This window comes from Acomys minous (genome assembly GCF_964271855.1).
Source record: "Acomys minous genome assembly, chromosome: 19".
Classification (NCBI taxonomy): Eukaryota; Metazoa; Chordata; class Mammalia; order Rodentia; family Muridae; genus Acomys; species Acomys minous.
Window position 1 is genome coordinate 55,132,890 of NC_140499.1, and position 72,089 is coordinate 55,204,978.

At 41.2% G+C, this 72,089-nt stretch overlaps 1 protein-coding gene across 2 annotated transcripts; it reads right to left on the minus strand.

Annotated features, from left to right (window-relative positions):
- Nucleotides 1-36,543: 36,543 nt before the first annotated feature.
- Nucleotides 36,544-46,619, minus strand: NPY2R (neuropeptide Y receptor Y2). Of its 2 annotated transcripts, none has more exons than XM_084769134.1 (2): nucleotides 45,293-46,619; nucleotides 36,544-39,593 (listed from the first exon to the last, which is right to left on the minus strand). In XM_084769134.1, the coding sequence occupies exon 2, from the start codon at nucleotides 39,563-39,565 to the stop codon at nucleotides 38,420-38,422; it is 1,146 nt and encodes a 381-aa protein (XP_084625260.1). In that variant the 5' UTR covers nucleotides 39,566-39,593; nucleotides 45,293-46,619; the 3' UTR covers nucleotides 36,544-38,419. The 2 variants fall into 2 exon arrangements, with proteins under 2 accessions (XP_084625260.1, XP_084625259.1); XM_084769133.1 differs by having other exon boundaries at nucleotides 36,544-39,612.
- Nucleotides 46,620-72,089: the final 25,470 nt, after the last annotated feature.

Below are 72,089 nucleotides of genomic sequence, written 5' to 3' on the forward strand. Positions count from 1 at the left end.
TGAAAATTCTCCAAACACAAGTGAATATCAACACCACTGGGTTGAGAAGTCTTAGGAAACACCTTGGCATTGCATGGTGTGTGAGGCTATTACAAAGGATTGATAAGTGAGACAGTAACTGACAAGGTAAGATCACCCTGAATAGTGGCAGTGCAACCCAGGATGAGGCACGCAGACCACTTTTCTGCCCCACTGTGCTGTTACGGTTGCCATCAGCCATGGATGGTCCAGCTTCTTGAGCCTTTCAACATGGCTTACACCAGTGGTTCCTCAGGAATCATCTGGGCCTTTAGCCTCTGACTAGGGTGGCACCATTGACCCCCTCCCTTCCCTCTGAGGCTTCCAGAGTAGCAGACTGAGTAGCTATCAAATCAAACACTGGGCAAGCTCTATGAAAATCCTCTATCCTGAGATGCCACTTGCCATCATACAAATCAAATCACCTGTCAAGAAAATGGCATAGGTGTTAGTATGTATGTGTATATATATATAGTTACTCAGTAGAGCTGAACTCTAAGGGGTGTATGTTAGGGTGACTAAACCAAGGCATCATGTCCCTGGGGCTAGTCTGGCAATAATTGGTCATTAATTCAACAGACGTTTCTAGTTTTTCTGAAGAAAATTATTTTAAATTGTGCCTTCTGGGAACTTGGTGTGTGGGAGGAAACAACAGCTTGTGAATAGCCCAGCATTTGGTGCAAAGAACCATGGCCATTTAAATGTCAGCCCTTGGTGATAGCCAAGGGCAGTGCATGAGAAATTAAAATGACAAATACATGCAGATTTGTTGATTACGAAGTCTCTGGAATGGATGGATTTTTTTCTTTCTTTTTCTTCCTTCTTTTCTTCCTTTTAAAATCTTTTGGAGCATTCAATGTGTGTGTGTTTGTGTGTGTGTGTGTGTGTGTGTGTGTGTGTGTGTGTGTGTGTGTGTGTGTGCTCAGATGTATTCAGGTGTGCAATTCATAGAGAGCAGAGGACTAGTTTCAGGAGTCAGTTGTCTTGGTTCTACCAGGTGGATCCCAGGGATTGAACCCAGGTTAGTCAGCACCACAAGAAACAAACAAGGGAAGGAACACACACTCCCCTGCCTTCCCCCTCCCTCCCTCCCTCCCTCCTTCTTCCTCTCCTCTCTTCTCCTTCACTGGTAGCATTGCAGAGAGTGCCATGAGCCAGTGACTCTGCCTCCTTACCATGAAAGCCAGTTAGGAAGGACAGAACTTCTTTGGCTGCCACATGAGAGGTTTTCACAAAAGCACTTGTTTTGAATATAAAGAACTTGCTTTGGTTGCTTTGGGGCTCCTGGCAGTTAGGAAATCTGTACTAGAAGCTCCAACAACCAATGCAGAGCATCTACTGGAGCATAAAAAGCCACCACTCATCCCAATGACGCCCTCGTCGCCAAGGTGGCGTAAGCAGTGAGGCGATGTGGACACTTGCTTTCAAACAGCACGAATGAGGTTTATTAGTAAGGCTATTAATGGCCTTCGGAGGCTCCCAATTTGGAGAAAAATATTTTACCTTGGCACCAACAGCCCAAGGCTGTGACTTGTGATCAGTCTGGCAAAGGACGTCAAAAATCCTGCCCGGAATATATCTCGCCTCTTTCCTTGGAATGTTGCACTTAATAGGAACCATGGTACCTCCCATTCAAATCTGAAGCAGTAGTCTGCCAAGAAAACCTCATAAATGTACGAGTAATAAGTGAGAACAGAGAGCTTCCTCTCAGCACTCGGCACTCAGTATGCCTTGTGAATAGGAAATCGGGCAATCAGTGTTCATAAAATGACTGTGTAAGGACAAAACCAACCACTCGGGAAATATGGACTGAGGTTCCTTGGCCAAGACTCACTAGTAAGGCTAATCCAACATCCATGTGGTTTCTAGAACCCCTACATGGATCTAAAGCGAACCCAGTGTTGTCAAGTGTTCACTTACAGCTGCTCCTAACAATGAATTTTAAACGGCTTGCAATCCCTGAGCTGCTCAGCTCTGGAAAACCACCCAGCTTCATAATCATGCACTTTACTGCAAAATAATGTCATAAAGGGTAATAATGGTGAGAGTGATGTAGATTGCACAGTCTCTGACTACTCCTGCTAGAGGAATCAGTGGTGGTTCCTGTCCCCTGCAACAAGTGTCTCTGTTACAAGAGGACACATCACAGCAGCATACCCCTAAAGCACAACCAACTCTGTGGGTGACTTGGCATTTAGCTACCCCTTGGTCTTCAAAATGCATTAAAATGGGAAATTTCCAACAAAACAGAAGGGATGGATTATATCACTTTGGGAATTTGAGACTGTACATTTGTAGGCCTGTACTTTAATGATCTTTTGCCTTAGCGGACAGGTACACGGAGGGATGAAAAAATCTCACTGGTTTGTAATGAACCATTAAAGTAAAATTATGTTGGCAAGGAAACATAAATTTTTCTGTAAAATTACATAGCTTCAAACTTTAGCATTGTTATCATTTATCTAAAACTTAAAATAAATCCTTTTCTGTTTTTATTTCTTGTTTTATGCTGGGCTGATGAATAAAATTCATGGACACTGATGGCTTTCTGGGTTTTATTTAATTTATAGGGTAAATAATTCATCACAAAAACAAATATTCAGAAGACAGACATCTCCTATTACACATAAATTTGAAATGCTATTTTTTTGCCAAGGAGTATATACAATTCTTTTGAAAATACTACAGTCTCAAAACACTTAACTATGAGGCAAATTACTTTGAATTAATCAGGTACCTTATACAAGTCAAAGTTTTTTTTTATACAAGTCATTATTTTTTTAATGAGCAGATATATCTACATGAGCTGATGTAGGGAAACAAGGCGCAGGAGTATATGAGCAGCACATCTGGGTGGCTAATATTGTAGGCTTCCAGCTCACATGTCAACTGTGTAACCAGAAAGGTTAGCATAGCCAAGACTCAGTTTCTTCATCCTTAAAACCAGGTAACAGGTTCTTCTTACAAGGTTTGAGATGATTAAGAGCATTTAAAAAACAATGCTACTCAGAGGATTTCACACATGGTAATTTTTAAGTCATTGGTCCTTCCGTGGATTGAAAACCACCAAGAGCAGGGATGCAAAAGCCAGTCAGATGGCCAAAGTGACATCTCAGTCAAGAGCTGAGTTGGGGTGGGTAAGAGGGGGAAATAAGGAGCTATGGATATGTTTGAGAGATAGATTTGAGTTAAAACTACAGGACTCAAAGTTTCATTGGACATAGGTTTTGTTACTAGGGGTCTGTGGTACTATAAAACTACCTCTGGCCTCTTTATTTTTCTTCATTTTAGATGTTTATTTCATACTTGAAAAAAGTTTTAAAACCAGAGTATAACTACATTTCTCACCTTTACTTTTAGTGGAAGACCTTGTTGCTGAGTCACCAAAGAAATAGAAGCAATCAGAAGAAAAGTCTAAACTCCCCAAACGACACCTGCCTACTCAACCCCATCATCTGCACCCACTCAGCATCATTCTGCTGTTACCGTGGTTACTACACAGCTCATCTCCAGCTAGCCTTCCACATGTGCACTTTCAGCTCCTCCTTGTCAGCTATCACCCTCATTCTCAGCAACATGCAAAGATGGTGCCCTTTGTCTATCTAAACAAAACAAAACAAAACCAGAAATCTCGTGGCCACAATTTTCCCTCATAGCTGACATTCCACTTTGCGCTTCTCTTGGTTTCAAATGAAACTCTTTAGTTGTGTTACTCTGTTCACTTAGTACACCTTACTCCAATCAGTCATGGACCAAACCATAAAATACCATAATCGGGCTTACTTATGCATAGGTGTGGATGGCGGGCTTTAAAGAAAAGGGAGACCTGTAGTCGAAATAGATCACACCAACTGCTGTTACAAAAAAAGCCACCTAAACGTTTCCTGCAAACTGGCTCTGAATGACTTGCTACATCATATAGTTGTTAGCTGTTTATTGGGGAGATGACCATTGACGCGCAACTTATAATCACTATTGTTTCCCTTATGGCAGGCTTGTGCAAGGCCTCTCTCTACGACTCATGACCCACTAGCTCAGAAACACAAGCACCAACAAGTATGCTGAGTCAGGAATACTCATGATGCAACATGCATGCCTCTGTGTCATTTTAGAATCAGCACAAGTATAAAAAAGCAATAAATATAACATCAATCACTTAAAATGAGAATTTAGGTCCTGTGTATGGAGGAGTGGAGACAGGGGACGAGAGGAGCCTTAGACAGCTTATTTCCTGCAACTATTTGTCTTAGTCAGAATGTGTCTCTCAAACAGATGTAGGCAGACCACAGTACAGTACAGTGCAGGAAGTGAAGTGAAAAGGGATTGACTACAACCAAGCAAGTTTTGAGACCACAGCTCTACACGTCATGCAAATAAATGTGCTCAAAGAACACAACTTATCTGGGAAAATAATGATTTTTGGTAAAACAAACTGTAAAACAGCCTAACATTTTTGTGATTATAGAGCCTGTCAATAGATACACTTTAGTTGTACTATAGAGTCAAATTCTTGTTTATAAATCAAACATAAATCAAAAGTGGTGACTTGGTTAAAGGAATTTGGAGTACATTGCTCTTGAAGAAAGTGAATATATTCGTAATATGTCAAAACTGCCTTCAGCTGGGTTAGGAGCAGCATTGTTATTTGACTTTGAATATAACAAAGACCCCAGTGTCAAAAACTGAAATGCTTATGTATCATTAAAAACAACATTTAATACAGTGAGCTAGGTTTTGGAAGAAACAGCAAGTATTTGCTAGAAAAATGTTCTATTAAAACGATAACATTTCTCCCTCTGAACTCTGTACAGTGCCCTACTGACATCTTTGGGCTTTCAAACAAGTAGTTAACATATTCATTTAGGTTGACAAAGCATCGGTTCTCTTCTTCTGTGTTCAGATCAAAAGGGAATATGGAACATAATAAGAGCAGTAATGAAAATCACCCCCAAATAGCAAATCTACATTGTCTCCTCATGAAACAGCCCAATAACATTCACATGCTGCCATCTGGATGTTTGTGGTGTCTCCATGCACACCATGTAAATACTGAGATTCTACCTCCCAAGGTGATGGTTTAAGGAAGTGGAGCTCTCTGAACTATATGACTGGCTCTTGAAAGCAAAGGCTTCAAGCCACTGTGAGAGTAAGAATCTTATGAAAGGGCCTGAGGAGCTTGTGTGCCCTTTGAGGATGGAGGGAAAAGACATCGCATATGCAGAGCAGCTTTGGCCATTGGACACTAAAGCTGCAGGGGCCTTTGGCATGGTCTCCCAGCCTACAGAACTGGGATATGTTGATCCTCACAGTGTATAAGCCACCAGACCACGACATTTTGTGACAGCGGCCCATTAAGTCTAAGAGAATGTGCATACTCTGATCACTGGGCACACACTGTTCAGCTACCATTCGCTTAGGTATGCATCATCCCATGTGGAAGAAATTAACACCCTGGGGCTGCCACTTGAAACAGAGTTAATCCAAGCTGTCATATGCTGTGAGCAAAAACAGTCATGTCCAATTTTGAAGACATTGTCATAAGGAGAATGCGAAATATCTCACTAGTGATTTCTGGAGTCCTAACCAGACTGCTGCAAGCAGGAAAGAACATCCCTCCCACTATAGAACAAAAAGGTGTTGGGATAAGTTTGACTTGGTGGGTTGTCTTACAATGAGAGAGAGCTGAGGTTGCAGAGCCAAACTAATGAGAAGGAAAGGCCTACATGGAGAGAAAGGATTGAGCTCTCTCTCTCCCTCAGGAGATGTTCCAACAAAAAGGAGCCAGTTGAATTAGTTGAGAATATGATGAAGGTTCTGGGTTGGCTGGCAGGGCAGTGCAGAATTTATGAAAGCTTCAGAAGTCTTATACTCCTCAGATTCTCAAAGGACCACAGAACCAGAAGAAAACTCTTATTTAAGCAGAGACCAAGAAACCGGCAAGCCACAGCCATGCAGTAAGTCCACAGAGGAAGTGACACTTGAACCCTCTGTCTTCTAGGTTTCAGTAAGAAAAGTAGCTTATGTCAGGGAGAGACACCAACCTTCTCATCCTTAGAAGGCCTGGCGAGGGAAGAGAACTGATGCCTGAAGAAAAAATGGTAGTACATAGTGGGACCACAGTGTCAGGAAAGGGGCAAAAGAATTGGAGGGCCTGACCTGACAGCCAGAAATGTGGTACCTGCCTAGGCTAAAACACACCATCATATTTCTCAGCTAACATGATGCTGGGCAAACAGGTATGATGCTCGGTCCTTTGTTCATGGCAATGAAGTAAGCAAACCGAGTCAGTGATCATCGGTGTGTCTGTGGTGATGGCAGTGAGGCTGTTAATACCCTGTAGTTGAAGAAAGGGGGTTGTCGCAGGACTCTCACCTGGGATTGTTCCCACCAAGCCCTGAGTTGCACATCTGAAGTTCTGGAGCACGCATAATGTAGACTGTTAAGGGAAGGCTGGATCTTGGGATACTGCCTTTATGACATCATCACTCATTATGGGGGAACCAAATGGGGACTTTCAGTGATTTAGACACCTGTAAACCCAATAATTGGATCACCAAGAGGCGGCCAATGGCATCATTACTTTGGTCTGTCCTCAATGAGCTATCTAAGATAAACAGACATGTGTTCTCATATCCCCTGGGAAAAAAAACAACACAGCACATAAGCAAACAAGTTAGATTATGACAGTATACGCAATGGTATTCTCTGCAGCATAACTTAGGATGAAATACCTAGGGGGGGGTCACACAAACTTGGGTGTGATAGGTAAGTAGTCAACCCTGTTTCTAAATGTGAGATATCAGTGTAAGAACTTAAAGGGGGCGTTGAGCTTAATCATAAAGGCGGGCTTCAGATTTTGTTCAAACTCTACTCATAGCCAGAAAGGTATATCATTTCCAGAACAAATTGTGTATATCACCCAGGAAACAAAGCAACTACCAAAATCAATCAGATATGGCACACTTGGTGGATTTACAAATAACCATTATTCAGGTAGTCCAGATTCTAGTGGATACTTTGATCGACATACAAGATCAATAAGGTAATTTCACTAGAAAACCAAAAGTAAACAGTAAGACGTGACCAAGTGAAAACTAGAAAAAAACTTTTAAAGGGGGGACGTGGCATGAACTAGAGAGACAATTACGCCAGTGGTTAAGAGCACTTGTTGATTCTGAAGAGGACTCTGGTTCAGTTCCCAGCACCCACAGGATGACTCATATGATCATCCATAATTTCAGTTCCTGTGGATGGGATCCAATGCCCACTTCTGGCCTGCACAGGTACTGCGTATACACAGTGTACTTGCATACAGGTTTTAAAGCAACAACAAAGATAACGTTCCTAATGACTACTCATACATGTCCATGAGAAAATTCTATACATTTAAAGAAGAAATTGGTAAACTTGAAGATAGGCCATTATACATTAATCTACCTAAAAGAAATTAACCTAATCTAAAATTAACCCATATGCACTGGGATACAGTCTAGTAGTGTACACATATCGTTAGATTACAAAGGAAAAGAGAGATCTTTAGCAGGAAAAGTCATTTAAATAAAGCAATAGTAAGAGCTAACATTTTCTTTCATTATTATTATTATTATTATTATTATTATTATTATTATTATTAATTATTTTAAGGTTAAGGGCACATGTCTAAGAACAAATCTCTGCATGCAGAAAACACCAAGCAGAAAATCATAAAAGGAACAGAACAGGACAAAATAGATTCATCTCCTCCCAAGCCTACTGTGGTCAAACTGGTCAAAGTAAAGCTTGAAGGATAAAGCTCAATAGCACACAGACATCGACACCACATCATGTCGCGCCTCGCTCGACCAGCAAGAAAGATGCGACCACCAGTTCTTCTCTCAAGCGGTTTATTCAAGCTTTGTTTCCAGGAGAATCCCCCGAGCCACTCCTGTCACGCTCATTTATACCACCCAAACAGCCAATCACACTAAGCCACGTCTCACACGCTGATAGGCTCGTAGAGGCGGAGCTAATGCAAACAGCGGGCCTTTTCCAAATAAGGGGTTGTTTGTCTAAATCGAGGCGGCTCTGGCTGCATGCCAGGCGCCATCTTGGGGCGAGGTCCACAAAGGGCTCTGTGGCTCTCCACAGTCTCCCTTTTTGTTTTATTAGCGCTGACGCAACAGATGAAAGTAGAGGTCTGATCTCTAGGAGGACACTGATGTATAACAGCCCACAATCTAAGCCCTCCACCAGATTGAGTGCTGAACCCGTCCTGTCAAATGGACACTGATATACAACAGTACTCAGCCAAAGCCCTTCACTTGGCTCAGCACTGGACCCGTCTGGTACCTTTTTTCTGGAGGTGGGTTCTGGGGTACCAACCCACATGCAATCAAACTTGCTCCCCAGGAGGCCATTAACTGCAAACAATGTGCCTCCTGTGCAGTGCTTTGCCTTGCACCCTGAGCGTGACGAGGTGATCAATTCTTCAGGACCAACAACCACACTTGTGGAGATTGACCCGCCTCAACTGCTGCAAATGCCTGAGCCATCATAACTTGAGTATGCATCTGAGACACACGTAAACAACAAATACACCAAAAGCATACCACACATACTGCAAGCATCAAGAACCCCAGGGCTCCTATTCCCACCCACTCTTTCAGGCATTCATCGCTTCCGCCATCCATGAAGAGAAGCTCGTGGCGAGGGACAGGTCCACGCGCGTGGAATTAACAGCTGCAATCGCGATACGCAGGTGGTTGAGTGTCTGTTCGAAAATGGCTGACCAATTTCCCTGGAGTTGATCTGATAAAAACTTAGACAGATTAGCGGCTCGGGTATAATTTTCATACTGTGCTGAGGTGATACACAACCCCGGCATCTCCACTCACAACCTAATTGTGCCAACTGCCATAAAGTGTCTACCTGTTCCTGAACCAGGTCCACTCTCTGATTCAAGATCATGATGCCTCCTTTTAATTGTGCATTTATATTGGCTTGCAAACCCAATGCCAAGGCGACGTTAGAGAACAGGTTGTTCAAAGTGGCTGCTGTTTGCACCGTAGTGCTCATGGCTGTAGCAGCCATAGTGGCCCCCACAGCCGCCACTGTAATAGCTGCTATAACGGCAGCAGTGATGCCGAAGTCCCTTTTGTGCTGGAAAAGAGTCATAGAGTTGGGGGCCGAAACTGGTACAGGGACAAACCTTGGCATGTGTGCTACCACAGCAATAGGAAATGAGGTGGCATTCCAACACAGAGAGGAGTGGCACGACTGGTTTCTGCATTCAATACTAGATGAACCATCATAACTACCATTATATAGGATGAACAGGAAAGGCGGCCAAACACATACAGGAGTAGGGCCAAAAGAAACACTGTGTCCTGTAGCCACTAAAGCATTAGAAGTTTCAAAAATGTCAGATGTATTCCAGCTGAAAGTAGTATTACCAAATGCTCCTCCATTAATCATGGCCATTGGCGTCAGCTGCCATTGACCCCACAAAGGAGTTAAAACGATTCGACAGTATCGGGAGATTAGTTGACCTGATACAGCAAACCAGGGGGCTACGGTATCACATTCTGACAAAAAGGTTTCCAAGGTTTTACTCTTTAACTTGATTCCCTTTGATTTTAACAGCTATTGAAGAGCGGCGAAAACCAGATGAGACTGTGACGCACCCATATTTTCACTTTCTTTTCCGCGATAAATCTTGCGTATTGGCTCCCTTCCGGAGACTTAAGAATTAGCTCCCTTCCGGAGACCTAAGGATAGCCTCCCTCCCGAGGACTTTCCCCTTCCCCAGGGGCATAAGCTCCACTTATCAGGAATTTACCCGCCGGCAATCCCTAACCACTTGGAGTTCTGAACTTAACGGTGGGGGAGTCGGTTCCCTGTACGGGCCACCACTTGTCGTGCCTCGTTTGGCCAGCAAGAAAGACGCGACCACCAGTTCTTCTCTCAAGCAGTTTATTCAGGCTTTGTTTCCAGGAGAGTCCCCCGAGCCACTCCCGTCACGCTCATTTATACCACCCAAACAGCCAATCACACTAAGCCACGTCTCACACACTGATAGGCTCGTAGAGGTGGAGCTAATGCAAGCAGCGGGCCTTTTCCAAATAAGGGGTTGTTTGTCTAAATCGAGGCGGCTCTGGCTGCATGCCAGGCGCCATCTTGGGGCGAGGTCCACAAAGGGCTCTGTGGCTCTCCACAACATCACACTCAGAACAGCAAAGACAAAGGCTGCACAGGGCTAAGACAAGCCCTCTGATACATATCCGGCGTATAACACCACAGAGCTTGTGGCACACCCGCATTTATTGCAGTACTCCTCACAATTCACAGTGCCAGATTTCAGTTGATGGATGGCTGGCTGTAAGACATGGTACATACACACAATAGAATTTTATGCAGTAGCAAAAAAAAAAAAAAAAAATCATATTATTTGTAGGAAAATACCTGGAGCTAGAAATCATGTTAAGTGCAAGAATCCAAACTCAAAAAGGAAAGGTGTGTATCTTTTTCTCTTATGTTCAATCTAGGTTCTAGAATTAAAATCGGGTGAGCGTTTGTGTTGGTCAGAAACATAGAAAGGGGATTATAAGAAAGAAAAGAAAGTGCTTAAAGGAGTGAGGAAGACTCGCTCGATACACATGACGTAAGAGCAGATGAGAGAAATGATTTGGAGGGTACCAGGAAGAGGGAAGTTTCGGGGGAGGGGCATGGCTTAGAGCAGTGGGTAGGGGGACAAATGAAAATGAAGTATATTGACACATACGCATTAAATGCCATAGTGAGAAGGCTCAGATGTACCTCAGTGGGTAGTGGGCCTGCCTACAATAAATGAATCTCCAGGTTTGTGCTCCAGCACTGTATAAATCCATTATGAAGTCACATGCCTATAATCTTTAAACTGGAAAGGTGCAGTGAAAAGGATATTCTAAAAGTGAGTCCAAGGCCAGTTGAACTTGCCTGGAACTCTGTTTCGAAACATAATAAAGTTAAAAAAAAAAAATGCCATGATGAACCCCATTGTGAACTTTGCACTCTGACCCTTAAAAAATCATTTAAAATAAAAAATAAATTTAAAAAGTCAAACAACAAAAATGGATAAGAAACAATTACACTCCTACAGTTTGTGATTTGTTATATATTCTATAAATAATTTTAAAAGAGGAGTAAAAAAAAGCAAGAGTTTATGACAAAAGAAAGTATTTAATGTTCTGAAGAACAAAGCAAAGGCACCATAGGAAATACAGCTGCCATAAAAACATCCTCAAAAACAAAACAGATGTAAAAAAAAAAAAAAAAAAAAGAGAGAGAGAGAGAACTCACTGCCAGCAAGCATACAGGACATTAACTAGCCATGTTTCTGTCTTTCTGTCTACCCACCTATATGCACATGTATTTCTGCAATGCTGGAGATTCGCCCAAGGGGTACATATGCTAAGCATGAACTCCATCCAAAACCTAAATTCTCAGGCATAAAGACACTTTCAGTATAGCTCTCTGACCATAACTACAAGACAGAACTTAAGCGCGCACGCACACACACACACACACACACACACACACACACATTACAGGAATATGATAGAGTGAAAGTTAAAAAAAAATCCTTTGTCTAAGCAAACCTGACACACAGCAGGCAGTATCAAGAAAGAGTCAGAGCAATGCAGCTTGCATTGACAAACACATGTTAGGTGAGGGGCATCCACACAACACATAAAAGGCAAAACTTGCTGTATGATGTTTATGCTATGTGGTATTTTAAGTGATTTCCTGGTTGATCGGGAGGAAAGTCTGCTGTGAATTTCAGACCATAAACAATGAAACAGTAAAGGAAATAAAATGGAATCATAATTCTCAATCCAAAACAAGGCCAAAGAAAATTGTAACAAGGAGCAACGAGAACAAATGGGGAGCTGGCGAGGCGGCTCAGAGGTCAAGAGCATGCACTGACTGCTCTTGCTGAGGACCAGAAGTCAGTTTCCGGAACCAGCCTGTAACTCAGCTTTAGAGATTTGTCCAGCATGCCTTTCTATTCCCCCCCAACACACACACACACACACACACACACACAATCACACACACAATCACACACACAATCACACACACCACAGAGAGAGAGAGAGGGAAAGAGAAAGAGCCAGAGAGGGGGGAGAGAGAGAGAGAGAGAGGGAGAGAAGGAAAGAAGAGAGGGAGAGATGAAGAGAGGAAGAGAGGGGAAAAGAAAGAGAGAGAGAGAGAAAGAGAGAGAGAGAGAGAGAGAGAGAGAGAGAGAGAGGAGAACGAGAGAGGGAGGGAGGGAGAACAAACAGTAAGAGAACATCTGGAGTGGGCTAGCAGCTGTTAGGAGTGTCAGCCTCAGGATCTGGGACAGACACCCCAGGCTCTGGGGATTGAAGAAGTCAGCCACTTTGCTTGTGCCTTGTTCAAATTTCTGATGAAAGGATTGCAGAAGAGGCTACTGAGAAACTATTGTTCAGGAATTAGAGGGTACCTATGGCTGGCTCCATGGTTGAGCATTTGCCTAGCACAGGTGAGACCATAGGTTTTGATCCCACAGCCTCAGTAAGCAATGAAACAAATGAACGAGTGAAAACATTCATTGTTTGGAATTAATGTCTCAAACTTTTGGTTTTTGTTAAACTGTATAAAAAGAAAAAGAAAAACTATCAAAATTTAAAGTAATTAAAAATCTACTTCAGAAAAGACTATGGGAACACCTGGGCCACCATAGTCACACTTTAGAGGTCACAGAGAGGATACGGTTGTAATTGCACTTACATCCACATTTCATCTGCTACCTAGGCCTTTGCATTGTACAAGTAAATATGTGGAATGCAAACCACATTGGCTTTGTCACTGGCTGCCCTGGCCATGAGTAAGTGTGAAAAGATAATGAGACAGGCTTGGTTTATGTGAGGATAAGTAAGGAGCGGCTTAGGAATTCTATCTCAGAAGAGCCATTATGAAGAGTGGCTTCAGGGTCAGACAAACTGCCTTAGCTTCCCAGCTACTCGCTGACAGCTTTCTTTCCCTTGCGAAGATGCTGCCTCCATATGTGCACTTGGGACAATACAATTTCACACAATTTTTTTTTTGAAAAAAGAATTTGACTCAAAGAGTCAAAGGAAACGAAGCCAGTGAGGCTACCCTGCTTCTCAAAGAAGCTGTCATTTTAGGGCATCCATAGGACCACCTGGGTTAGCTATCTAGCAAAAGTCCATAATAAGATGAACCAAGTTTGGGGAAAATGAGAGGTGATAAAAACCCCGTGAGGTATGAAAGGCTTGAAAGGCATTTCACTGAAGATGGCACGTTGTCAAGCCCCAGAGAGTGAGGAGAGCAAAGGAAAAAAATCTTCTTGCCTTTGTTAGTTTTATTGTATGTAGTGCTAATGGATGTGATTGTTTGAATGAAAAAGATGTGTGTGACTGGGTAATTAGTAAATGACACAGGTTTGCTACGTGAGTGTGAACCAAGTCCTGAATGACAGTAGTGAGTCAAAGTCTTCTCCCAGGCTGGCCTCATGAAGTGCAGCTCACAGTTCTGGGAGTCCAGACACGGCACCTGTATTAGCTCAGCTTCTGCGAAGGCTTCGCAGCAAGAGAAAGGGGAGGTGGTAGGTACAGAAGAGATATGGAACCCCAAACTGCTCCTAAAAGCCTAGCTCTCCAGTCTCTGCACAGGAGGAAATTGATAGGGAAAGACACGGATCCCTCATAATGCCCCAGCTACCTTTTAAAGGATTCGTAGCCTCCCAACACAGTCACACCGTTGACCAAGCCCCAATGTGTAATATTTTGGGAGGAGACAGCCATCTTCACCCTTGGCAAAGTTTACATGAGATTGTAGCAGGTTTCTGACAGCATTTATCCTTCAAACTAAAATGTTTGAGGTGGTCAGAAGACACTGGACGATTTTGATTAAGAAAATGAATTCTGCTGCTCGGAAGAATGGGCTCAGTATATAAATAATTTGTCCTTCTAGACCATTCTACTCACATGCTACTTGAGGGTGAAATATTAAAGTATATATCAAGAAAATCACGTTCTAAAATTTTACAATGTTCTAATTGCTTCATGCTTTTCAGTTACTAGGCAATGGAAAGTGATGTGTCAGCATGAATGTCATTTAGTAAATGAAGGCTTTTGAGAGAAGGGATTGAGGAAGGGAAGGAAGGGAGGAGGGAGGAAGGGAAGGGAGGGAGGAAGGGAGGGAAGGGAGGGAGGGAGGGAGGGAAGGGGACGGGAGGGAGGGAAGGGGGGAAGGGAGGGAAGGTCTTGATGATACTTGTCAAAGCTTGTTTTGAGTATTATTCGGGAATATGTGCAGATAGATCCCTTGGGCAATTTGGTCCTAGTGGTTAAGAAGTCAGTGCAGGAAGGAGGAAAAGCTTCCTAACAGTCCTGCAAACCACACATCTCATCCAGCAGCTGTCGTCCTGCCTGCCCCACCCAGCTTTCATGAGGCCAGGTTGGGAGAAGAGTTTGGCTCATTATTGACATTTGGGACATGGTTCACACTCATGTAAAGTACAGCTAGTCTTAAATGTGTAATCGGATGAAATGTGATCAGCTTGCCAGGGGTCAGTATACGCTTTGATATAGTTATCGAAGATTAGAATCATACAAAGATGTGTAACAATCAGATGATGGGCAGGGATGTCTTGTGTAGCATGGAATAAGGATGGCAATGCAGGTTTATACACCTGTATCACCATTTTATGAAACAAGACATTAGAACAGACTCCTTTCCGAATGAGGAAGTTTTTGATAGAGGGTGTAAGTTTTTAATAATCAATAAGAGATCAACATAACAGCGCACGAATCTAATACAGTTAGTAGCTGGACATCTAGGCTCTGATAACTGCAAACATTCCAAGTGTGGCTAAGGAGCAGGTCGTATCATTTTTCACTACATGTATGAAAAGTGACTGATACAGAATTTCTCCTCTATCTCCTTGCTATTCAACATTCTATCTGAGGGTAAATACTGTGCATGATTATTTGTTTATTATTCTATGGTATTATTCTATACTTATTTTTCAGTATATGATATGCACTGGATGCTATGGTAGGTATGAAAAATGAAATCACAGGAAGTAGTTCCTGGACTGGAGGTATTTCCATTCTGGGAGAATTGAGGTGTTGAGAAGATCTGTCCATGAAACTGAAAAAACACATAAATATGAGAGCAAAATAAATCCTGGATAAAGTCCTATGGAATGCCAATAATTCAGTTGGACCCGTTGTGGCTAAGGTTAAAGAAGTGAGTGGCAGATATTAAGGAAGGCATGGAGCTTATTAAAATTTCAAGGGGAAAGTAATTTTAGATTCCAGGGATTGAAGTGTTAGATCATCCAACGAGCTTTGAGCTGTGAGTAATTAGATGACTAAATGGAGCTTAAAAATAAGGGACTTTTTTTTCACATGACAAGCACTGAGAAGTAAGATACGCCTAGGGTTAGTTAACCCAGCTGCTCAACCTTTCTGTGGTCCAGACAGAGCCTTTTGTTCTTTTATTGTGCTCTATTCAAGATATTTAATATGCAATAAATTGATCATTATTCACTCTGTGGGGCAGGGATCACCTTGCCTAAATACACGCCTCAATATCAATATAAACACACACACACACACACACACACACACACACACACACACACACACACACACACAAAAGGCAGTGGTGATAAAATGTAAGGTGTTTGGAGTGGTAAAGGTAGACCCACCATTGGCTCCTGAAGTATGAGGCAAGGTAAAAGTACCTCCTGGTTGAATCCCTGCTGTGGGATAGAAAATATGTTGATAGAAGGTCTGATTTAACACCTTGACAGAAGCCAGGTCATATAACCCATTGAAATTTCATCTTTAAAGGTAATAGATAGCAGTTGATGGGTACCAACAGCAGATGGAGTGAAGAAATTTAAGTATTATGAAGTCATTAAGTCAAACGAAGGTTTGTGCTCTGGAGTAGGCAAGGTAGGAAACCTCGGTGCAGCTCAGAAGGAGTTACTGAAGGAGTTACACTGCTTCTGATCAGAGTGGGAGCTGGCGCTGTGGGATGGGACGGAGGCAGGTGGCCTTTGGAAAGGAATCATGGTAGAGATGGTGAGAGACTTCATGATGACTCTTTTACATAGGTGGTAGGCTGAACAACAATATGCCATTAGCAGGAAATACACAAGACAGGGTGGCTTGTGAGGACAGATGGGTTTGGGAGTTTGTTGAAGGCAAGAGAAAAAGGCACAGGCAGGGGTGGACATTTCCTGGGACCAGGTCTGGCGGGCATATGACTTTGTCATTGGTGCCTACCTAACATCACTATACAAAGATATGTTGAGGGACGGTTCTAGTATATCATCTGACAAACTGCTTATATGAAACTGAACTATCATTGATTACAGGCTGATAGAATATACTTAACTTTGAAGGCATGGTTTTTCACGATATATGGTTGATTTATCTTTTATATGGTCCTGAAAATCCCTGGATCTCACTGAAGTAAAAATCATGCTGTTGGTGTGATCGCTGATAAAAATGCCTTATGCCACAGTGGCACACCTGAATTGATATTAGTCACATCAGAAACACACACATTTGAAAAAGAACAGCGTACATAAATACTGGATTTGTCATTCAGCCTATAGCATATGGAGCCACGGAATCCTTGAAAAACTCCATGGACCCAGGGTCTCAAAGTTAACCAGGTGACACTTCTTTGTTTGACCGATCAACTATCATATCACTCAAAGACAAGTATGAGCATAAAAATCTTAAGAAGTCATAGGACAATCTCCTGTCTAATGAATGACACAGCATGTAAATTCCAAAACCCTGTCAAGTTTGATTTTTTCATTAGCTAATTTATTTAATCACTTTACAGCCTGATCGAAGCCCTCTCCCTCCTTTCTTTCCAGCCCCATCCTCACACTCCCCTCCTCTCATCCCCTCCCCTTCTCTGAGAAGAGGAGGCCCTCCCATGGGTACCAACCCACCATGGCACATAAAGTCCTAGCAGGCCTAAGAGCATCCTCTCCACTGTGGTCAGATAAGGTAGCCCAGCTGGGAGAAAGCGATCCAAAGACAAGCAACAGAATCAGAGACAAGTTTAAGATGTTTAATGGATGGTATTTTGAGGTACCATGGGAGAATATTCTGTCCATGTGTGAACCTCTATGATAGCTAGCCAATGGTGTGATACTATCACACTGGGGATATGGATCTCCATAATCAAAGCTCTTCCTGGAGACTCAGAGCTCTTTGTGCTAAAGGTCAAATCTCTCTTGCAGTAGTTGTGCCCCTGTTTTAGAATTTATCCACTCCTTGATTTGTTGCTTCTGTGATTTTTGGGTGAGGTTCATACCAAAGATTCCTGTACTGAAATGTGGGGCCAGTTGATAAGAACTCCAGCCTCTCAAACAATGAGCTAAATAAACCTCTTTTCCCTATATTACTCGGCCTCAGTTATTTTATTATAGCTATGGCAATTGGACAAATAAACCTATTTTCAATGCTTTATAAAGCCAAAAAATTATCTAATTTCAGCATCATACTTAGATATTTCCTTAGGATTTTAAATTGTTTAAACATGGTTAAATTAAAGAAATACTTGAACAATTTAGGACCATCTCACATTCTCATTAGCAAAGCCTATCAAGTTCTATAACTTGGCACTGATATTTATTTAGTACATGAAATATTCATTTTCTAGTTTAATAATTAATGCAGGCTTCTTACAGTGTGTTTTTACATTGCATTACATAGATAAAGGCTTATAATACAACTGAGCTAAGACCAACAATGGTTTCTAATTGTTCTATTACATACAGACTTATCCCCCTTTCCCAATGTTCAAATTGACTGCTTTGTAATTTAAATGCTCAATGAAATGCTTCTGAAATTTTACATTGTTTGAAAATCAATGCCTCAGTCACCTTTCTTAAACATGTGAAAGTGAGACATATTGGATAAATTATAATCCTATAGGATTCATAGGCAAGAGTTTTTTAATAGTCACAATTGAATTAGTTCCACCAAAGTTGTATTTGTAATGCTCCGTGTACTTCCTAAACTAAGTGAATTGCTTTTAATAATATCCATAGTCTCCCTCTTGACTGGAGTACAATGAGTGTAACTTAGGTAATAATATTATTAAATCTTTCACAAATCCGCATATAGAAAGTGAAGTGAAAACAGACCACAGTCTATCACTTGCCTCTACAGATCATGTGAATCATCTGGAAAATGAAACACTGATATTTTTCCAAGAAATTTAGGCATACGGGTGATAGAACTGCGAAGCTATGTGCGCCTTAACAAAATAGTAAACATGAGTGCACAATACAATTGTGTGCATGTGTGGGGTAGACATAAGAGTAGGTCTTCCTGTGCACGTCCATACATGGGAGTGAAGGAAAGAGGTTGATATTGGGTATATTCTGCTATTACTCTTCACCTTTTTTTTTTTTTAATTCCAGAGTCTCTCACTGAATCTTCACTGTGTTGACTAGACTGGCTGACCAGCATACCCCTTGGACTCTCCCTTCTCTGTGGCTCCAGCAATGGTGGCACAAAAACTTTCCTCACTAAGCCATCTCCTCAGCCTTCACTGCATGCTAATTAAAAATAAAATATCTGGGCAGAAACATATCATAAAGCAAAACCCTGAAACCTGTCCCATGAAAGCCATTTCCTGACATGTAAACCCACACTTCAGTTCCGAGCCTTACAAAACCTGAGGCTAAAGGATTTGGCCTAGACTAGCATTAAGGGATCTTTCAAGCTAAGCCACACATCTATAAAGAGAAAGATAACTTCTTCACAGAGCTCCAAGGACCTACGTGGAGATTTGCCATGATCTAGATCAGTGATGAGAAAGAATAATAAAAGGTTTGAAAAGTCATTCTGGAAACTCACAGAGCAATAACTGTAGACTTCAAATGTGGGTTTGGTAAAATGGTCCACACTCACTGGTAGGGATAAAGACAGTTGAGTGGAGAGTGAGGTCTGACTTTCACAGGGACTCTGGTGCCTCATATTTGACCATGTCCCCTGGATGGGGAGATCTGGTGGCACTCAGAGGAAGAATAGCAGGCTACCAAGAAAAGTCTTGATACCCTATGAGTATATACAGGGGGAGGAAGTCCCCCTCAGTCACAGTCATAGGGGAGGGGAGTAAGGGGAAAATGGGATGGAGGGAGGAATGGGAGGATACAAGGGATGGGATAACCATTGAGATGTAATATGAATAAATCAATAAATTTTTTAAAAGGCAGCATCTTCTGGACAAGCCACAAAGGGAACCTCCAAATAACATCTCAGGCTGCACACAACACTGAAAGAGACACAGAAAGCTTGTGCCAAGAGGTGGCAGATTTGAGAACTATTGCATGAGTAAGATTATTTGATATATTCATAAAGACATAGAGATACAAGCAAAATTTGAGAAACTAAAAGTTAACTAAAAACTACTTAGCAGATGGATCAACACTGACACATAGAACAGGTCTTAAATACACTTTTTTAAAAAGAGAAAAAGAGTGGTTAGTTACTCCACTCTTTAACATTTGTGTCATTACTGCACAAGTTGCAGACAAATAATGACTTTTCCCCTCGCTAGTGTGTTTGTCATCTAATACTAAAAACACTAGGCTGTGGGAGTGAAGCCTCTAGTGAGTACCAGCTAGATTTCCAAATGTTCTGTAAAGTAAGCATGGTTTCCTCAGAATTAAAGTTCCTGCCAAGCAAGTTGGGGAGGATAACCTAATAGGATTGGTGCTAACTTTCCATGTTTGGGAGGTCTACGGGCCACTACGGGCCAACAACTCAAAATGATATAACCCATTTCTGGTGCTGGGGCTTGGTGTGCTACCATATGATGTCTAATGTTACATATAGTATGGTGACTCCACTTAAGCCCCTTTTATACATGTTCACAGAGCAGGAAGCTTCTGCAGAAGTCGGTCCCATGTGGCTTCTCAGAAGGCCTGTAGTGATGGTTGTCCCTCCCCGTGTCACCTCCCCTACCATGCCCTTCATCTATTTCACACGTCTGTTCTAACTCCTCTAAGTTATTTTTATTACCTAACAGGTATAAGTATAAAAACAGTAGTTGCAATTTTAAAACGTAAAAGACGGTTTCGCAATGTTCTGTGGGGGGAGGCAGTGTCCTAGGCAGAAGCTTCTTGTCCCACCCTTACTTGACACTTACTCTTTTATTAAAAGTCAGGGTGCGTGAATAGACACGGGCAACCATACAATAGTGCCTTACACGTATTCCTCAGGGGCTTCGTGGGGGGGAAAGAGAGAAGCAAGTGGACTCCTTGCTGTCACTGGCTGTCCTTCCTCTGATCTGCTTACCTCATACATCGCCACAAAGTCCTCTTATTCATCCTCCTCAGTGCTCCAGAACTCAGTGTTTAACCCTTGGTCTTCATTTTAATCCCAGCATCTACTTTCCTTGCAACGTAGGTGAGAAACTTACCGTGCGCCCTGTTTCCTTACTATCTACAGAGCGCTACCTCCTGAATCAAAAACATTTTAAGAGATCATTATCTCTTTAGTATCTATCTTTTACTTAAAACAGTCTAAACTGCGTGGCATGTGGAGCACAAAGTTTTAGCACACACATTCTTAAGCGGCCGAAAGCCCAAGCCTGTCGGTCCCAAGAGCTACTACCCTTAACGGGCCCCACTTCCTTCTGCGTAACACATGACGGTGAACTCTCGTTCACCATCAACAGGCACTCGTTTATCTGTCTTCCCCAAGTAAATTTCAGTATCTTGTTAGAAATATGAGTTCTAGTTGTGAACACCAAAGCTGAGAAAAAGTAATGCCACATAATTAGAACACTTCTTAGTGAGTTTTCTTTTGACACATTAAAATAATGTTAGAAAAGCTATGCTTCAGCTAAAGTTGTAATATATGGTTCTTAGAATCTTCGATACTTGTTTGCTTGGTTTTTTTTTGTTTGTTTGTTTTTTGTTTTTTGTTTTGAGATGGGGCATTATGTAGCCCAGGCTGGCTTTACATTTCTGATTCTCCTGTCTTTACCTCCTAAGTGCTGAGACCAAAACAGGCATCATCACATCTGCTTTAATTTATTATTTCTATATTTTACTTTTGTACTCTTAGATCTTGGGCTATTATGCTAAAAAATGAAGTTATTACCTGTTTTCTTATGTTGATTATTTTGCTTACATCATAATATACAAACACCAGGAAGTCTCATACATTATTATGTATGAGATGGTGTATGAATTTAATGAAAATTAGAAGAAAAAGTAGTCTTCTATGGCCAGATTTTACATTCAAAAACATTTTGGAAAACAGCAAGCTATCTACTTTAATAAAATCTGAGAAATGAGAATGAGTTAACGTTTTAAAAACAAAAATGCTTTTAAACATTTGGCTGCAATATGCAACATTATAATTGCTCTATTACCCTCTTCCTTATTTTGAAAGAAAAAATACTTCATACAAAAAGATGACAGGTCAATTCACGAAACAACAGTGAGAAAGTAAATAGCAGCCACTGTGAAAGAGCATCGGGAGATGGAAAGACAATCAGGCCATCACACAACACCAGAGGGAAACGATGCTTCAACACCAAGAAACACTCATTGCCAACTCACTGTTCAAAAACCTCTGTTACTGGAAGTGAACAATGACCAATAAAACAAACTTACTTTTAATCTTGAAATTGTCAAGTGATATTTGAAAAGTTTAAAATCAGAAAGACTAACAAATATTGATATAATCAAGCCAACTCTAATTTTTCTCAACAATTATTTCTGACACAGTCAGTGGGCAAGTTACAGAATGGAAACGTGTCCAAAGTGTTGTAAAGGTCTACTACGGTTACTTAAATATAACAATTACTTTGACAGAAACTAGGAAAAGATTTAGTACATCAAACATTGCTACTGTTGGCTCTGAGAATTCCTTGCCTTCCTTATGATGTAAACCCAAGGAGAGTTAGAAATTAAAGGTGCTTTTGACAACCCAGTACTCGTAAAAACCATTTAGAAGCCACTGCATTGCACACTAAATTCATGCCAAAAATCTCCAACAAATTTTAGAATCCTATAACTTTTAGGATTTTAGAGGTAACAAAAAGATGTATTATGAACTTTAACATAGATATTAATTTATACTGCTATACTTGTACATTGTATCAGTAAATTGCCATGTGCTATTTGAGCTTACCGAGAAACTAGCCCTAGAAGTGAGGTTCCTCTCCCAAATTTCAGCTCCAAGCTTATCTACCTCAAAGGGTCCTTCAAGTCCTCTCTTCCGGGAATGTATTGGGCTCTTCTCAGAGAGAAGAGCAGCAGAGAAAGCCAAAAGCAAAGCACTGTATCTTTGAGGACAGCAGGACCACCTTCCAACAGAGGTCACCAATGTTCATCCTATGGCCCCATGGTACCCAAAGTGGGAAACAAGAAGCTGGAAATTCAGCCACGGGAAGCTCTTCCGTTGGGAGAATGCTCATTTGTGAACTCTAGCTGACAGCTTCAAATTCTCTAGTCAGTTTCCGATGGATGTTTTCATCACTCAGTATGATGATGTTTTATTATCTATCTATCCATCAGTCATCTATCTGTCTCTTGCTATTTATTATCTTACTTTGGCTTGCTGCATTCTTAATAAAGTCACCTCGTTCAAAACCCAAATGATTACACAAAGCAATACTGTTGACAAATATTACCCAAACATTGCTATACCCCATGAGAGAACCCTATTGTTCACAAGGAAATGGATGCCATCAACACTTTACAAAAGGCTTTGTTAACATTGCTATAGAGCTGATACAAAACTCACTTGATATCTAATTGACATCTTTTATTATTGTGTCTCCAAACTATATACCGGTGACAAATCTTGCAGCAGGGCATGCATGCACCTAGAGGAATTCAGGTTCCTTATTTCTATTTCCCATTTGCTGTCAGCACTGCCAGCACCAGACATGATAACAAAGCAGAGGCCTTCCATCCCAATTGCATTTGCTGCATATTTCTCAAGAAGCCGTGCTCAGAACAGTGTCACCAGGGTTGCCACCAGCCATTCCCATCCGTCACTAAAGTAGATGGGTCACCATAAAGGAGCTCTGACCCCTATAGCACAGAACATCGTTGCAACTGTGCACAACTACAGACCGAGAAGCTCCCAGTCTGACAAAGGCCACATAGTGGATACCAGGGTTACAGGAGAGAATCCACTCTGAACTTCATCACTCTTTTAGAAAAACATACACAGTCTTTTGGGAATGTATATGACATCCACAGCTGGGGCTATAGCTCAGATGATCTAAAAAAATAAAAATAAAAAGATGCAGGAAGCCCAGCACTTGGGAGCATTAGACATTCCAAATTCATGTAGAGTCCTACCTGAGTGACAAAAGTCCCTGTGTGTCATGTGTGTCATAAATTGAACAACAGGAAGAAACACCCAACAAAACTAAGTCATCAGACAACTTGTTCACTCAGTAAAATATAAAATCCTCTGTGTGTGTGTGTGTGTGTGCGCGCGCGTGAAGCTCAAGCTCTTTTTATAGCTACTTCTTTGGTGAATCTCATCTCTATTCTAAATTCCTTGGGATTGCAGTTATATCAATTAAATTAATGAAGTGCTTTTAATATAGGCATAAGTGAACACCGGAGGTCTGCTAGAATTGCTTTCACGCCCTACAGCACACTTCCCAGGTACTTGCAATGCCATTTCTAAAACAAAGTGCAAATATTTAGGGCATAAACTCTGGCCTTCTGGTTTCTTCAGTCCTACTTTCTTTTGTATTTGGCTCAGTTCTTTGGATGCTACTATAACCTAACATGAATCTGCTTGGCCTACGCTTTCTTGAAGGTTTGTGAAGAGCCCACAGAAGGATGATTTCCACGACTAAAAGAACACGATCCCTTAGATATTTCTGTACTTGACCTCTGTTTTTTTAAAACATGCAATTCTCCTTCATTGTCCTTTGATGGCTTTTCTGTGACCTTCCATCTGTTCTTGTTATGCACCACTTAATGTATTTTTAATGTATGATAACTGAAATATAATAAATGCACATTAATACTAACAAAGTTTGTATAGCTAATCTTCGATTTGCGCTCCAAAAACAGTGGTTTTCCAGAAGGATTCAATGAAACCATTTTACTCATCCTCATAGATAGGTCTATATACATAAAATATATCCAGTAAGTATTGGTAAAATAATGAGATGCTTCTATGAGTGCTACTTTATCTTTTATTTGATACATTCTGTCAAGTTAACATATATAGTGTGCAGTGGTTTGAATGAGACCGGCTCCCATAGGCTCCCATATTTAAATGCTTTGTCCCCAGTTTGTAGAACCATTTGAGAAGGTTTAGGAGGTGCGGCCATACTGGAGGAGGTTTGACACTGGGGATGGTCATTGAGTTTCCTAAGTCCTTTACCATTCCTTGAGAGCTTTCTCTGGTGTGTGTGTGTGTGTGTGTGTGTGTGTGTGTGTGTGTGTGTGTGTGTGTTATGTATATATGTGTATGTGTGTTATAGGTTAGATGTATATGGTATATATATATATCTCCATACCAAAATAATCTAGACAACTTTTAATGTAACTCATTTAGGAACAAATACGTGTGTTCATAATTTTGTCTTTATAAATTATTAACAAAATCTTCAGAGTCAAATAATTATGTACTGAAACAAATATTGGTTGTATATGGACGTGAATAGTTATACAAGTTAATGCATTTTTGTATAATGCACAATGGAAAACATGCTGTGAATATAGTTCATAGAAATATATTCTATTAATGATCTACATAATATACCATTGTCTGACTGTACTATAAGTATTTCAATCATTTTTATAATAATGATGTTAATATAGTTTGCAGTCTTTTGCTACATTAAACATTCTGCTTTCTGTATATATTTATGCTATTCGATGTTTTTACAGAACATACTTATGAAAGTGGGTTCTAATAATACATTTCTGTTAAATTTTAATACTAATCCGGTTTGTTTCTCCAAATTACTATATACTCAAAAATACCATAATTCTTTTTTCAGCCACAGAAGATGTACCCTGCTTTCATAATCTTACCAGCATTAAATTCTGGCAGCTTTACAGCAGAAAACAGACCCAGGAAACCATTCAAATGATAAAAGATGTATGAATACACCCAAATCAGAAAGAAAGCCATTCGAAGCATTCTGGGAACCTCTCTGTGGTAGGTGGTAAGGGACCCCCTGGTAAAGGTGGGGTGGTACAACAACATGGCTCGTTTTGACAATTTGTTGACTATATTTAGAAGTTGGGTGCAGTGGCGGGCCCACGTAATCCTAGCTTCTTGTGCTGCGGAGGATGATTGGAAGGTCACTGTGACCAGGAGGTAGAGATCAGCTTGGGCACCTACAAGCTCCTCAATCATAACCCAATGTGCCTACAGAGAAGATAAGCTTTTGCTTTGCTTCTTATGCTTATCAAGACCTTGGTACTATCTGTTGCTACTGTTTCATATGGTTTACGCTTGGCAGTTGCTCTGGAACACTACATTCTACAAATGTGTAGCAGTTTATCTAATAAACTACAAATGTCTACTGAAGTTCGCTCCCAGTTTTCAGGCGTTATAAACTGTGTGGCAACGAATATTGTGTGTGCATGCTTTCACAAATATAAGCATAAGCATGCATTTCCTCGATCGTGTATCTAGAAATGAAACTGCTTGGTAACAAGTCAGGGGTCACTCGTATGTATTAGACACGGTCAAGCTGCTTTTTAATTAGAAAAGTCACCTTCTAAGCTGGGTGGTGGCGGCAGCAGGTGCCTTTTATTGCAGCGCTCGGGTGAGTTCCACGGCAGCCAGGGCTACACAGAGAAACACCACCTAGAAAAACAAACAAACGGAAACAAAGCAAAAAGGTCTTTTCCTATATCCATTTTGTGATATGATGAAAACTTACTCACCAATTACTTGGGGGCTAACTTGTGGTGGCGGAAAGGACTAAAATGGATTCAATATCTTACTTCATCTTGAGACCAATGAATTTCTTTTCTTTTCTTTTTTTTTCTTTTTTTTTTTTTTTTTTTTTTTTTTTTTGAGACAGGGTTTCTCTGTGTAGTCTTGAATATCCCAGGCTACCCTTGACTATCCCAGGCTGCCCATCTCTGCCTCCCAAGTGCTAGGATTAAAGGAGTGCACCACCATGCCTGGCCTATAAGAACCAAAAAAAATATTTCTTAAGAAAAAAATATTTGTCTTGTAATACTCTACTAAACAATTTAATTTTAAAAAGTTAAGCTTAAAAAATCAGTAGACAACTTGGTGCTTCAAAATGGTTTACATAAATCACAACAAGAAATCTTTTTTTACCCTTTTCTATTTAATTGAATAAGAGAACCTGTATTTAGCTTAGCTTTTTTTTCCCCTTTTGGCTTAAAAACAGTCGCAATGATAGAAAGAACACAGTAATGGAAATCCAATAAGAAAATGAAGTTGTTTCCACACTTTGCCCACTGCCACCCCTGGGCATGTCCCCAGATTCTTCTAGTTTAATCCCTAGTAAATGATGAACACACACAATGACAAAACAAAAATCACATTATTTACAGGAGAATTAGTGAAACTGGTGATAATTCTGTGAAGCATGATAAACCACACTCACAGAGTCAAGCCATGTAAGTTCTCTCATTGGAAGAATCTAAATGTTTTTAAGACATGAAAAATATAAAGAAACTTTTAAAAGACTTGCAGAAAAGGGGATGATGGAGCATGGTATTAAAGAAATACAATTAGAGTAAAGTATATGAATTTATAAAAGTGTCATAATAAAACACACCACTTTATTCAAATAATATGTAATGATTCTTTTCTAAAAGAAGATAAATATCGAAGAAAAAAAAACAATATTGTCAGAGTGTCTGTGATCCATAAAGTAAACTGTTGGTAGGTAAATGAAACCTCAGTTATTACACCAATGTGCTTTCTCATAAAAATTCGCAAGCCAGTCCTGACATTTATGTGCAATTACAAAGAACTAAGAATATCCAACATGGTATCATGAAAAAGCATTTAGGAGATGGTGACTAAATTATCAAATATGCAGTAATCAAGAGAAGGTGCTTTGCTGTAGCAGGTCAACAATGTTGCCTAGAAACTATCTCACTAAATGTAGTCAGCTGATTTTTAACCAAGATGCCAGGAAACCTGCTATTAATGATGAAGAATTGTATTAAAATATGGAAAGTAAATAAACACAGCTATCAATTGAGGTGAATCAGAAGTACACATGTAAAAGCTTGAACTATGAACATCTGAGAAAAGTAGTTTCCTGTCTTTGAGTAGACAAAGAGTTTTTAGAAATATAATATTAAAGTAATGTTACAATAAAAATCGATAAAGGGGATTTCAAAAATCTAAAAAAAAACAATTTATTACCACCTGAATAATATAATATGCTATTAGTTATATATTACATACATGCATGCTCAGGTACACATATGAACATGCATACATATCCGTATTTTTAAAAGATATATCACAACTCTTAAAAGTATAAATGACGATTTTTTAAAAATTAAAACTAAGCAGTATGAGCAAACAGCCACTTGTGGGAAACACATGAATTATGGATAAGCACTGCAGAAGTGATTGTTTGTCACTGGAGAAATGCAAATCAGAAACAACAGTAGAAGTCCACAGCAATGCTAAGAGCCAAACGCACCACAGTATCTACTATGCAAAGACAGGAGGGAGCTGGATCTCACGCACGTCAAGTGGGACAGTAACCACTTGGGAAACGTTCTGGACACTATACATTTCTTACAAAATGTGCCTCCTGCTTATTTTCTAGCTTAGTAACTTAACTGCCAGACATTCCCTAATGGTCATAAAAATGCCTGTCCACAAAAGGCTGGAGAAATGTTTATAGCCAATTATGTCTTAGTGCTATTGGAAGGAAAATGGCCTAATGCCTGCTTTTGTTCATTTTACTTCTTGCTTCATACCCTGACTTGCAACCTTTGGAGCGGCTGTCTTTGAGCCTGTATGTGCGTAGAGGACAGGAGGAAGAGTGCCTTCCAGGGACTTCCATAGTCATGCATGCCTCCAGTTATAGCGACCGGCATGAGGCATCCAAACATCAGGCCATGTTCTATACATGGAGGGAGGTAGAGGAACCAATCCTGAAGAGGATGGCAGCCCATGGGAACTGGTTGACCAATCCATAGGGAGGCAGAAGGGGAAAGCTTGCCACATGGCCATCTGGAAGGCAATGCCTCCCAAGATTCAGGGTCCCTTCTCCTCTTAGGAGCTTATTATACTGCTTGCTAATCTTACTTTTCCTTTGCCCTGAATTCCACTCTGTCCTTACTTAATCTTTTCATAGAAAGAAGAGTTAACTTAAACTCTAGACAGTATCAATGATAACCCCAAACTTGTAGTAGCCTCATATGTACCAAGAGCAAAATGTCATAAATAAGGTCTCTTCATAAAGTTCAATATGACCCAGCCATTAAAATCATAACAGAAACCTTTATACTAGACTCAGTGATGTTGATGAATCTCCAAATGTAAGGAACTCCAGAGGAAAACGTAACTCTGCCAATCCACATGAACTCTGTGTGCTCTCTGTAGAACGGAAAGATAATAGGTAGGGATTTTATTCTGGGTCCAGGGTGACTGTGGTTTCAGTCATGCTGCGAAATCTGGGAGCTTCTTTCAGTGAGTGTGCACCAACTGAACCTAGCCAATCTTGTTTGACTGGAAATTATGATTGGATCTGTCCTCTTCTGTCCATTTCCTTCTGCCATTTATCTTTCTTACATTCCTTTCCATGTCTTCCTTTAGAGAACTTTCTGGGCGGCGTTAACTATAAATTGTGGGCAATGGGGTCCTAAGATTACTGAACCTGCATGGGAGATCTCTACCTGAGTAGGGAAAGCTGAGCCTGGCATTAGCCGAAGTGCCTTACCCAAACCCTGCCCTTTGCCTTCACCTCTTTCTGGTATGAACCAGTTCATATTCAAGTTCTGACTCTTCTATGCCTCTTTGAGATTGCTATCTTGGACTTGACTATCTGAGCTCTCTAGCTTCAGTTTTAGGCTTTGGTAGGTGGAAAAAAATAGATATAGATACAGATACAGATACAGGTACAGGTACAGGTACAGATACAGATACAGATATAGATATATCTTTCTTAAAGTCATGAATTTTCAAATTAGCCTAGCACATTTTTATCTCAGAGCCTCATAATCAGCCTTAGGAACACACTGATGAAAAACATATTATGCGGTATACAATAGCATTTGGAGGTGAAGGTAGGAATGCCTGGAGTTAAGATAATCCTTAGCTAGAGAGCAAATTCCAGGTTGGCTTTGGCTGACTGAAACCCCCTCACCACCTCACAAGCCACAGCAAAAAAGAATATGCTTTAGGCAAATTATATTTGGTGAGAATGTTAATTCATTGGTGCCAATCCATCAAAATACCAGACTAGTTTTAAACTATCGGTTTGACTTTTTTTTTTTTTTGACACAGTGTCCTACTATGTAGAAAAAGCTGACCTCAAAAACTTGAAACAGTTTCTGCCTCCTGAATGCTGGATTTAGGGGTGTGCACTGCCATCCCTGCTTAAGTCTGTGGAATTTGTATTGAAGAAAAAGCGTTTTTCACAGTTCTGCAGATTGGAACAGACAAGATGAAAACACCAACAGGCCTTGTTCTAGAGAGGGCTGATCTGAGCATACAGCATGGCAACTTATTGCTTCATTTTCACAGTGGGAAGAGCACTGTGTCTTCACGTAGTGGAGGTAGGACAGTAGAGCCAAATGCTGAATATTGCATGAAGCCTTTTTCATAATAGCAGCTGCCCTCTTCACCTACCTACCCTTCCATTAAATTTCAACACCTGAAGGAAAAATTTAAATGACAGCAAATGGTAACAACACAACTACAAATGAGTACTACAAGGAGTAAAACTGCTTAAATATTAGGCTTAAGCTTTGTGTAGAAAATTTTTCAATCACATACCCACTGTGCAGGTTGGTTTCTGTCAGCTTGACACAAGCCTAGATGTATCTGGGAGGAAAGGAGATTCTTAATTGAGAAAATGCCTCTGTAACGTTGCTCTGTGGGCAAGTGTGTGAGTTATTTTCTTGATTAATGATTGATGTGGGAGGTCTCATCCCACAGAGAACAATGTCACGCCTGCGCAGATGGACCCCAGTTGTATAGGCAAGTCAGTGGGACAAGCCATGAGTAACAAGCCATGTAAGTAAACAACAGCCCACCAGGATCTCTGCTTCCGTTCCTGCCTCCAGGGTCCTGCCTTAAGTTCCTTCTCTGACATCTCTAGATGTGAAATGAAAAAACCCTTTCCTCCTGAAGTTTCCCTTAGCCATGGTGTTTTATTGCAGCACTAGAAAGCTAACTAAGACACTATTTTTATTTCTTAAAGATGCACACGGAGAAAGCGAGTCTCAGTGATACATCCTTTAGGAAAAATATGTGTGACACATACATTTATGGCTGTAATTATTTATTTAACTTCACTTGCGACATAGTAATAGTTATAACGTATCCTCAGGAGGGTTCTTCTAGATATTCCTACATCTAATTTTGGACTGCAAAGCAAAACATTGGAATATATATATATATATATATATATATATATATATTTTTTTTTTTTTTTCTTCTCATCTTAGTGATAAACCAGATTTGTTTCAGCCTGTGGAGCTTCTGAAGTTAAAGCAAGTACGTTCATTAATGAGGCTTTCTGTGCCTTTGACAGAAACTATTGAGGTGATTGTTTAAGTAACCCTGTCTTTGTGAGCAAGAAGTTCCTATTTCTGATAAATTATGTTTTCTGGAACAAATGGCAGAAGCAGCCCTTCAGTAACAAACCCCTAGTTCTATCCTGATGAGTTTAATATTCTGCTACTGCTGTTCATCTACGTCTTGCTGTTTACGTCTCTGCATGTGGTCAAGTCCCTTAGCAACCAAATACCACTGCAGATTGTTTTGATTGATGGCACCTGATTCCATTTTAATGTACACCATGTATTCATCAGCTGTGACCCTAAGTACATCCCTAGGTATGTCTTTTTTTTTTCTATTCCTTGACTGCATTAAAAACAAGAGAATAACTTCCTGAGACTTAAGGACAGAAATGATGGATTGAATAGCAAGTGCTCCCCAACGCCAGATAAGATGTCCTCAGAGTGAAGTCATAGCTTATTCTAGCCTTAAAAAATATGAATTATTTCTATCTAGAAGTACCAGCTTGATAGCTAGCTGTCACCCTTAATTACCAGCTGGCTGGATTAAATAGTCTACACTTACCAAGAGACATTTTTCCACTCTACATATTCAAACTATTTTGTTCCTATTCCAAAGTACAGTCTCTTCTCTCCACATCCCACCCCACACACAGCCTAGGGACAGTTATTGTAGGAAAATGATGGAGGCAGGCATGTCATTTGGAAAGGACTTATTTCTGCCTGTAGATGCTAAATACTCCATGTGCAGTACTTTGTGGCATCAGGTGACAGAGCATGCTATGAAATGTGTGTGTGTGTGTGTGTGCAAATATCTAATTTCTTAATTTTGGAGCATTTATATTACTTCCTCTGAGAAGTCAGAAAGTAAAGAAAAGTTATTAGTGGGTTGTTTTCATTTAATCCTGTGACAATGACAGGGCACTTCTAGGGTTAAGGACATAGTATACCCTTGTATCATGAGCAGTTACCTGCTGCTTTGCAAATGACTTGATGAAATGCTAAAATATGATAATACCCTAATTAAAAAGAGTTAGATTCTGGAGTAGCCCTTTTTCACGTCTATTCAGTCATATATTCTGATGCTGACAAGAAAGAACTGGAATTGCAGGGAACAGTGTGATTGCCTTAACTTTCTGACTTCTACTGTATGAACTCCTCTGACTCCCTGAGGACTGATTGAGTCTGGATACTTCAATAATTTACACTTCCTCCAAATCAATCTGTACTCATCCACCTGCAGTATATCTTCTGGAGGGGTAAAGTCGTATATTGCATATACTAGGAGAATAAGTACCTGGCCCAAGAACAAAGTTTATTGTTTTCATTTGTATTCTTAATAATTTATGAACATGTATTAAGTTTGGGTTCCAAAGCCTTTTAGAACTTCAACAGTAGAGCATTACACACATATACACACCCGCAGCCCACTTAGGAAGTCCAAGTTGACCCAATTCGTGTCACATTTTCCTTCCAGGGATTTGGACAGACCTTTTGTGTGCTATGCCTTCTTCTCATGCTTTTCTAGATGAGGAAAATTATATTCTATCACGGCACTTGGAAAAGCCACTAAAGCCCCACATCAGTCCAGCAGTCCATGCTAAATTAATTTTTCTTAATTCGCCTGTGTACACGGTCCTATCACATCCAGTGATCAGGGCATCAACTATTGCCTCTTCTATGCTCAACTCTCCCAGAAATGCACGTTTTCCTTCTGTTATCTGTTGGTCCCTTATATCCATAGGGCTCTCAGCCAGTGAAAACTAAGTTTCTCATTTGCTCAACCATGTTCATAGCAGCCTTATTCATAATAGCCAGAACATGGAAACAGCCTAAGTGTCCCTCAATAGAAGAATGGATGAAACTGTGGTACATATACACTATGGAATACTATTCAGCTATTAAAAACAAGGAATTCCCGAAATTTGTGGATAAATGGATTGAGCTAGAAATGATCATAATGAGTGAGTTAACTCAGAAGCAGAAAGACTCAAATGGTATATACTCACTTATATCTACATATTAGTCCAAGGGGCATGTCCCACGAAAGCCTTCACTTACCAGGAAACTGAGACAGAGGGGAGGACATTCTAGTGGGACTCTAGATGAGACAAGCATGGGAGAATGGCAAAGTAGAAGGATCCAGAGGTCCTAGAAGCCTACAAGTAGAACATTATGATAGGCAGATTTGGGCCCAAGGGTCCCGCTCAAACTAAGGCATCAGCCAAGGACAATACAGGCGGTAAACCTTAAACCCCTACCCAGATCTAGACAATGGACAGAACACTCTCCACAGTAGAGTGGAGAGTGGAATATTACTTGCTCACATACTCTGGTGCCTCACCTTTGACCATGTCCCCTGGAGGGGGAGACCTGGTGGCACTCAGAGGAAGGACAGCAGGTTACCAAGAAGAGACTTGATACCCTATGAACATACACAGGGGGAGGTAATCCCCCTCAGGAACAGTCATAGGGGAGGGAAATAAGGGGAAAATGGGAGGGAAGGAAGAATGGGAGGATACAAGGGATGGGATAACCATTGAGATGTAACAAGAATAAATTAATAAAGGAGAAAAAAATAAAATAAATAAATTTAAAAAAAAAAGAAAACTAAGTTTCTCGAATAGCTCATATGCACCAGTCTATCTTACTGTAAGAGATCACAAGCCAACACCTCTATTTTCCCAATTCTCTGCCAATTTAGACTCTAGGACAGCATATAGTACCTGTGTGTCTATTGTACCTGTTGCAGTCTTATGCCCACAGAATAGGTTGCACAGTAGCTGCCACAGCATGTTTACATTCCAATCCTGCACCAAATTCCTTGATGCTAGCAGAAACGTTCCTGAGCTCCACTTCCCCAGTGTTTCCAGTGCTTCCACTAGCCTTTATTTTCTGCATTTACAATGATCTCATGACTGCCATAGATCACTGAATCCCCCAATTTCTATTAGATGATGAAGTTCCAAACAGGTAGAGGTTTGACTGAGGTATGTCACACTGCCTTGTTTAAGTATGTCGATGGTGACATGTAGTGGCTTTGAAAGAAAACAGCACCAGGCTCCATACAGTTAAAATATGAGTGTATCAATTAAATAAGCCAAAGAAACAACAAACCCTAACACTGTCCTGTACAAGGGAGCATCATTCTTAGGTAAACCCTGATCTCCTCCACACAGCAAGACCAAACAGGGGAAGTTGTGGTTTATTACTTCATAGACTAGCTTTAAACATTGCCTTTACTCCAAAAATTGAGTTTCAAGCAGGTCTCAGCGGGACACACGTGCAGCTGAGCACTTAGCAAATGAAGGAGCTCAAGAAAGTCAGGAGTTCAGGGTACCTTTCAGCTCCTTATTAAATTAAAGGCCAGCCTGGTTACAGGGGAGAGACTTGTCTCAAATAACAAAGCACTCTGGTTTCCTGGGTGAATCTGATGTATATTTATTGAATATCAATTTGATGACAGAAACTACAAGTACTGCAATGCCACATGATTACGATAACACCTGTTCTGGATTCAGTGTCCTTAAGATCTAGCTGCTGGATGGAAAGAGAGAATTTGCTTAAGGTAAAGCAAATAAACACACCCGGTGCTGTTTGATGAGATTGAGAGACACCTGGGAGAGCACTAAAGCATCTTTACTGATGTCTGTGAGGTGTCGCTGAAGGCATTTTCAGGGGGATTAGCCCTTGGGAGGCTTGCTGGGAATGGGAGCAGCAGCATCCAAGGGGCTCTGATGAAAGAAACATGGAGGACAAAGCAGGCCAGCACACACAAGATCCACTTTTCCTCAGTCCTAGGGGACTGTCATCATCTGGGGACTGCAGACTCCAGCTCATCAGCCATTCAGGGTGACCTCATAGCAATGACTCTCCAGGGAGCTTCATCCAGGGTTGTGTCATCAGTACTGCCCACGTCACAGAGATACTGGCTTCTTGAACTGAGAAGCTACTGGCTTCCCCTTGATCCCCACTCTGCAGATGTCCACCATGAATTGTCTAGCCCCTGATCATGAGAAGCAATCTAATAAATCCCCTATTACAATTACGTATGGATTCCATTGGCTCTGTTCCTCTAGGGAATCTTTTTTTTTCTTTTTTTAAAATTAATTTATTCATATTACATCTCAGTTGTTAGCCCATCCCATGTATCCTCCCATTCCTCCCTTCCTCCCACTTCCCCCCTACTCCCCTCCCCTCCCCTAAGTCTGTGTCTGAGGGGGACCTCCTCCCCCTGTATATGCTCATACGGTATCAAGTCTCTCCTTGGTGACCTATTATCTTTCCTCTGAGTGCCACCAGGCATCTCCATCCAAGGGACATGTTCAAATATGGGGCACCAGAGTTTGTGTGAAAGTTAGATCTCCTTCTCCACTCAACAGTGGAGAATGTCCATCGGCTAGTCCGGGTAGGGGTTCGAGGTTTACTGCCTATTTTTTCAAGCTTGCCCCATTCATCGATACCCACACATTAATAGTGGGAGACTTCAACACCCCACTTTCACTCAAGGATAGGACTTTGATTTCAAAACTAAGCCGGGAAATAACCTCATTAACCAATGTCATGAATCAAATGGATCTAACAGATATCTACAGAACTTTCCACCCAAACACAAAGGAGTATACCTTTTTCTCAGCACCCCATAGAACGTTCTCTAAAATTGATCACATAGTTGGTCATGAAGCAAACCTCAACAGATACAAGAAGATTGAAATAATACCTTGTATCTTATCAGATCACCATGGTCTAAGGCTGGACTTCAACAACAATAGAAATAACAAAAAGCATACCAACACGTGGAAACTAGGGAATCTTAATACAGATGTTGAACAGCCTTTTAAGTCATTTAAATTATTTTTAATAAGGTGTAAAGCTCTTAAAATAAGATGTATTGCTTGGTCATCATGTGGGTCCCCTAATAATGGGCTTGGCTGCCTTCTCTGGCCTTAGTGGGAGAGGATGCACTTAGTCCTACTGTGACTTGATGTGCCAAGGAGGGTTGGTAGCCCTTGGGGGCCTCCCTTCTCTGAGAAGAAGGGGGGGGGAGTGAGTGAAGGTGGTGTGAGGGTGGGACTGGGAGGAGAAGGGGTAGGGGCTGGGATCAGGCTATAAAGTGATTAAATACCTAAATAAATTAAATAAAAATATGATTTATGAGATTACAGCTGAAGACTTCTGATCAGAAGAATGAATCTACAAAACTTGAATTTAAAAAAAAGCCACTGCTTTGGCTAATAGATAAATACTGGATTGTATATGGAAAATGACAAGATATAGAGAGAACAAATAGGAATCTACTATATTAACCTAGATAAGAGATGATACAGGTCTGGGAAGTAACCATAGCATGTATGACGGGAATGAGAAAAATGAATTGATTCAAGAAACTTCTTGGCATCATATTAAAATGCAAGAGTTGACTGAGCATGGGTAGAGAGGAGAGGAATATCAGGGCTGGCTCCAGAGGCCTTGGGAAGTAGTGCACAGTAGATTGGTAACAAGTTACAATGGAGACATTTGTACTTAACGGTCAGGTTCTTTCTGGGACACGCTGGGTGTCTGTTGGTGGGGCCAATGCTGACACATTTCATCAGCTGGTGGAGATACAGGCTTGAAGTTCAAGAGAAAGATCTGGCCAGAAAATAAAGAGTGAAGCATCCTCACAGAGCACTCGCCGGCATTCTCTCACAGGTGCTCACGTGGTAGCCAAGGACTGGGCTTCAGCCAAAGGAAAGAAAAAGAGCTACATGGAAACTCTACACAGTTCCTCAAATTTGTTTTTATTTTAACATTAAAACCACTACATAAATGATACTTTATTACTGACTTGATATATGAACTCGATCATACGCATGTTGATTTATTAAGTGATCATTAAGTGGGTACCAATAATTCACCATGACAGCGGAGGCACAGTAACATACAAACATACAGGTTTTGTACAGGGTAGGAATTCTGCAAGGGGCATAAAAACTTCACAGCAACCTTCTCCCAACATCATAAGCAAAGTAATTTCTGCATCAAATACAAAAGGCTTATCTTCAGATGACTGCGAACAGTCCAATAGGAAACAAACCTGCTTTATAGTTATATGATACACTTCAGATAGCAGTGCATTATGCTGCCTTACACCTATTTTTACTCTTGGTATTTTTGTTCCTTTCCAGTATTCCAGAAGTACAGTTCACTTTGAGACCAATCTTTTATTTCCACATTGAAAGGAATTTATTAACAACCATAGTCTGAATTTTGAATATACAGAAAGTTAATATCATAACTACGTATAAGACTGTGTTGACCATTTCTAACAGGTAAGGGATGTGCTAATAAATTCTGTCATATTTACAAAAATACACCTACACAGAAACTATAGCATCTAGAGTGCAACTCTGTTAACATCTCGTGTTCTTATTTTTCTGTGTGAACAAAATAGAGTTTTAATTATCTTTGGTTGGGCACTTTTGAAATAAAAGCTAAATACATAAAATCATTAAGTGAAAATCGCTAATGCTTCTCTATTTATAGATATACTTTTTGTATATATATGTATTTGTTACCCAAAAATATAGTCATTTTGAAAAGGAAAAATGTATGTGAAATTTGTTGAAAAGCAAACATTTGCAAAGTGGAATAAACTCAGTCCTTGAGATTTCTTACCAAATAGGTCCACTTTAATGAAATTATCTTTTTACTTATCATAAATTGGTCTATTGAACATGAACTCCAAAGAAAATAATTCTGCAGTGTCTGTAAACATTAGAACTTGGGGGCGGGGCAGAGAAACTGCTTACAACTAAGCTCAAATTGTTACACAGTTATATGTCCTCTGACTTAATCTTTAACGAGAACTTTGCTTCCATGCAGGAACGGTAACAGAAGTTATATGGACTTTAATGATTAGCAGCAAGCCAAAGGACTGAATTGCTTGTTTGCTATCTAAGGAGCATCTACATAAAGCAGGAAAGGCTCAAAACAAGAAATAAAACACTTCTTTTCCGTCTGATAATTTCAGATTGCTCACTGAGTGTATAAAGATTTCCCGCATCATTGCCAAAATATTAATCGTATGGCAAATCTGTTTATTCTCTTGAAGTTATCTTGAAGCCATCCCATTAGTTCGCAAGCAATGTTTACCTATAGCATTCGCATTTGGGTTTCATCTTAGGAAGGACAATAAAACCAAAATACCACAGCAGGGAACTATGACTCCCTGGGGACATCTGAGTTTTCTAGGAGCTTTTCATCAACTGATTGAGGGGAGCAGTGGTGTCCACAGCATCCCTGATGCAGATCCTACTGCGCCTTTAAAAGGTAACACTTACTTCTCCTTTTTAGCCACGCAGATACCAATTCCTTCATCAGCTTTCCTTCACTCTAGGAAAACAGTCAAAAGTACTTCCGTCCTTTCCTCATAACTCAAGCTACCATGTGAACATCAGGAATCCAACCACTGTGCCAAAGCAAAGTGGTTTATTTTCACCTCAGCTCTGCCAGCTGGTTTTCCAGGAGCAGTACTCCGATACTTCGTTCTGATGCTTTTCAGTCAATCCAAAGGGAGGGCTGCATGCACCAACCGGAAAACCGTCCCTAACCAGATTGGTAGCTCCGGTCAGAATTCATCCGTGTGCTCTCACACCTGCCCTCTTAAACGTTAGTAGCCTCTGAAAAAGAGTCGGTGGGACCACTGTTCTTTTTGACCTCCAGGTTCTTTTTAGCCTTGAATGTCATGGACACCTCCGAGTGAATGGCATCCAACCTCTGCTCGCACCGGAAGGCTGAGAGGAAAGCTTTTCGATAGTTGCTGTTCATCCAACCATAGAGAAGGGGGTTGGCGAAGGTGGAGCACATGGCGATAATGTGGAGCACTGTGAAGATGAGTTTGTATTCCTTCAGGTCAAGGACATGGCTGTCAATGTCCACCGCCAGTTGGAAGGCATGGAGGGGCAGCCAGCTGACTGCAAACACCACTACCACACATACCAGCATTTTGGTTGTTTTGTGCCTTCGCTGATGGTAGTGGTCACTCGCAGCTCCGGGACTGACGTGGTTCTTCAGCTTACTCCAGATACGGGTATAGGAGAAAGATATGATGCCCAAAGGCAAAACATAGAGGATTAGCAAAGTGGAAAGGCTGTAGACTGTGCCATACACGCTCTTCTCCTCCCCAGGCCATTTCTCAGTACAGGCCACAATCTCAAAGTCTGGAATGATCTCAATCAATGAGTACTCCCGGAAGATGGCCAGGGGACTTGCCAGCAGGGCACTGATGCCCCAGGCCAGGCCAATAATCAGGAAGCTGATTCGCTTGGAGATCTTGCTCTCCAGGTGGTAGACAATGCAGCGATGGCGGTCCAGAGCGATGACCGTCAACGTTATTGTGGACACTTGTACTGCTAGGCCCTGGGCATAGGGCACCAGGTGGCACAGGACTGGACCCATTTTCCACTCCCCCATTAAAGTATAGGTAAGAGTGAATGGCAGGCACAGGGTGTTTACCAAAAGGTCTGCCACCGCCAGGTTGGCGATGAAAAAGTTGGTTACTGTGCGCATGCTCTTGAATTTGATCACCACGTGGATCACCAGGGAGTTGCCAACTACCCCCAGCAAGATGATGGAGCAATAAGCCAATATGAGGACCACCTGCACCTCAACGAGCTTGGTGCTGTCTATAAGTTCCGGTTCCGGGTCAGGAGGCAGTTCACCTCTAGGAGTGGTGTGCCCTGGCCCAAAGGGCTCGACCTTTGCTTCCACTGTTTGATTCTCACCTGCCTCTGCACCTACTGGGCCCATCTTCACCACCACTTCAGTTTCACTTGGCCTGCAAACAGCACAAGAATCTATAATAAAAAAAAATAACACAGGAAACCACTAGTGAAACACAACCATCCGAAAGGGTTTGGTTTAGTTTAGGATGAGCTCCTCTGGACAGCCATGCTCTGACTCGTAACACTGGAGATCACATAACAGCTTGATAAAGCAAGTCTATTCACAACTAGGGTGGATCAATCAATCGGGTATTTACAGTATCAATTATCATGATAAGAATGCATTTTTGTTTTATTTTGTTCTAATTTATTATAATTTATTCAGATTGCATCCCCATTGTTATTCCCTCATTTGTGTCTTCCCATTCCTAAGTCCCCACCCTCCCTCGCTCTTCTCCCTAATCCCCTCCCCTAGACCTCTGACAGAAGGGGATCTTCTCCCCCACTATGTGACCACAGCCTATCAGGTCTCCTTAGGATAGCCTGCTTCCCCTTCCTCTGTGTGTCCACCTGGCTTCCCCACCAAGGGGAAGTAATCAAACGGGGGGCGGGGGGCACCAGAGTTCATGGCAGAGGCAGTCCTTGCTCTCCCTGCTCTCGTGGAGAATGAACTGTCCACTAGCTAGGTCTGAATAGAGGTCTGAATAGAGTTTGTGCAGGTGCATCCACCTGCCTTGACTGTCTTTTTTGTGGTGCATCTGAACCCTCTGGCTCCTTCCATCCCCCCCACTCTTCCATACCACTTTCAGTACTCTACCCAGAATCTGGCTGCCAGTTAGAGCATCTGTTCTGATCCCCTGCTGGGTGGAGTCTCTCAGAGGACATCTGTGTTGGACTAATAGCCACTTATAGGTGAATATATGCCATGCGTGTCTTTCTGCGTCTAGGTTACATTTTTTATAGGAGAGAAAAAGTTCCTCAATGAATGAGATTAAATAGATTCCATTTTAATGCAATTTGAATGTAATAAAATCTGTCAATTTTATGATTGCCATGAAATCAACAAATTAACTTTAAAGAAACGTGTCACCCTCTTAACTGTTAGAAACTTTTAAGGACACAGTGTAGAAAAGCACAGATAAAGCCTACGCTGAGTGCTGGATCTTGGGAAGAATAAAATAAGGCAAAATGAGTGCACTCTCACATGGCTGCTTTTTCTTTCACTTCTTTTGCACCTAAATATCCCCCCTCCGTGTGTGTGTGTGTGTGTGTGTGTGTGTGTGTGTGTGTGTGTCTTTTTCTTTTCTACATGAACGTATATATATGTTTAGGTGTACATATGCATCAGTAGGCAAAACTAAACCTCAGGTGCAGCCCAAGTTGTTTTTGAGACAAGCTTCTCACTGGCCTACAAGTCACCAACTCGGCCGGTCTTTCTGACCAATGAACCCCACAGATCCAACATTCTCTACCTCCTTAGACCTCCTATTACAAGCACACTGTTGTTTTGGTTTTTACTGGGCCACTTGGTGTTTAAAATAAAACCTGTGTTGAGATGTTGCTTCATTTAATGGCCAGAAAGTAACTTCCCACATAATATAGAGCAGAAGCCTACAAAGTTACAGCATTCAAAATATGCCCGGGTTTGAAGTTTCCTGCCTACTTCCAAATAGAAAAGTTTGGGTCCCTTTCTTTCCCTCCTGCCCTACATCCCATAACTTTGCAGCCTGTGTGATATGCTTCACTCAATATGTTAATTAATGCCCTTAAAGTTTAAAAAGAAGAGATAAGCATACTAAACTTTCTTGTTTCCTTAAGTTGCCTCATGATTTAAAGAACCCCTAACTAGTCTCCTGCCTCTGTCTCGCTCCCATCTCTTCTCATCTTTTCTTATCACCAAAACCAAACTGCATTGGTTTTGCTTGGCTCAGTTTCTAACCATAATTATTCTTATAGCTGTGCATCTTGTTTCTAATTTCCTTTCTTTCTTTCTGTTTCTTTCATTCATTAATTTATTGGCTTAGCAGGTAAAGGCATACACGATTCATCATGGTGGTGCTGTGACATTTACTGAAACATGCATTCAGCCAACCTGTATCCTGAAGGGAGAACCTCGCTGGGTGTTAAGACAGCTGATAATACCTCTACTAGATTGCTTAAAACAATGTGTTTGCTTGTACTGTAAATTCATTGTTAAGTGTATAAAAGCACACCAGATTCAATACCCTAGCGGTAACACCTTGCAATTGTGCATATGTTCATGAAAGGTTTCTTCTTAGTTCAGAAGGTCTTTTAATGAGTTTTGGTTTGTTTATCAGTCATAATAGCATCTACTACCATTGGTTGATGAACTGTGTTTAGTGAGCACACTCACAGACAATGCTGCCTGGCCCCCACGTGACCCCCACCACCTACGCTCCACTTCACATCTTTGCTGCCTCTGACCTGCTCTGTAGCATGAAGCTGCACAGAACCTTCCCTCACTTCCAGTCTCCCAAGTATCGGGACCTGGCTGGGTTGACTCAGTGGAAGGCACTTGGAGCATGAGGAGAGCTGGTTCGGTGGGTGAAATGCTTGCCATGCAGGTATTGGGGAATGAAAAGAGCCCTTGTAAAGCAAGGTGCTTAGTGAACATCTGTACTCCCAGCTCCTTTGCAAGATGAGACAGGAGAATTCTCAGAAGCTTGTGGGTCAGATATCCTGGTGGACGCAGTTGCAAACAAAAGACCCTGTCTCAGAAAGAATCAAGGTGGAAAGTAAGAACCTGAAGTTGTGCTCTGACCACTGCATGTGTGCAGTGTCCCACTTGCACACACATGCCTGCATGCATACATACATACATACATACATACATTCCTACATACACATATACCCTAAACACACACATCATATATGCCCTACACATACACCACACAATACACACACATACATACTCTACACACATACCACCCCTGCACTCACACACACTTATACTTATGAACATGCATGCACACACGTCGTATACTCACAAACCTACACACATCATACACACATACACAATTTTTAAAAGTAAACTGCATGAAGAAAAAGCAAGATGAAGGAAAAAAAAAAACCAAGGCTTGTTCCTTCCTCTCTCTGTGCCGTGGGTAGTGCTCTGTGGCCCTGAAATCCACAATGTACATCTCTTGTGACAGTTTCACGTGGCTGGGCCTGTTTCGTGGGCCTAGGTCACACACACTACCTCTTCCCTTGGGGTATTAATGAGGCACTGTTGTTGCGATCCCACATTGGCCTAACTTTCAGTCTCTGCCTCCCACTAACTACATGACCAGTTCTTTGCATGAATTCCTCTCTTCTACATGCCTGGCTGGCCTTTCTTCTTTCATGATCTGCTCCAAGCACATTTTAATCTGCTCTCTCATTAAAACAAATAACTGCCCCTTAGTATGACATTCAGGGCTTAACGCCATCTCTGCAGAAGCTCTGTGCTGATGCCCCTTGATGGTGTCCCAACCCACACCTGCTCTTCCATCACACTCAATGGGTACCGAGTCTGGAATGCCTCAGGCTTCCCCAGGCCTCTCTGTCCTCTGTGCGGTGAACTGAGGACTCCATCACTATCCTGGGTATCCAGACAGCTCCTGCTCCCTTCTCCCACTGCCCATAGCTCAGGCCTCACTACTACGACAGTACCACGTGTCCAACTTAGGACAGCAATCTCTTTGCAGATAAAACTGGAACTCCTAGATTCACTGCTTAACCTTGCAGCGCACCATCTAGTACATTAAAGCCACGCAGTAATTGGACAAGCCCAGTATACAGCTAAACAAGAATACATGTTTACTAGTAACTACTACCACCTGTTTAACGCAAGGAGCATGTCCATCCTGTTCTTTACCGAATACCACAACACTCAGGGTTCCCTGCTGTGCCGTGGCAGCCTCGTGCTTGTGTTCTTGTTCTGAATCAGGCACTTGCTTCTGCAAGAAGTTTGGCCTAAGACCTTTTTAATCCAGTTCTTGATTATAACCTTTTAAGTTGCACGCCAGCATACTCCTCCACACTGATTTATTTTATTTCAAATGCTTGTATCTATTTCATTCTCCCCCCCTCCCTCCCTCCTCTCTCTCTCTCTCTCTCTCTCTCTCTCTCTCTCTCTCTCTCTCTCTCTCTCTCTCTCTCACACACACACACACTCCTAGGCAGCTGGGGGGTTTTTTGCTGTACTGGCTTAGTTTTCATAGGTCAACAATAGGTTTCAAACAGAAGGTTCCAGGGATACCAGCCCCACTCCCCATTGTGGAAACAGCATTTGAACCATGACCCATCTGCTATCCTGTACCGCTTCCCCCAGGCTGAGATGATGACCTTGGAGAGCATAGTTACCATATGTGTCAACTAGAGTAGAGCACACTCCGAAAGTTGGAGTTTGAAGGTTGCACAGACAGAGCTGAGAATAAGCACCAGGTTGAAGGGCAGCAGGAGGAGGAGGAGTGCATTTGATTCATTGACTATTTCCTTCGCTCTTTTCAATCCTATTCTCTTTGCTCTGAAGTCCTTTTACTTAAGGCTCCTCTGCAAGAATGGTTATTGATCCACAAGCTATTACCTTATGAACCGGATGAGCCGCACTTAGGCACAGTACTAGTCCTGGGCTGGGGCAAAGCATCACCCAGAACACTGAATTTAACATTTGCTTCTGGAAAAGTACTAGAGAAAAGGAGTCCAAGAGGACCTGCCCTGTGTGACAGTCAGGAGGATGCCCCTAAACAAGCCAGAAGCAAGTGGGGGGGGGGGGTTGGGTAAGGGGGGGGAGGGGAAGAGCTTTTCCTTGAAACAAGGCAAAATGCGACATTCAGGTTATTTGAGAAATTCAAAACTACTAATAGTGCTGTTTCCTTGAACAGGTGCACCTGTAGCGAATTTGTTATAGAAGCACGTGAGGGAAATGAATTTTTTTCTTCTTCTTCTGAGGTTGAATGTGCCTTAATGATTTGGAAAGCGTCACGTGCTTTGACTACAGGATGAAATCTGTGGGTTTGCAAGTTACTTCTGCGTCAGAATCACTCCAGGTGGGCAAAGCTAGACAGCCTATCAAGTATAACTTCCAGGAATGTTTTCCCAGGGGAAAACCCCCAGACATTATGAGGCAAACAATAATTGCCTGCACCTGTTTGTCCTTCTGGGGAGGGGAGGAGGGACGTTAACAATACTACTTGTGATTGCTTGCCTAAGTAGAGCGATGGGTGGATCATTTAAAAGTCCCTGAATGCTTCTCTTTCCGGTATTTGTGCTTCCTGTCTAAGACAGACAGCGGTGTTGTCTCCCGCATGCCACTAGTTTTAAAGGACTGGTCCGTGCTAAGAAAGGCATTTAAATGTTAATGTGAGCTCCTGCCACACAACCATAGATTTCTGCAAGTACGTGGTGATGCCGTCTAGGGGAAATGAATGGAAGTCTAAATAAATGTCTATTTTTGAATAGCTTTGGAAAATCCAACCTCACCTTGCGCTTAAGAAAGTGCTTGGCTTTTAAAAGACGCGCGGTAGAATTATATCTCACTGCCTCAGACTGAGGACTCGACCAAGGTACAGTCAATAACCTTCCGTAGGAAAGGAAAAGTCCAGCAAAAGAAGGAAACAGAAGTGGGAATGGCACTAACCAGCCTAGTTCCCCTGTCCCAGCTAAATGTGGGGAGGAAGGCGCCCCTTAGAAATACCTCCCCATCTCCTGTTCCCGTCAATCCCCACCCCCACCCCGTCCCCCCACAGGACCCCTGGTTCCTTTAGGGCTGGCTGCTCATGATCTCAAGAGAGCTGTAGTTTGAACTTACTGCGACGACCCTTGTGTTTCTGCTCAGCCGAGGAAGCCAGGAATGTGTAGCCAACAGATTATTTAGACAGCTAGTTCCGAGGCGGTCCTGGGTGACTTCCAAAGCAGTTCAGATTCTGTGTGGGACAGAGTGAGCTGGCGAGCAGGAGCCGGAACGGGAGCCTTTGCAATGCTGTCACCACCTGGCTTCTCCGAGGACCACTAAAGGCCACTGACTGGATCAGGGACCCCGCGCTGCACGGCACTGCGCAGAGCCCAGTAGGAGGGGAGAGGGAAGAGGGAGGAGGGTCGGAGATGGAGATGGAAGCGAACCCCGCCCTGGAAGGAAACTACACAGGTATCGGGGCTGCAGAGCGATGGCCTCGCAGAGGAGTGAGCCAGATAAGTTCCTGGTGGCCAGGACCACTGTCGCCAACCTCGGTAGCATCTGCATCCTATGCAGCGCAGCTCCCCAATCGCACGTTGCTACCACTCCCAGCAGCAGCAGCTACTCTCGCTCCATTTAGGACTTTATCTAATCCTCAGAGGAAAGTCGGAGGCAGGGGCAAGCCCCTACTGCAGGGAGGGAGCTGAGGTCCCAGCTACTTGAAAGGGGGACAGATACCTCTGGTTAGTGGGACAGCGTGAGCTGGTGAGTCAGGCTGGAGAGAAGCTCTGTACCTCAACGCCCGGAATCTCATAGGGTTGCGACTTCTCTTGTGTAGGAGCAAAGAGCCGGCCCCAACGGAGCTGTATCCCAAGGACAAACTGCCGGCACGCCTTTCCACAGAGCGGGCGCAGGGACGGCGGTAACCCACGTCCAGAGTCTGGTGGTCCAGGAGCAGCGATGCCCTTAACAGGTGTTTATGGAACCCTGTGCCTTCAGATCACAAACCCGAGGTGTCCCCGCGGTCCACTGGCAAAGGCTGTCATTCAGAAAGAACCCAGAGTACAGAAGGGGGTCTTAAACAAAACAGTCTTTCTTCGTCCAGTTAGTTGACTTCAAAATTCTTTGCCCTTGGGTCTTAGAGCATCCAAGATTTCAGAGGAGCAGGTAGCAAGCCTCAGCAAATGTTCCTCTGGTTTGAAGCCTGCCGGCTGAATTCCCTTGTAGGAGTAAAATAGGACAGATGGGACATCCACTCACCAACACTGGCAGGGCCAGGGAGGGGCGGTCCTCAACTTTACCCCCCCCCCAAAAAAAACTTTTCATTCAAAGGCAATCCTTCCAGAGGTTTGCTGCATGTCTCTTTTCTTTCATTAGTTTTTAAAGGGGGCAGTAAAGTCTTAAATCAAGGAGGCTTGCAACTGGAAGCCAGGCTTGCCTTTTAAACACATGGTCTCCCACGGATGCGCAAGTCCCCTCACTGCACTGATTTGTTGTGTTGCTTTGTTTTGTTTTTAATTTCTGAAATGAGGATGGATACACGGGTAATCAGAATTTCTCTGAAACATGCAAAAAAGCTGTCGGGTTAGATTAGGTTTCTCCATCTAAAAATAAAAGTTACACTTAGCTATTTTTAAAAGATAACAAACACACTCCCCGTGTAGTATTAATGACTCCTGTCATGTGAGAAGTGGGTTTTCAAGTCCCGTGAGCTCTGACCATCACACATGCTAATCTTATTTCGTAGGGCATATTTAATCTGAAATCAACCTCCAATTCACGTGATGTCATGCTAGAGAAGATACCTATAAAACAGTGTTGCTTGAGCCTTTCAATTATCAGAACACAAAAGTAAACAGATGTGGGAGTGGGCATGATGGTTTACAAGCTCTGCTTAAAGTCCCTTTGCAAGTTTTTTTTGTTTTTTGTTTTTTTTTTTTGGTTTTTGTTTTTTCTGCTGTTGTTGGGTTTCTTTGCTTGATTTGCTTTTCTATTTGTGTGTGTGTGTGTGTGTGTGTGTGTGTGTGTGTGTCTGTCTGTCTGTCTGTCTGTGTGGTTTAGGGAAATAGCTCTTGCTCATCTATATGCTTTAGCCAAACAGATTTCATATTTACTTTTTTTTTTTAAGGGATACTGGGGAATGAGGGAACCTAATACGTCACAAGTGCTGGAGTGTCCTGCCTTTAAGCTGCAGCTTCAGGCTTTTTTTTTTCCTGGTTTTGTTGTTTGTTTTTGTTTGAGGACTGTATTTTGCAAAGTTTCCCAGACTGGCTAGATATGGATGGGCTCTGTAGCTCAGGCAGGCCTTGAACCTGTTTATCATCCTGAGGAGTTGGGGTTGCAGTGGGCAGGCGGGTACCATCGGGTCCAGCTTTCCGTGTTTCTTAGCATCAGGAAGGTGAAGAAGAGACTTTGGAAGAGTAGCACTTCCTCGAAACACAGAGTAAACACAGAAGCAAATATCCAAGAAAGCTGATGAGCAGCATTGCTGAGTGATTTTAATCCATCTCACCAGCAGGGATTGCACTAACCACTCTCCTCTCAAAGCACTGGCTTTCAAAGGCTGCTAAGTGAACAGTGAGCTCACTTCCTTGCAGGCATGCCAACATTTTAAAAGAGTCACATGGCTCCATACGCCTCTGGTCAGCAGCTTCCTTAATCACAAAAGACCTCAGGGACCCAGGTCATCCAATAAAGTACAGAATTGGACGAGAAGCTGGTCTATGGGTGAAAGTCACTTTACACTACAGCATATTATCCACATGGCTTTGCCAACTGGTGACAGTGCACCTTTATTTGGGTTCTGAGTAAAGTACTTTAAGGCATCCACGTTACAAACCACGGGAACGATGACACTCTGAGGCAGGGCCATAATAAGCCTGTGGATGTGGGGAAGTGGTGACTAGTCCAAATGGAAGCAGGATCATCAAATCTGATTTCTCTTTCGTCGAGTACTTTAGTTCTTTGGGCAATTTTATACCTTTCCAGAACAGGTGCTAACCTTTCCTCAAACAGGGAGAAGACAGGAAGCCCCAAAATGCATATATAGTTAGGGCCAGCAGCATTGGTGTGAGCTAAGGTTAGACTGTGGGGGCAAACAGAAAACTGTAAGAACTTACTCAAGCCGAGAAATACACAGGACACACAGGAGCTGAAGGCAGAAGCCTGCTCCCAGGTTTCCATAGCTGCCCTGCAAAAATCTACATTTAATACACTTAAATCTCATTTTTACAAATAAGCAAAATTCATATTCTTAAAAACATAGACCTGTGAGATGACTCGGAGGGTTATGCAGGTGTCACCAAGCCTAACAACCTGAGTTAGATTTCTGGGGCTACTCATAATGGAAGGAAATTATCAGTTCTTACATATGAAGTACACACACACACACACACACACACACACACACACACACACACACCCTGAACACATACATACCTACACATACCACACAGGCAGACACACACACACACATATATATATAATATATATATATATTATATATATGCATGCATACATAACCTACACACATGTGTAAATGTAATAAAGCATCTTTTGAAATGAAATGGTACAAAGTCATTTTTTAAAAGTCAAAATTGAAAGTGAGCATATCAAAATAAGTGAGATGGTAAGTAGACTGAGAGGTAGAAGAAAGAAAAAAGGGCAGAAAGGGTAGAGCAGTCCTCTGTACAAGTGGGGATGGTCTTCAGGGGATGTCTGAAACCGTGATAAAGCTTGATTATAAAGTTTGACTCTGAAGATATTAATAACAATAACCAATAAAGAAATAGAACAATTTTAATATCAGAATGTGATAAGATTTTTATGAGCGCGCCTCTCTTGAGTATCGCACTGTAGTTAGCATTCTTGTGATGATGGGATGTGACACCTCGTCTTTATCTGAATCACATCACTATTGTGCTTTGGGGCCGTTGCTATAAAACAAGAGTTGTGAAGATCTTTTCCCAGTCTGTAGGCTGTCGCTTTGTTCTGCTGACAGTGTCTCCTGCCTTACAGAAGTTTCTCAGCCTCATGAGGTCTCATTTATTAATGGTTGACCTGAAGGCCTGGGCTGTTGGTGTTCTGTTCAGGAAGTTGTCTCCTGTGCCAATGTGTTCCAGGCTCGTCTCCACTTTTTCTTCTAACCAGTTTAGTGTCTCTGGTTTTATGTTGAGGTCTTTGATCCACTTAGACTTGAGTTTTGTGCATGGTGACAAATATGAGTCTAATTGCATTTTTTTACACATAGACATCCAGTTAGACCAGCACCATTTGTTCAAGATGCTATCCTTTTTCTATTGAATAGATTTAGCTTCTTTGTCAAAAATCAGGTGACCATATGTGTGTGGATTCATTTCTGAGCATATACAGGGGGAGAGGGTCCCCCTCAATCACAGTCATAGGGGAGAGGAGTAAGGGGAAAATGGAAGGGTGGGAGGAATGGGAGGATACAAGTGATGGGATAATGTAATGTGAATAAATTAATAAAATATATTATAAAAAAAAAACAAGAGTTGCTTATCCGCAGTGATTTCTACACTACCAAAGTCATTCTCAGAACGAACGGAGGTGGCCACCAAGTGAAACACAGCCTGGGAGCAAACGTACTATGGATACACTAGACATAGAAGTGACTTATCCCCTGGGCAGGATAGACTAAGACGGCACAAAATTTCACCATATTGCCCCAAATGACATGCAGTTTAAACTTATGAGCTGTTTATTTCTGGATCATTCCATTTAGTGTGTAGAAAACTAAAAGAGTGGAATGTAAAACCTTCCCTAAAGGGCAGACTAGAGAGATATCTGCAGTCTAGACTTTCAAGAGCCTCTTGTCTTATAGCCTCTGGTGTTATTTGATACCTGATAATTCCCCTCAAATATTTAAAGTATGGCTCCTCCCATAATTCCCTCCACTCCACTGCCTATTCCTCAGCACATACAAATATAAAAGGCAGAGGGCCACAGATCGACTGCCTTGTGTGCTAGCTTTTTGCTACTGCAGTACAGACAGGAAAAAGCCAGCCCTGCTGTGGGCGGATGTGTGTAGGCTATCAGTTTTGCACCTCTGCCTTAGATGGGGCAGCAGGTCAACATGGAGGCTGTAGAGTGGTCTGACCTTCTTACATCAGGAGAGTGGGAGCAGAAGGGAGAAGGGGGTAGGGAAGAGTGGAAGACTTGCCTGGATCTGTTTATTTTCCCTCCCACTAGTCCAAGCCACAGGACATACCTTCACCATGTGCTCCACACAGAGGACCTTACAGACCTCCCACCTAACACCAAACACGTCATTTTTTTTTATCTTATTTCTGGGTGAACTGGTATTCATAATCAAATTGCTGCAAAAGACCTTTTGGTTAATGGAATAGTTTGGATGTTTCAGACAGCTGGGGTGAGCAAATTTGAGAACAGTTTGTCATTTAAAGAGAAAAGTTCAGTAGCTTCATTACAGAGATTCAGTTTATTGTACAAAGTAAATCATAGTGTGATTTGCTCAAGTGTAAAATTCATAGTGAGGGCAAAAGCCTCTCCCACATAGAAATAATTTCATTTTTATGTTGGTTAGGAAAGTAATTTATAACCATAATAAAAGGCAGCAATGACAAAGACAGAAAGTAAAACATCCTCTGTTCAGTAGATATATGTGCAATAAGAGTGATGTTTATCTGTGTTTTTCAATAGAGCAGCTATACACACGTGGCTATTGAGCACTTGAAATGGGCAAGTATGAGACTGAATTTTAATTTAATTTGAGCACTAAATAGCTGTGTAGGCACAGTGTAAGCTGTAGACAATATACGTCTAAGATTTTGCCACTCAGGATCCCCACTTTTGGAATATGGGTATAAATTCCCAAGACTAAGTTGGTCTATAGTTTTGGTTTGGGTTTGGTTTTTTGAGACAGGGTTTTGCTATGTAGCCATGGCTGTTCTGGAATTTGCTCTGTGGACCAAGCTGGCCTCAAACTCTCAGAGATCCACTCACCTCTGCCTCTGCCTCCCTACTACTGGGATGACAGGCATTGGCATTGGTTGATCTCTAATCTCCTGCAAACCTCAGAACCATACCAATGTGTCACAGATAATATTTCATTTCTTTACATGCAAACATACATTCCTTTAATGGTTGTCTGGGCCTAAACTGGACAAACACATTCTGATTATTCATCTCTGTTGTAGCTGAAATGATCGGTTATCTTGTGTGTGTTTACAGTACACTCCTCTAGTTCTTTTGAGGCAGGACATTTTAGGGTGCCTTTGACTTCAATAGAATTTTACCCCTCTTCGTGGGCTTGGCTTGGGATGCTACAGTCCCAGAAAAATCAACAGCCACCAGAGTTTCCCTGAGCCAGTGATTTTCTGGGAATTAGCTCATGAATTTAAAGAATGAAATTTATGCACCACAGAGGGTGCGCTTTAGAGAGTTGAGTATAGATTATAGCTGGGATAAAGAGGTAGAAAGGTAGACAGACAGACAGATAGATAGATGTTAGATAGATAGATGATAGATAGATAGATAGATAGATAGATAGATAGATGATATATAAAAATAGATGTGTGTGAGAGAAAGAGAGAGAAGAGATCTACTGTACAGCAAGAGAAATCTCAGAAAGCAGGGTGTCAGCAAGCTGCTGGTGGGTAGTTGGGTGGTGTTTCTTTTTTTCTTGTTTTCTTTTCTTTTCTTTTCTTTTTTTTAATAGAAGGAAGATTTGTTTGGGACCAACAGTTCCCGAGGCATTAAAGTCCATCATGATGAAGAGGTCTGGCAGCAAGCAGGCATGAAGGCTGGAGTAGCCACTAAAAATTTACATCTGAAACTGAAAGCAGGAAACAGGAAAAACAAAAACAAGAGCTGGGAATGGCATGAGCCTTTGACCTCTCAAAGCAAATCCCAGATGAAACACCTCTTCCAGCAAGGCCACATCTTCTAAGCTTCCCCCGAACAGCCACCAACAACTGGGGACCAAGTATTCAAATGCCTGAGACCTATGGGGGACATCTCACTCGAACCACCATATGCAGTTAAACTTTATTTCTTCTTCTTTTTTTTTACATTCATTCCTTTATTTGTTGTGTCTGTACATATGTACATTCATATTTATGTGTAAATGCTCATGTGGAGGTCAGAGGAAAACTTACAAGAGTCACTTCTCTGCTTCCACAGTATGGGTCCCATGGTGTGAACCCACTGAGCCATTTTGTCGCCAGATGGCGCACTCTTATTTTTTATTATTTTTTTATCTTTTACATATACATTTATATTATTACACATGTATAAAATAAACTATATTCAGCAAGAAGAACCACAAAGCAATCAGGGATTATATTACTGTTACATGCATAGTGGTCTTGGCTACTTGTATTTGGCAACCATAAAGAAAACATTTTCCTATCTTGGTGAATCTAAAATTCTGAGTGGAAATCAATATCTATCATATCTCATCCCTGTCAACTTGGAGTTCCTTAAAGGAAGCTAGGGTGTGATCTGAAAGAGAGTTGGCCCACCCTGTTGGCACAGCCCTCGAGTGTCCACGAACCTCTTCTCAGTTTCAGTGGAACAATTATGAAGAAGTTCTAGGAAAGCGAAGGCGATAACAAGACCCAGGAAACAGAACTCCCTGCCTTTAGCAAGGAGATTCTGGGAACTGCTCCTTTAGGGTCCCTGTCCTGTATTGCCAGCTTTTAAGTCTCTGTTCTTACCCATCGCTTTAGCATAAGTCTGAACAGGCAGGCAGCAAGAGATATACTTTAAAATTTCCCTTGTCCCAAGTTCACGCTGCATCGCCTGGACCCAAAGAAATGTACACGAGGAGAGAGAGAGAGAGAGAGAGAGAGAGAGAGAGAGAGAGAGAGAGAGAGAGAGAGAGAAGAGAGAGATGTAGCTTCTTATGTTATAGGGTAAATACTTTAGTTTAATGGTGCCCGGACTATCACAGAGTCAGCATGTGGCATGTCTTGTTCAGTGTACATTTTCAGAGGCCGCAGGAAAGCATGATTGAAGTGGTTAAGCTTTTAGCTGAAGGGAAAGTGAAATAAAGAGGGTAGAAGGCACAGGAGAATGAGTTTGTTTGGATTCCTCAGAGAAAAGCCTTTTTCGGCTTCCCTGCCGGAAAAAGTAGTTCCCTTCTCGCTTTAATGTCAAGGCTTCCTGAGAGATCATTAAATAACCTCCAAGCCCCGCCAGCCTGACTTAAATCACAGGCAGAACAAAGTAGAAATGGAATGCGGGAGCAGCTTCCAGAAATAGGAAAGGAGTAAACCACATTAAATCAGTGTGCCCTGGATAGAAGGAAGGGCGTGACACTGGAGAGGGCAGCTGGTTCCTGTGACACAGCTCAGGTACCCCAGCCAAGCAGCCAGAGGGGCTCCTAAGAGGGCACAGCACTTAGCTTCCTTTGCGGGGCAAAGGTCCAAGTCCCTGGATGGAAACAGCCCTCACTAATGATGCTTAATATATACAGTATTGCCTCTGCGGCACCTAATCAGAACATTCCGTGATGTAGTGATTATCCATGTAAGTGCTTCTCGAGGGAAAATCTGCTTAAAGTTTCGATAACATTCCCCTGTAACAAAAACTACAGCACCTGCACATCAGTGGCCATCGATTAAGCTACAAATCTTCAGTAGGTCATAGATGTATTATTTCCAGCTGGATCTGGGTCTGTGGTAGACACTAGCAGAGGCGACAGCTTGCAGCGAGTACCCGAACAAGCTTGACTTGTTCGCACCAGGGAGACATTTATTTTTAAATCAATTTCTCTGAATGCACAATTCATAAGTGATCTCTCTTTTTAAAAATTTGTTGACAGCCTTGGAAATGGTTCTATGGGCAAAGGCCTTGCTGCTCCAGGCGAAGGACCCCAGTTTCAGACACCTAGAATCCGTATAAAGCTAGACACAGTCTCCAGCACTGGTATTCCCAGCACTTCCACAGAGAGATGGGAGGCAGAGATGTAAGAACGCCTGGAAGTCCGTGGGCCCAGCCAGCCCTGTGCATAGAGCCACAACAGTAAAAGACTTCCGCAGAAGGTGGAAGGTGTAGCCTACCTCACAAGGGGATGCTGTGTCATAAGCATACACGCTATGGCATGTGTGCTCTCCTGTGTGCGCACGCACACGTGTGTGTGTGTGTGTGTGTGTGTGTGTGTGTGTGTGTGTGTGTGTAGGGGGTGCTGGTATGGGTGTCTACATATATACCACACACATATGCAAAAAAAAAAATCAATAGGTGTATTTTCTTTTCTAATATGTCTTTGGCTCGTCTTTGGAGTGAGCAGATGAGTAAGGATGACTGGACCAGAGATGGTCACGAGACGATGAATCTCACAAATTCCAGAGCCATTTTCTAAACTGTTTTCACCAGTTTGATTTTTTTTTTTTTTTTTGCGGGGGGAGGGGTGAATGTGGGTTGTGAAGACAGGTGTCTCATTCAGGAAAAGGGAAAACAACTAGTCACTCAGAGTAAAATGATCAACCTTAAACTGAGCAATAAGTAGCATTTGGTATGATATTTTGTTTGTTTGTTTTGTTTTTGCTTCTGTGGATTTGGAGCTTCTACTTCTGTTGTGAAGTTTTAATTGCAGATTCAAAGTAATTAAGCCGGATTGAAAGCAACATTTTGCTGAGAGTTTTATCTCTCACTGATCACCCCACTGGTTCTGGAATAGTGAGAGAGTAAATCCAAGAGTATTTAAATGCAAATGATCTGTGGTTAAAATGTAAATGCAGGGACATTTTTGCATAGAATTCAAAATTTAATCAGTGCAAATTTTCATCTGATTATCTGTGACAGAGAAAACTAGTGAATGGTAAAGAAATACAAACTCCCTTTTAAGCACTTCAATTCTTCGTAATAAAGATGTGTCATTGTAAAGCATATAGGGACAAAATTTGACACCTATTTTCAATATATAATTTCAAAATATATTTTCATGCAGCAAAACATACCTAAACTTTAATTTTTTGAGAGTATATTCAAAGCACTCTCCTGTAAGCTTACCTCTGAAATATGAGAAGAGAAAGAAGGTTTCAGTGTAATTTTCACCTATCACTGTGAAATGGAGAAATGGCTTTACTCCAGGTAAAACTCGCGTAGCCTGAGCAATGCATACCAGTTGTATTTCACAACCCACTACTATTCTAAGGGAAACAATCATATAAAACTCACACAAGCATTTTCACTGACCACAGCTCCTGTAAACAAATCTTCACCAAGTGCTCATTGCACAATGTCCCCAGAGAGCTGAATCACACTGCCAATTGTCTGAGTCCTACTAAGGGTATGAATGTGTATTAGTCCATGTTCTCTAGAGGAACAGAACTTATAGAACTAATCTCCAATCATGAGCTGCCCAATCATGGTACCTAGGGACTAAGTAATACAAGAGAGACAGGAGGAGGCGTGGGTCCAATATGTATATGTACACAAGGAGACATATATGCATATGTGTATATATATGGGATGTATTAGTGTAGCTTACAGCCTGTGGTCCAGCTAGTCCAACAATGGCTGTTTACCATTGAAAAGTCCAGGAATCTAGTATTTGTCCACTGGGCTAGATGTCTCCGTTGGTCTTCATTATATGCCACAATTCCAAAGAAGTAGCTCTAATGCCAGTGAAGGAGTGGACGTGGCAGAGAGAGCGAGAGCAAGTGGGCGAAAGGAATCAGCTCCCTTGCCCTTTATATGAGCTGCCTGTACAAGGTGTGGCCCAGACTAAAGGTGGATCTTCCCACCCTAAAAGATCTGGATGAAAGGTTTATCTACCCACGTTAAAAGTGGGTCTTCCCATTTCAAATGATTTGATTACTAAAAGAACCCCTCACAGGTGAAGCAGAGCTGCCCAATCATGGTGCCTAGGGACTACATAATACAGGAGAGAGAAGAGGAGGCTTGGGCTCAACGCGCCCTTCTAGCCCTGGTTTATGTCACCCCACCCCCACCCTGAGACTCCACTACCTCCTAGTAATACCACAAGGGGCAATGGAATCTTCAGTACGTGGATGCCGGAAGACATTTAAAAATCCAAAGTGTAGTGTAAGACTTTTGAATAAAGACATACACAAATCAATGGAGATTCCTTGTAGTCTATGATACAGCAGGTTTGGGGCTCCCATTTTAAAAAATGGAGAGTTTTATTTGTTTTTATAGTGTATATTGCATGTGAGATGACCAGGAAAGTGCTGTCTATGGGAGATAACCATAGTCAATATACTTGTAGATTGATGCTCTTTGTGGCTCTGCAAAGCACTTTGATTCTTTTTCCACTTGGAAACATCTCCCTCCAAGGAACTTGGCTGAGTTATGTGAAAGGAAAGAAAGTGAAGCCCACTGTGAGGCACAAACTGATTACACAATTTTCAGCATTGCAGACACTAATTGAAATAAGATATATTATATAGGGGGTATATTAATAAAAGTTAATAGATGGTACCAGCAACACAGTCAGCGAAAGAAAGAATTCTGGGTAAGACAAATACATTACACGCAATACACGCAAGATCAGAAACTGACCTGCTGTGGAACAAAGGCATAGATGCAAGGCTATGCTTTCGAGGAGTCTGAAATCATTGGCGTCCGTATGGGACATTAATCAAGTTTAATTCTTGGTAAATTTGTGTGAAACTCTGTAGAGGTTAGGCTCGAATCAACAGTAAATAACGAGCTAAATCTATTACCTTCCTTTGGCAAGTCAGCTGACCTTGGGGCTCCCACAACGATGGCTCTGTTCACGAGAGACTGAAAGATCACAGGACCACTCTCCCCTGCTTGCTTTTTGTTGCCTGGCAATGCCTTGCAGTTTCAGCGACAATTATGCTGTGTTACTTACCGTGGGTCAGAGATTCAGGGAGGCCAGAGCTGGATGGCTAGTCTCCGCTCAGGTGGCAGCAGATGGACAAAGGGATCTGTGGTGTTTTCTGAGACAGCAGCTTCCCTCAGGGCATGGCCCTGGCTGGCGTTGTCTGCGGGAGCTGGAGTGGGACCCGCGGTGCACATTTCTCTCTCCCCACATGTGGCTGTCAGATAGTCGGATGTCCATGGCCTTGGTTTCTTAAGCGGTAGCTTTTAAAGGAGAGTGCTCAAAAAGCCCAAGCAAAAGATTCCAGGTGTTTTTAAACTTTCTAGGGACCAGACTACCTCGTCTGCCCATTTGTTGGTGAAACAGGTCTCTAAAGCCGGACTGTATGAGGAGGAAAAACAGGGATGAATACATGATATTATAGAATGTGAGAGTTTCCTCACAGCAGAAGGGAAATAAGAGAAGAGTGGAAGACACCGTCAGCAGAGTCAGGAAAGCATCTTCATCAGCTGCTCAGCAGACACAGACTACTGTCCAAGACTAATAAAAAGTTGAGTACTAAAGAGGTAAATCATCCCATCCACAGACTGCCTAATGAGCCAAATAGGCCATTGTCAAACAAAGAAATACAAATAACCATTGCATATTTTTAAATAAATGCTCAACAACAACAACAACAACCACAACCACAACCACAGCAACAACAACAGCAAAATGTTCAACAGAAGCTTGGTAGTAGCACCACACACCTTTAATCCCAGTACTCAAGGGGTAGAGGCAGGAGGATCTCTGTGAGTTTGAGGCCAGTCTGATCTATAGAGCGAGTTCCAGGACAGCCAGGAATACATGGAGAGAAACCCTATCTCAAAAACAACAAACAAACAAACAAACAAACAAAGGTGCTCAGCAGTTTCAGGGCACAGGGGGTGGGGGTGGGATGTTGGCTCAGCAGTTAAGAGCTTGTGCAGAGGGCCTGACTTTAGGTCTCAGTACCCATGTCAGCTGACTCACAACTGCCTGAAACTCCAGCTCCAGGGACTCCTACATCTTTGGCCCCACGGGCATGTGAACTCACACACACACACACACACACACATACACACACACACACATGTGCAAATGAGTAAATAAATAATAAAATATATCTTTCAAATATTTCTTTTAAAAATACTCAGCATCCTAAGCTGTCATGCAAGGGCAAATTAAAATTTTCCTTGAGATTCCATCTCACCCCAGTCAGAATGGCTATAAGCAAGGAAGTAAGTGGTGACAATAGTCTCTGCTGATGGAAATGTAAACATTTTCAGCCACTATCAAAACTAGTATGAATGTGTATCCAAAGCTGATTCCTGAGCTGCACTATTCAGTTACAGAACTTCATGCTTACTACTTGTCTCTACGTCCACCAAGAGAGAAGCGAATAAAGAAACCATGATACATAAAACAGTGGAATTCTATGCAACCATAAAAAATGAAATTATGACATGTGCAGGAATGGATGGAACCAGGAATCATTATTCTAAATAAAATAAGTCAGGCATAGGAAAGTAAACTGCATGTTTGTTCTTATAAGAAGAAATGAGATTTAAGAATATATATACACAGAGTTATATACTTATGTATAATAATGTCTGTATGGCTCTGTGTGTATTTATATACATGTGCTTATGTATGTCATGAAACATGAAAGGGGATAAGATGGAAGGAAGAGTCTTTTAGGGGAGGAGAGAAACTGAGGGGTAATAAAATATGTTTAAGATCAGAGAGAAGAAAAGGAACCAGGTAGAGGAAAACAGAGGGGGGACAACTCAGAGCAGATTGTAATGACACTTACCATGAAGGTGCTATAATAAAACTCACTACTGTGTATACTACCATAAACCTTTTTAAGTGGGTAAAAAATACACAAAAGAAAATAAGAAGAGAACAAGGAAGGGAGAAAGAGGGATGGAATGGGAACAGAGAGAAGAAGAGACATACAGGAAATTGAGAAGGACAGATACCAGCCGAAACCATATGAATAGCTATATTTCAATACACAAGGTTTATCTCAAATTATGATACATAAAAATAGTCATCACTTAAATATTGAGTTAACTACATACAAAGAAACACATATGATAACATAGAAAGCTTATAACAAAATAAAAATTCATTTTAAAATCAAGGCACAATTCTATGTGTATATAACAATCATATATTTAAACAGGACAATGAAAAATGGGCAAGGAACAATGAAAACCCAGATTAAGTAACTATAATTATACTGCATGGACTATATTAATTTTTCATTCATCATTTTTCATTTTTCTTAAATTCAACATTATTTTGAGTAGCATCTGTACCATATACAATTGATGTTCTTTGGTACAGTTTAGGTATAGTGAGAATACACAACTACTTTAAGAAGTAAAAAATAATCAGACTGTTAGAGCCAAGACCAGAGGCTCCTCAGACCCATCTAGAGCTGGGTCTTTCTTTTCCCTCACAGCTTATTCTGTGTAGAGACCCCAGCCTGACAGACACCAAGCTGTCATGGACCAGCAGTAACACACCTGTATGACAGAGACACATTAGCAATATTGGCTCCTCTTCCCAATTTCTCCCACATCCTCAATGCACACATTCTTTTCTCAACCCAAGATCCTTGTCTCTCTACCTGCCACCGTGGAAACAGAGACAGCCTGACTACAGGTGAATCTTGTGAATTACTCATCAACCATGAAGCAAAGACCCTCCCCTTTCCTCTGGAACCTATAGGAAGTGACCTCCACTATGCCACATGGACACCATCACCTCAGAACCCTATCATGTTGTCTCTCTACAGTGTTAGGGCCTGATCTCCTCAGAGCTCCATCATGCTGTCAAGTCATGGTGTTGGGCCATGGTCTCCGTGTTTCTGTCATGCTATCTTTTCCATGGGATTAATGCCTCTTTGGATAAATGTATTACCAAAAGGACAATCTGCTTCAGTGTCCTCCTGGACCTTCAAGCTTTAAGACCATTCAGAGGCAAAAAAAAAAAAAAAAAAAAAAAAAATCCAACAAACAAACCAAAAAACCTAAACAAACAAACAAAAAACCCACACCAAGAAGACACATATCTATGCCCATTCTCTTCTTGCTTTCTCCCATCCCCGGCACTCTGCATGTCTAAGAGTTGTGTAAATTTTCATTGTGTGGTATCTTTGCTCCGTCTCTTCCCTCATCATGACTAGCTTCAAGTATAATCCATACCAGAGTGTCATTAGCTCACGGTCGGGGGAAATGATGCAACTGAAAAGGTAACGGGGAGAGAATGGCCCAAGCCTTTGCGCTGGGCACCAGTTGGCAGTGAGCTGTACTTATAGGTATATTGGTTACAGTTGCTTCACTGTGACCAAACACCCGACAAAAACAGTTTACAGGGAAAAAAAAGGTCAATTGTTCTCACAGTTTCAGGGGGATTTCAGTCCACTGTAGTCATAAGAACAGGAGACAAAAAGTGTCTCAATAGTTTGGAGTGAAAGTTCTAAGGTAAAAAGACACTTAAAACGGACAGTTTCTTTTACTGGCTAAAAGGTAGCCTTTTAGTTGTTGCAACAAGGCCAGGGTTGTCAGAAGAGTGTAAGTGAAAATGTTTCTGGTTCTGCTATGGCAAGAGGCCAGTTGGGGATACAGGCAATGGAGGTTTGATTTCTCCTTACCTCATTTTTCCTAAAGGAATATCTCTGTGCTGAAAGTCATGTTGATGATGTGACTGAAGACACCTTAACACCTGGTATGGGACCGGATCGACCAGTTGATTCCTAACTGCCATCCTCCATCCAGGAAACCCTATATCAACTCCAAGGCAGCAAAGCTCAATGGCATCCTTTTCAAGTTAGTTCTGCTGCTGCGCAGGCCCCCTCTCTCATCCCATAATAAGACACTTCTTTCTAAAACTGACCCTCTATGATCCATGAATTCCATTCTTCAAGTCAGTGGCTTAGGGCAATTTTGATGGCCATTGATTTTCTGTGACCCTAGCCACTCAGACTAAACTGAGCACAAGGACAGAATGGCCTTGTTGATCTCAAACACACACAAGTATTATTACATGGACGGGAAGCCAGGCATGGTGCTGTGGCTGAATCTGTGGCAGTAGGAACACACAACAGGGACCAGAAAGAAGAGACAGATGAACTTAGAAACCAAGCTGCTGGCCCCTAAAGGATCACCCTGAGGAACTTCCTTTTTTCCAGCCGAGTACCATCTCCTAAAGAAATCACAGCTTCAAAACTAGTCTAGACACTATCTCCTGTGGGGGACATTTCAGAGTCAAACTATAATATTCAGTTATATATGATTTTACTGAAAATTTTCCTAATTTTGAAAGATCTCTCGTTGTGCATGAGAAATACATCAATTTTTTGAATTCTTAAAAGCAATTACCAAGGCTTTCAATTTACTCATACTATTTATATCAGACTTAAATTTTAAAAAATTTAGTAATTTATTCCACATATTCTCTATGATCATTTGGTTATTTCACAATGCTAATAACTAAGAGCAAGAACCACAGACTCTTACACTCTTCTGGCAACTCTGTCATCTGGAATCTTTTGTTGTTGTTGTTATTTTTTTTCTAATTTTCTGGCAGCATAAAAAATAGCTATAATAAGTCTTTTGACTGGCTCATTCATCTTTCTCCTGGTCTGCGGGTACATCCAAATCTGATAGGGAAATCACTGAGTTTGCAGATGCCACTTCCTTAATTAAGTTAGCCTGAAAGAGAAAAAGGAAACAGAAGATGTAAACATCGCCTTCTGATAAGTTGAATTATATATTATTTCGTGTATCAAAGTAGGTGCCAGTGGTGGGAGCCTGAGTCGGTGCTTCCAGACTCTTGGCTTTTTGACCCAAGAACTGAAAATAAGAGCTCACAACCATCAGCAAAAGAAGCAAGATGACTTTATTTAGAGCGATGCAATAGCATAGATTACAGAGGGACACACCATCAGGCTGGACATCAGGCCACATACTAATAATATTCAATGGCCTCAATTATGCTTAAGGATTTTATCTTTTTAATGGGATTTATGAGGCATTTAACTATCAAGGGATGCAGTGTAGACTTTTAAAATTATAATTAATAGATTAGGCCATGCATTCAATTTTCAGATTACATATGTCCCTTTCTATTATGTGGGCATAAGACAGTTGCTAGGGGATTCTCCTCATAAGTTTACTAAAAAGCACATTTTTACCTTGCTGCACATGCACCCCAAACCAATTCAAGCCAGATCTGCCTTTCTTTGCCTCATACCCAGATACACTGGGAATACACTCGAATAAAAACTGTCTAAATTGTATTGCTACCAAGGACCAGGAAACCTATATGATTGTTCAGAGATTGCAGTATGTGTTGGTTCCAAAGTTGCTAGGTTCATTGTTTGTAGAGGAGTGTGTGTCCTGCAGAAGGAACAAGGCTGCCAGGAGTATTATCACAAGAGGGAGTTGTACATAACCAAATGGAAGTTCTGGAGTACTAGACTGTCCCTTATGCTTGCCTGCCTTGATAGCATATTAATATTAATAAAAATAGCAGTATTAATAATTCACTGTAACATTTTATATCACTAAGAGTATAGCTAAATGAGCAGTGGAGGAAACACAAATGTTATATACTATATAAAATGATTCCTCCATCAGCATCATTTCAGGTCCTTAATTGAAACTCAGATTCCAGGATTTACCTTGAATACTAAGAGCAAAGCATCTCTTTGAGGTGAGTGATACAACTTGAAATAATTATATTTCCTGCAGTTGCATATGTACCTACATCTGATAAACACCCACAAAGATGAGTATTCTGCTAGTATGTCAATGAATTAAGTGGTGAAAAAAATGAGAGGAAGGGAAGGAAAGGAGAAGAGAGGGAAAGAGAGATAAACATTTGTTCTTTGCAAATGACTAGGAAGTTCTTCCAATAACTCATATATGTTTGATTTTTTTAAACATACTCACTTTCCATGCAGAATTCTTTGAAGATTGGAAGTGTCACAAGCAAGCTATTAGAAATGTTTATGAGTGTCTTCATTATACTCAGTCTATATCAGACATATGTTAATCTCCTGCTTATAAACTCTCAAACAAAACTGTGAGACTCTGAGACTCCTAGGAAGTTCAAAAAGACTCAAACTTTTAAACACTCCGAGTCTTCTTCCACTAATAGGTTGGAATCCCAAGCAAAGGCTGCGCATTCCCGCCCCCCAAGCAACTATCCTTACTAGTATAATAACCTTCATTTGAATAACACGAGTTGTGATCCAAAATTACAATTATCCAGAAATAGAATTGAGGGTGTAATTAAATCCAAATCACAGGAATCAAACAAATTTCTACAACTTTCACTAATAGAATACTTTGCAAATTACTATATGTACAGCTGTGACTTCAAAATTTATCAAATATAAATGATTCTTAGAGATGATATTATTCTAAAAATAACCAACCAACTTTTTCCTTAGCAAGGCTTCCTGGTTTCTAGTAGCACAGGCCAGTTTCTTGTCTTGAAACATAGTTTTACCACATAGCACTGGCTGGTCTGCTGTGTAGACCAGACTGGCTTCAAATCCGTGGCAATCCTTCTGCCTCTGTTTTTCAAGTGTTTGGATTGTAAATGTGTACTTTAGCCAGAACTAGTTATTTTTCCAATTACAGGAAATTACAAGAGTGATGGATCTTACCTCAAAGGTTTCAAACCTGGTTATGAACAAATGTGAAAAATAATATAGGTGTAGTGTTATAAATGTACTACAACACATATGTATAAACCATAACTTTACTCCAAAGGAGTGAAATACATGTCCAGAAAGGAGGGACAGAGATGATTTCCAAACAAATATCTGGAAGGTAGAATTGTTGGTCAGGTAGGTAGTTGCAGAAGAGCATGTTATCTCACTCCGGTGAGTTTAATTTTCTCATTGAAAGCATTGGTCAGTCACACTCATGTTGTTTTGATTTGTGCTACAGTACACACCATAAGTCTGAAAAAAAAAATGCAAGAGTTTTTAGATCACATTTACAGGATGACAGGTGGGGATTAAAGTGAGAAACTAGAACATTTGTTTGACTATCATGAAACTCTTGCAAGTTGTGTGAGTAGGTAGTCATCTTAGGGCCCTCTCTCCTTCACATGAAGGTGAGATGTTGTGTTTGGTCAGCAATAACGGATTGGTGGTATACTTAGCTCCACTTCTGTGCTGTCCTGTTCTAGAAGTTTCCATGAACACAAAGCTCCTCCATCCTTCCCACTCAAATACTCACAGTGCTTTCCTTTTCCATCACAGTTAAGTGCTATCTGAAATGAGTAAAAGGAGGAAAGTTCCCTTTGTCCCACTGTTTTGGAGATTCAAGGCCATGTCCACTTGGGCTGAGGCAGCACAGCATAGAAGAGGAAATCTCAAGTCAGCCAAGACACAAAGAGAAAAAAATATCAAAATGGTGAATCCCATTTCAATGGCACACCTCTAAAAATCCAACCTGCCATAATTTCTGACCTCTTAGGGCTCCATCTTACAGAAATATATGGTCAATAGCTAAGCTTTTCACTCACAGGCTTCTGAGAGACGCTTATCCCAACCACAGAATACAGTTATCTAGTTGAGAAATTATAAAACACCTTTAAAACTCCTTTATATTAATCCATTTTTCCGGTAATCAAAAGACAATTGTTTCTCTTTGAAACAATCTTTAAAAGTTCAGTTAAGTTTGTAATTGAAAATATAGAGCAAGAAAAATAGTGAACAATAGTAACCATGTTTTTTGTGTAACATGGTTACAAGAAAGTCTGTTTGGGGGGGTGGAATGACCACTTCTTTTCCTTAATAAGAGTCTGGACTTGAAAAGAGCCTGTCTTTTCACCGCACCTCTGTAGATATGACTCCTGTGTTAAAGCTCTGGGAGAGGAGTGGAGAGTTACCTCAGTTGGTAGAGGCAGACAGAGACAGACAGAGAGGGACAGAGAGAAGGAGAGACACAGAGAAGAGAGTCCAATCTTCAGTTACATGATCCCATAATCTGTGGGAAACTGTTCCCATCAATTTTCTATCTGTGGTTTCAGAATGACTTATTTGATCATTGTTATCAAGGCCAGGACTACACAAGGACTAGACATCAGGATTCCAACTAGACTGAGGACCTTCTCAGTTTGTCAACCAACAACTCATATAAGTTTCAAGATAATGGACTAGAGACTTTAAGGTGCAGAAAAGTATCAAGGATAAACTCTAAATGGCAGACCTTAAAAGCACTGAGGAAATGTTACATATAAATAATAGTTTACTAGAGGTGATAGTTTACATGGGGGTAAATAAGATCATGGAGGGTTGCCTTCACTACAAGCTTTGGAACTGGTGAACTGTAAAGCCATGCCAGTAACCAAAACAGGAAGTAGAAATCGAGGAAACAGTGCTTCCAAAAAAAGGATAATGGATTGACTTTCTGATCTATTGCTTTTAGGGTGTTGATGAAATGTGCAATGAAAATGTACTAACCACACTGAACTAAGGCTGAAATATCAGAAGGAAAGTAGATAGCATGTTTTTTTGTCATCTCTTCAATGACAATACAGGGACACAGTTCACCAGGCCTACCAATATTTATTTCCTTGTTATGGGTTCAATCTGGAATGTCCCTCACAGATTTCAGTCCTTGTTCCCCAGGCTGATGTACTGCTCTAGGAGGCTGTGGATCTTTTGGGATGTAGGGTCAAGCAGACAGAAGTAGTCCATTAGGGATGGGTCTTTGAAGGTCATTCGTACTTCTGTTTCCAGCTCACTGCTCTGTTCCTACTCTACCACGTGTAACTTCTCTACGTCTGGGCACTCCAGTCAATTGTTCACAGTCACTGAACAATGACCATTAATCACTTCTCTCATCACCATGGTTTTATGAGTACCTCCTGTCACAGTGGGCAAGGCAAGTGGTGGCTGCTTATTCACATAGTGGCAGGGCAGGAATTGAGCAAGGGACCCAAAGAATAAAAAGCACAGAAAATTAAATGAGTGAGCTTGTCCTTTTCAACTACACTACAAATGCCCGGGTCCTCAGAGGCTCTCTCTGAACTTTTGGAATTACCTTGCCCCTGCTGTCTTACTGTTTTAGTATCTGGCAACTTCAGGAATATATTTGACACAGGCCATGTAGATTTATGTGAGCCTTGATTAGTAAATTCATTTTGAGGTTTTAGAGGTTTTGGTGGTATGGACAAGATGCCAAGTCAATTGATCGATGGAGCCCTCTTATCTCTCTTCCTCTCCTTCTCCCCCGCTCTTACTCTTTCCCCTTTTCTCCTCCTCGCCTTTCTCCCTGCAGTCCATCTCTCTTTCTCTTATGCTCTCCCTCCTTGTTTTCCCCTTCCTTTTCCTGTTGCTCCTAAAGTTATTTTAACAGGCAACTAACCTTCCCCTTGCTGACTTTCTGGTTTTTAAAGTTTGATTTCTCCTTTGCTGTTTGTTTCTTGCCCTTGCCTTTCTGAGGGATCTGGTTTCTATCTGCATATAAAATGTATAAATTATTCCATTCATCAATAACAGTGACAATGACAGAAAGGCAGTTTTGTGGCTCGACCCTTAGCTGATCCCTAGCAAGATGATGTGGATCTATTGTCTCCTGACCAATATATGATGGCAAATCAACCTCCTCATTATTTTGCCCCTGCTTGTCTTCCTGGGCACACGTAGCAGGTAAAGGAATCCCACACTAAGCCTATGAGGAGGAGCACATCTTTTTAATGTTCAGGACGTTACTTTGTGATAGTTGAGGCACAAGAACCGAGGCCACGTGTTATCTGCCTACACATCTATAATTAAGAAACCCCTTCATCTATTGTATCAGTATGAAATATTTCCTACATCCATTAGTACTAATTTGATTTTAAAGCCTCACTAATTAAAGCAGCTCCCTTGTAATCGGTTTATAGAGGATACAAAGACAAATATGTCTCATCTCCCTCCATTTGTAGAAAATAAAGAGGCTGAACTTCTTGTGGTTACATGTGTTACTTTTGAAAGAGTTTCCTCTTAACTCATAAGTAGGAAATACTTTAGTATATGAACACGAGGCTAAACAGTCAGCAGAATTCCTGAGATAAGCCTGATTAGTTGAAATCGTATGAATTCAAAGCAAACAGAACAAAGTGAAAGCAAAGCAGAGCTGTACCTGAACCCACAGAAACTGGGTAAAGCGGTGGCTGTTGGAAGCAGGGATGGAGGGATGGGGAGTTGGCACTCAAGGCAGGAAATTTCAGCTCTAGAAATCAATTGTACATTTCAGCGGCTGCCATCAACAGCGATGTGCTTTGTAACTGAAAGCTGTGAGAGCCATAAAGCTAGGTATTCTTACCAAAATAACCTGTGTGTGTGTGAGATCTCGTGATGACTTGAAAGGATTGATGTGGGCATGCTGTGATGTGTGCATAGATCAAAACATGATGCTCCACACCATGCAATGTACAATTCAAGTCTGTTCAAAATAGGAATAGAAAACAAGCAATTCGCAGCCTGTGACTGTCAGATTTGTGTTTGTATTGACACTAACTCCTCTGAAATTCTGAAAATTTTCTATACTGCTCTGCTGATCAAATTATCTATGATTGCTTTTGGTAATGGATGATGTAAACTTGTGTTAATGTGAACTAAAATCAGAGTCTGATAAACTGCTACATATCTGTAGAAATCATGTTTTTTAAGTCTTAAACCTTGATATCCAATGTCCTTCCTTGGGTTTATACTGGAAATAGCACCAACTCTAGTTAACAGGTGTGAACAGCAGTACCTAGTGAGATGCATAAATATTAAGACATGTCATTTTGAGTGAGTCTGCCTTGGGGTCCTGTGAATGGATGCACCGTGCCGATGTCCTTGTCACTGTTCAGCATCATATAAATGAAATGTGAGTCTTGCTTCTCTGCCAAATTAATTATGGTAAAAATCACTAATTACATCATTCCCAGTTTAGTGGGAGCTAGCAGACTTGGTTCAATGTTATAGTTGCTGTTAGTGACTGAGACACTGGTAAGAGCATGTGTGTGTGTGTGTGTGTGTGTGTGTGTGTGTGTGTGTGTGTGTAATACAACTATGGCTGAAAATTAATAGGTTTTTCTGTTGCTTTAAAGGGAGAAAAGAGAGTTTTATTTTTTAATAAAATATAAAATTATTACATGATTTAAAAGAAAATTAGAAGAAAAATGATTTTAAAAATTGTTCTGTTTATTAAGGCCAGTATTTGCTACATAGCTCAGACTGGGGAGTAATTGTCAGCCATGCTCCTCCTCCAGCCTTTTAGTAGCTGGGATTGTGAGCACACGTCCCCATGCCTAGCTTTCCAACCTTGATTTTAGACAGCCAGTTGAAGATTTGAGAATAAAAATCCTTTGTTATGATTTAGGTTATTTGAAACACAAAACATTACTAAGTTCAAATGTCTTTTTTAAAAGAAAAATGTTTACCAGGTTGATGAACTCTGTTGGGTATTTTTAAAGGATTCTAAAACGGTTTGTTACAAACTATCTTATTAATGTGTCTAGGACATATTTCATCTGTGGAAATGCAGTTGTTTTGTAGCATTCCTTGCTCCGTTAACAAGGTGCACTAAGTTGTTTGTTTCATCTTTATAAGTTTTCTCAATGCTGGCTGTTGCTTGGGGCTCTGCGTTCTCCTGGCTGTACTACTTCTCAGTTGTTTAAAGCATACTCTACATGTTTTACATTTTCTTTAAAACCTTCATTTTATGCATGATAGATTCTATTACTGTAGTCTATGCATATTTAAAATATTAGAATTCACACTGAACCAATCGTTATCAGGTTATTATTTACAAAGCATACATAATATTCTCCTAATCAAAGTGACAAAAATATGAAAACGTTTAAATGTTTGTTCTCTCCATTCAATCCACATGTTAGAAAAACATTCTTTTTATTTTACATTTAAAACTAACTTCGGGATTTCCCATAGGAGCCCAGAAAATCAAAACATTTATTTATTCATATTGTGGCAAGAGGCACAGTCTGCATTCAAGTCCTGGGTTGTGCTTCTTCGCTTTGGGATGGCTATGAAAGCACCAATGACAAACACTCTTGGAAATAACAAGAATGAAGCCAGAGCCATGCATAGGTTCAGCAAACACGCTGTCACTGAGCTGCAGCCTCAGTGACACGTTTCCAAGCAGATATTATTTCCAGGGCCTCGGCAATTGCTCAACAGTGTGTGGCTGCAGCCCAGAAGCACTAAGCTTGGAGCGTGACCTTCGGATGTACAGCGTGTGGGGAGACTTGAGGAAATGAGGTCAGTCACTGGAGCCTGGCTGTCAGGGATCTGTTGTGATGTGGAAAGGTAAATATTGATCTTTGGCTAGAGGTGGGGTTTGATGTCACAGAAAGATTCTCTTGAAAGATAGATGGAACATACTTGTGCATGGGAAGGGTCTATAGAAAGGGTAAAAGGAATATTAGATGTCCAGCCTCGAATAAACAGAGTAAGGTGGAGTCATATAGCGTGATGTACAGGTAGCTCAGGGGAAAGGAGGTTGATATAAGCACAGTTCAAAGGAGGAGAGAGACACAGCTAGCAAAGAGTCTTGCTTAAGCTTTTTCTTTTTTATTATTTTTCTTTCTTTATACACACATTTACATTATTATACATATCTAAAATAAACTACAAATAGCAGAACGAACCACAAAACAATCAGCAATTATATTGATGTTACACTCATAGTGGTTTGGCTATTTGTATTTGGCAACCTTGAAGAAAACATCTTTCCTATCATGGTAAGCCTAAAATTCTGAATGTAAATCAATATCTATCATATCTCATCTCTATCAACTTAAAACATCTATCTAGACCTAAAAACATCTTAACCCCCTAAACAACTAAGCTTAATTGTAAAAGTAAACTATCTGGCCTTCAATCCCATGAGAGACTTGAAAAGGATTAAAATTAATTACCTGACAACAGGAAGTGCAGGTTAGCACCTTCCAAAGTGAAAAAATGACAGAGAAAGTTTGATGCCTGAACATTCACCCAAAACTCTCTATAACGTTGGAGCATCTTCTTCAGCCTTCTTGTCCAATATATCTGACAGAAATATTTTTGAGTCAGGATCTATTGAGGACTTGCTTACCCTGTCTTGGCAGAGTTTGGCCATCAACTCTGCCTGCACCCAAGCTAGCCCATTTTTAGGCAGAATTCTCTCTGTGGCTGAACCAAGGACATTTTCTCCAGTGGCTTGTTTGCCATATTTGAAACCATCTTCATAAGGAGGTTTTTTGATGCTCATCATCTTCATTGAGGTAGGCTACATGTTGCCAGGAGATAACCTGTCTTATTGTCAAAGAATCTTAAAAAAAAAAAAACCTGTAAAGGCCATATTCTGTAGGTCTCTGAGGTTTTGAAGACTTTTTGTAACTATTTTACCTTATATATCTATAGAATCATATTTATCTGTTAAATTTAGAGTGCGTATATTCTTGTGATAAAAATAGACTAGTAATTGACATGATCATGAGTTAGTCAACTAACAATTAACTTGTATTACTTAATTATCCTAAACAGCCTGCAATTGCACTTTTAGAGTATTGGAAGTAAACCTTGTATTATAATTGAGTTTTATGGGTACACAATACCTCATATTAGAGTAGAAATATATTTAATGTGTGTGAAGAATAATCTTAAATTTGAATTATATAGCAATGTATCAAAATCAACCTTATTTTGCATCAATACACAAAATTCTATACCAATGAATTAAAAATAGCCTTATTTGTGAGTAACAATTAAGGCCTTAAGTTGAGGAGTAGATTCAATAATCTTTTTGTCCTATCATCCCTATATATTTTTATATTCCTCCTTCTTTCTTTTCAATCCCTATCTCCATACCTAAGAAGAGAAGATAAAGGAAAAGAAAAACATCCTTGAGTCCAACTTTGTTTTCTCTCTGAATTAGACCAATAATAACTTATAATCAACTCCCAATGAAAATAAACATCTATAGCACAAGCACACAACCAAAAAACCTACCCAAACCCCTTAAGAGAAGTGGAGCATCATTCTCTTAAGGTTTCTTTCAGCTGGTCTGGGACAAATAATACCTTTGTAGGGGCCCAAATAAAATTGGAGAAAAGTGTTAAACAAGATAGGAATAGCATTTGTGGTCCAGATTCTAAATGTTGAGAAATTCCAGACTTATTAAAAGTTCTGGTGTGGGATGGTATGAAATGTTGGACCAATTGGGATGGGAAGCTTTCTTCCAAGCTGTTTCTGTTCTGATGAGTAACAGCAACTGAAGCATTTGGAGCTGGAACATGAAGGATGCAGGATGTCAGCATCCAGCATGCTGATAGGAGTGAATCCTGTCAGGTCTGATCCAGCATCAGTGTCCAGTTCTTTTGTTCTGAAAACATATAATTTCTCATAAGCCTTATAAAATCCTAAAATTATAAATGTATGAGGTATGCACGATGCATGGAACAATTAAGGCTGCTTCTCTGCTCTTTGTATGAGCAGAAGAAAGACATCTGTAAATCTTTATTCATGTCATTTGAAGAATGGCATCTAATCATAGGTCACAGGGACTCTGTAACCAAAAAAAAAGCATTGTCTATGCATAGACATTCATGTCTTAGCCAATCTCAGAGCTATTACCATGTAGTGGGATTAGCAATATAAATTACCTGATGTTCTGCACTTTGAATTCTTTACATTCCTGCTGTAGTCTCCTCCCTCAATCGCCTCCAGATCCCACCTTCTCTTCTTCATCTCCTCTTCCTCCCTCCCCTGGTCCTTAGAGAGGGGAGCCCTCCACCTGTAATATTTGACTAGCTTAAGTTTTTATTTTTATTGAACAATAGATAGCTTACACGTTTTTTTTTTAGAGAATAGCTCTAGGATTTGTTTAGGGACTTTGATTCCTTTTCCTTGTTAAAAAAAAGAAAAACCTGTGGTTTTGTTTTCTTGACACTCATGGCAGTCCTGACTCAGCCTCTCAAAGGCTTGGATTATTTGGGTAAGCCATCATGCCCAGTTTAGAGACTTTGATGTTTTCTATAATATGGGTTGAAGGTCTGGCTAAGGGTATCTAGCCAAGGTCTTGCTACATTGTCAGTTACCCA

Coding starts and splice junctions, on each gene's coding strand:
- NPY2R (XM_084769134.1), bottom strand. CDS start 39,565: ATGGGCCCAGTAGGTGCAGAGGCAGGTGAGAATCAAACAGTGGAAGCA.